Source organism: Notechis scutatus, chromosome 2, assembly GCF_049901735.1.
Source record: "Notechis scutatus isolate UNSWTSFEM ecotype Mainland chromosome 2, rNotScu1.2, whole genome shotgun sequence".
Classification (NCBI taxonomy): Eukaryota; Metazoa; Chordata; class Lepidosauria; order Squamata; family Elapidae; genus Notechis; species Notechis scutatus.
This window is the reverse complement of record NC_142010.1, coordinates 135,185,169-135,235,877: the sequence shown is the minus strand read 5'-3', so window position 1 is coordinate 135,235,877 and position 50,709 is coordinate 135,185,169. Positions and strand designations below refer to the sequence as shown.

The 50,709-nt window shown below is 38.0% G+C and overlaps 2 protein-coding genes across 8 annotated transcripts; one reads left to right on the top strand and one right to left on the bottom strand.

Moving 5' to 3' along the window:
- Positions 1–4,821: 4,821 nt before the first annotated feature.
- On the bottom strand, positions 4,822–31,073 carry RNF41 (ring finger protein 41). 7 transcript variants are annotated; one of them, XM_026680037.2, is made up of 7 exons: positions 30,984–31,073; positions 23,998–24,139; positions 18,226–18,338; positions 10,112–10,383; positions 9,637–9,772; positions 8,216–8,319; positions 4,822–6,551 (listed from the first exon to the last, which is right to left on the bottom strand). In XM_026680037.2, exons 3-7 carry the CDS (start codon positions 18,313–18,315, stop codon positions 6,200–6,202), a joined length of 954 nt encoding a protein of 317 aa, XP_026535822.1. In that variant the 5' UTR covers positions 18,316–18,338; positions 23,998–24,139; positions 30,984–31,073; the 3' UTR covers positions 4,822–6,199. The 7 variants fall into 7 exon arrangements, with proteins under 7 accessions (XP_026535822.1, XP_026535824.1, XP_087812419.1 ...); XM_026680039.2 differs by having other exon boundaries at positions 10,112–10,323; XM_087956293.1 differs by lacking the exon at positions 30,984–31,073 and adding an exon at positions 25,500–26,798.
- A 6,008-nt stretch (positions 31,074–37,081) lies between these two features.
- On the top strand, positions 37,082–50,424 carry NABP2 (nucleic acid binding protein 2). The gene is made up of 8 exons (XM_026680036.2): positions 37,082–37,196; positions 37,534–37,628; positions 39,047–39,151; positions 40,371–40,509; positions 41,892–41,963; positions 43,865–43,946; positions 47,047–47,110; positions 48,739–50,424. Exons 3-8 carry the CDS (start codon positions 39,073–39,075, stop codon positions 48,933–48,935), a joined length of 633 nt encoding a protein of 210 aa, XP_026535821.1. The 5' UTR covers positions 37,082–37,196; positions 37,534–37,628; positions 39,047–39,072; the 3' UTR covers positions 48,936–50,424.
- The last annotated feature ends 285 nt before the right edge of the window (positions 50,425–50,709 follow it).

Sequence of the window (50,709 nt, the reverse complement as noted above, 5' to 3'; positions counted from 1 at the left end):
ATCCCTGCTGACTTTTGAGAACCATCTTGGAACAGCGCCTCACAATGGACAGAACAGCCTGAGCTGTATGCTACACTGATAATATAAAGGAATTTCATGTTTGCCCTCTGCTTGGGAGAGAAGCCACTCATGGTTAATTACACTATTGGGAACTATAATTCAGCAACACCTGAATACCCCAACCCTGTTCAAATATGTTCAAATATTTTGTTGCTAAACACAGGAAAATAGCACAGCTACTATCTATAGCCGTTCATGGACCCAGGGACACCATCATTTCCAGCGGTGGGATGCGACAGGGTTAACTACTGGTTCGGGATTTACGAGATTTGGTGATTTATGATGTGCTTCCCTGCACGCTGTGAGCCGCGTGCCTGTAAATCATCATCAGCACATTGCGTGCATAGAAGCAGCCTTTGAAACAGCCCTCCTTTCCTGCTTTTTTAACTGCAGCTGTGGCTCGTTCAGCAGCTGAAGTTGAAAAATCAAGAAATAAAGATCAGGTAAGAGCTCAGGTGGGCAGGTGGGCAAAAACATCAGCAGACATAGAACCAGTTCTATGTCTGCTGCTCTTCAGAGCTATCGGTTCTACAGAGGTGGATAGAACCGGTAGAAACCCACCCCTGATCATTTCCTCCTTTTGAGAATTGAAAATAATTATTTTCATTATTTTCTTTAGGCTCCATGTGGCTCCAGGGACATTTAAAGTAAAGATAGCTGTAACCTAGCAGTGATGAAGCAGAAGAAGTCATACTGGCAGAAAGGAAAGAGACAATCTGAGGAAGAAGCAGAGGCTGTGGAAAGTAATGAAAGAAATCGGAGAGTTTTGCAGGTTGACCCAACTTGGCTGGGATGAAGGAAACAGAGTGTCAGTTTGGGAGATCTGGGGAAAGTTAGGTGAGGATTGGTGACAAATTTGTGGGTAATTGAACAAGAGTTTAAAAAGAGTGCTTGTGCTTGGGAGTTTGTATTCAGAATTTTGGACAAGTGACTTATTTAGCTTTACCTATTTAATCTGCTGCGGAGTGTTTAATGACTAGCTACATACATCATTGAAGTCTTTTTTTTTTCCCTTAGGAAAAAAAAAACCTAGGAATTTTAACATTTCAAATGTCCCTGCTTGCCCAGAAAGTTTGGAAATCTGCACAGTAATCTGCATTTGAGATTACAGCATAAAACAAATAGAGCTACATCAAAGATTAAATACAAGGAACATTATACCCAACAGAGGACAAGAATGCATTACAATATAAATATAAGCTGACATGCCTGTGACCAGTTATCTACTTTCTGACTGTTTTTCTTGTGCAGGCAAATGAAATATATGGGAAGACTATGGATACATGTATAAGAATATTTACACATATGAGAAGTCAAGTCCTATTGAAGATGTTAGCATGGTCAAAGATGAATTCCATTTATATTGTTTTAGTTTGAATAATATAAATAGGAATTGTATCTTTAACCATTCCAGTGAGCAGTAGGGCGAACAGCAGTATCTGAGTACTCTAAATTTATAACACTAAGTTTTCAGTATCTCCTTGAGGCCATCTAATGGCTATCTGAATTTTTGCAACTCTGATACAAAAATCCTAATGAATGACAACGCATTGTCATTTTATCATCTCTCTCCAAAACAGCAGACATTCTTGCAATTGAGGGTAATCTAATTCATAATTTAATTATCCTACCCCAGATGACTTGGACTATATAAAGTTCAAATGAATATGGCCAATAAGCAATGACTGAAGTTACTAGTTAAAGGTATGATTTTTCAAAAGTGTGCATCCAGAGTGCATCACTCCTAATTTGAAAATTGCTTCCCTAATTATAGTACTACGTATGCTCCAGTTTTCCCAGTGAGAACATAACCATCCTAACTGTGCAACATTATACCTGAAAATATTACTGTAGTTAAAAAAAATATTACTGTAACAAACTGAAACTAAGAATGCGATTACTATGCATCTGCCAAAAAATAAGTATTGTACTGAATATCTTGGATTTATAAATATACATATGCTGCGGAAGCATAGTTCCTTGAAACCCATTTACACACTTCAGTAATATCAACAAAAAAACTGGGATAGGGAAGAGGATTTAGAAAATAATATTAAAATGTAATTGGGGCAGTGTATTTTTCTCCTCAGTAAGTTTGAGTGCCTCGCTTAGATTCTGAAAGTAAAATTAGGAGGAAAGCAGCCTGACATGTTTCTCCCCATGTTTACTGTTCAGTTTATAGATTTCAAGGACCTGGCATTTCAATTTCAGCAGTGATGATCTGGAATACACTTTTATTCAGTTTTTATTGCATAACAGATTAGAAAGTCCTATTTCCAGAACAAGTCACTTCAGCAAGAATAGCCTAAAGACATTATTTTATATTTTATATTTAACTTCTGTGTAAAAATTGTGATGTTGGATTGGGACAGGCTAAACAAAGAATTCAGATGATTGTATCAAATGTAAAGAACGGAGGGAAAAAACAGCAGATAAATAGACAGAACTTGTAAAAAAAATGGCCTCCCATAATAAGTCCTAATGATTAAATTTAGGGCTGATTCCATCTACAGCTTATCAGTAATGTAACAGAAAATAGATCAAGCTCTATGGGACTACTCAGTTTGGTTTATCTATTTTCTTCATTGAATAAATTTAAATCAGTTGACTTGGTAATAGGCACAGAATATTTGATAGGATTTTAATCTGGCTCATATCTAAATGGACATTTTCAAAAAGAAGCTTCTAGAAATAAATGTAGCATGGAAGAGGCCTTATGCTTATGGCATCCCTAGCACACCACTTTTAATATATGCTAACCTTTTTTCCTCCTGCCTATAACATCACCATGTCAAGACACCTTGAATACTTTTATAAGTAGACAAGCCTGATATAAATCTAACAAACAAATATATTAGGAAATCTCAACATGCTGTATTCAATAGCCAAGTTTGAACTAGAAGCCTCTTCAGTTCTGTCAGACTTAGGGCACAAACCTTTGATTGCCCCTTTCTCCTAGTTGTAGATTGGAAATGCAAAGGAAAAGTATTCCCAATAAAAAACCGCCATCTTCTGAAGTGCAGATAGTCTTTCTTTCTTGCCAGCAAGTTTCATTATTGCAATTGCTTAGGTTAAATCAAGTGATACTTTGGCTCTTCTTGCTTGTTTTTAGTTTAGCCATTCAGAAAAATCGGAGACTGAGTATCTCTGACAATCCAAATAACGTATTTCTCTAAGAGTTAAGAACCAATTTGTACTACAAGCTTAGATAGAGGACAAGAAAATGGGGCAAGCTAAACCTGAATCAGTAATTATGAAAGGAAGCCATTGATCTGTCCAGATCCTACTCTAAATAAAAATCATTTGTGGGTCACCTGGAAAGCCTTTGCTGTAGGAATTAGGGAGGAAAAGTGGTGGCAAAGAGGGAGGGGCACCACTACTAACAAGGAACCAAGCAGCTTTGCAGGAGGAGGTTAATCCAAAAGAAATCAAGCAGTTTTGCAGATATGTCATGCAAGATGCAACACCCTATATAATCTGAACGAAACACAATATTTATATAAAGGAGCCAAGGAAAAAAAGCAATTTATTAGTGCAGTCAGCACAACTGAACAATAAAACACAAAATGCAACCATGATTTGGATACTGGCAGAAGACATGACAATTTCTATTGGATGTTTTAAAGCACAAGGAAGAGCAACAGCAGGACACTGAGGAGAAAGACAAGGTGTGTTAGGAGAACAACATTAAGAGATGCAGTTAGCTCAAGATGCAGTTATTAGGTTGGATTTAGCAGCTTTTTTTCAAATTCCTGAGCAACAGGGACTCTTGGTTAGAAGTAATCTTCAACAAATAAATCCCCTTTCAAAACATGTCATATTACAGACATGAACACAACCCATTCCACCCCTAAAACTGACCTGATTTTTGATGCACATTCCAAGTATTTTAACATGACTTACAAAGAGTAGTACTATTCAAGGAACTTTTAAGATACTTATAAGTAATAATTCACAGCACTAGAAACAGTTATCAGGGATAGACTTGGTTTCTAAAACAAAACTCTACCATCAAAGAGGTGTGGACGAGGAAGAAGAGAGAGGAAGAACATAAAGCAGTATGTCAGCAAAGATTAAAATGAAAGATTGCGGGAAATGAGGACCCAGCAGAGCTGAAAAATGATGCAAAACCCATCCATCAGATTTGCAAAGAAGGCCACCAAACTGAGTCTTCAAAGCACAGGCATAAAAGAAAATCTGAAACAGCATCTGCCTGGCAAATGTTGAGAATTATTCACAATCTTTTATTTGTACAAATGATGGAAGGAAAAGAGTTGCTTTTGTTAGGTGACTGAAATTGAACTACTGTATCTTCCTCCAGGGTCCCCTCTCTCTTCTCTTTCATAGAAGACGTTGCCAGTAACCAACAGGAATGAGAACCGTATTGCTATAACATGGATTCTCCACCATGGGCTCATCATGTAATATTAGGCCGCTTACTATTGCACATAATGAGAAAATTTCCCATGCTGCTTCTGGTGAGAGCACAAGGTCTTCTCAAGCCATTGTTCCCATTGAGGATTTCTGGAGCAATTTTCTTTATCCCAGACATCTGAAGAAGCAACTGTTTGTCTGACATGATCCAAATTCTGCACCATTGCAAACCTCTGATACCAGAGCGTTAAGAAAATCTGTATTAAACACTAGGAGAAGAAAGTCAAGCCTGGTTTAAATATTCCTAGTCACAGAAGAATATTTAGCCTATGTAATATATGAAAGCCGCTCAGAATGGACTGTATAGCAAAACACTTCAATCACAGCAACTTTAACTGCTCCTTTATCAATGCATTTATTCCTTGTCCTCAAGAACTCCAGCAGAAATGTTTTAAGCAATTAACAAATATTTAAAGCATTGGAAGGAAGTTGATATATATATAAAAACAGAAACCAAAGATGGCAAATAAATTAAATTTGACAGGTAAACTAAATTTGAAGCCATTCCTAGCTATTGTATTTTAAAAAAAAAGAAAAGAAAAACATACAAGCACAAAAATACAAGACTAAACACAATCAAAATGTGAAAAAAGAAAATAAATACAGATGATTTTTCAAAATAGGCAACGTAATGAGACTACATAAATCTGAGTCCATTCTTCTTTTTGTGTTTTCTTCAAAAGGTTATGAAAGTTGATACAACTTTAAATGGCACATGCAATTTAGAAGGACCATTTCTGATCAGGTGGAGTGATGTGTACGATTGAAGGCTTGCTTCTTATCAGAAAGGAGAAGTCCACCAAGCATCCAAGATGCTTCAGCCACCTTTCAAGAGCATGGAGAAAACTGAGCTCTAGACGTTAGGAGAATCACATTTTATCCTGCAGTGGTGGTAACAATGCTACAAAGCTAAAGAATGTGACTTCCTTTGAAAACCAAGCCACAATAGGAAAGGACCACTTCTTAATGTAAACACATCCAAAATGAGTTGCAGATTGTTCTCCAAATGATGCAGCTTTTTGGCTCCACAAAACAGTTTACATTGAAGGATCTATTGATGCATACATTTGGCATTACTTACAACTCCGACTTGGCATCTGTATTCTCATGTTTTACCTTTCCCTTCGCTCAAAATCCCTCTCCACATAAAAGCTTAAAACTTATCTTAAAAGTACTGTGTAAATCCCATTACTTCACAGAGATGCCTTAGAGGAGAGAAGCCAAACGGACCTGGAAGTGATGGGCTAAAATTCTTCAGGATAACTTTCAGCTTCTCAAAATCTTAAGTCATGGTTTACAGATCCAAAACAGGAACCAGGCTACATAGGCCAATGCAGTCATATCAGGAGTTCAAAGACTTTATACGACTGAAGACCACAGCTCTTTCTGGAACAGGGAGGAACTTGTGCTCCTTTGTAGACATTTGGAAATCTTTGTCAACATCAGACCAGGGTTAATGACCATAAGGAGAAGGGAGTGCAGCATGGCATTTTGCATAAATTCCTGGGCTCATGCCCAGTATAATTAAGGAGTAGCATTTTATTCAACAAAGAGAGGAATGATGCCCTGATATAGCACAACAAAACAGAATCAGTGGGCTTAAGAGTTGGAGCTTCTCTCTCTCTTTTTATATATATATATGTGTGTGTGTGTGTGTGTGTACGTATGTATACAAGCACGCTGTTTTATCATCTCTGTTGAGTCTTTAAATTTCCTCCACTCCATGTGCAAATATCATCACCAGGCCTGGTTCTAGCACCATCTCCTCTCCCATGTGCTGATTCTCACAGGCCATCACAACCACAGCTTGTTTGCCTGGGATGCGTTTGGCCACATAGTTTTCATAATAGCGTCGGTTCATCTGGCGAGTTTCTAGGGTGGCCAAGCCCTGGGGCCAGTTCCGTTCATGGGCATTTTCAATCAGTTCATTGATGATGGATGTGGGGCATCCACTTTCCACCAAGGAACGCTTGATTACAGCTTGGAGTACAGCATCTGGTGTAGAGATCATACCACCCCACCGGGTTACCCGGGCTGGCTGCAAGGAATTCACCCACCTAGGAGTCAAGTGAAAAGAGTCACACAATGAGAAAAAGAAAAACAGATGAAACCAACAGCAGTACAATGAAAGCCTGGAGAGCAACATTTCTTCTTCTTTTTGGGGGGAGGGGGTATTTCTGATCAAGTGGATGATAGTTGCCTGCCAAACAATCATGATGAGTAATGTTCAGGTCTATTTGGACTACACCCTGTCATTAAGCACAAAGTATTATATTTCTATCATAAAATTAACTTCATCTAGGGAAACAGAAAGCCACCGGGCAAATATTTCAGACTTTTCACTTAAAAAAAAAAAGTGTCTTTCAAACTTTATACAGTGATCTTGGAGATGTTTTGAAGGCTTATTTTCTTTATGGCAGCCATGAAGAACCTGGGTTCATCCAAGCACTCTTGATCCCTTAATAAATCTAGCCTGCATAGCCACAGATGAAGAAATTGACCTACTGGACTTCCTGTTGACCCTCATAAGCTGTGATCTCTCTAGAACAGGGGCGTCATACTCGTATCGTCATGGCAGCGTCACGTGACGTATCGGGACTTTTTTTCCCTTCGCTAAACCGGGCAGGGACAGGGCCAGCACATGATGCATCTGGCCTACGGGCCGCAAGTTTGACACCCCTGGTCTAGAACAATCTCTCATTCCTGTGGCTCTACATTGTGTAGAATGATGCACCAGGACTTATCCTGAAATCACTGCTTCTGAGGTTTATTCTTAAAGCGATGACATTATGAATCCTTCTAGCATTGCTCCCAATTCTATTTGTCCTAATTTGTTTGGGAATATATTTTTATCTACATAATCACTCGCATACCACCCATTTCCCAGGGTGGTTTACACAATCAGGCTCTTTTGAAATGAGAACTATGAAGTCTCAAAGCCTTAATAATTCTAACAATGGGACACCAAAGTGGTATCGGCTGGTAATCCAGACATGTTCTTTGGCACTAGATAACATCTTCAGTGGAATTTAGGGTAGGTCAGTGTCCGTGTTCTGCTCATAAGGGCTTCATGTGGTCAGTAGAGGTCTTGTGATGGTGAGGTCATACCAGGTGTGGGTTATGTCAAGTGAGGGTTGTGATGGGTCTTGTGATGGGAATCATGTGAGGGTCATTTGGAGGTGAAGAGCTGGTTGGGGGGGGGGGTGTTGCATGGGTTGGTTGATGGTTGGTGCCGTCTCTGGTTAGCTGTGTGGTTGATTTGAATTCTGAGGGGTTCATAGATTGGTTGTAGGTTGATGTGTCTGTTGATGGAATTGCTTGTGGAGTGCCAGGCTTCAACAAACTCGTGAGCGTAGCGGGTGGTAGCATGACCGATGATGCTTGTATCACTCCAATTGAATTGGTGCTGTTCAGTGTCAGTGTGGGTAGAGATTAGGGATTGGGAATCGTGGCTTTTGGGAAGTATTATGGGCTCCTGAGTGCTTTCTGAGCTTGTTTGCTTGCAGATGTTTCATCTTCATTCAGCATAATGTCAAGTATTACCTTGAGTGCTAGGTTTGGACAACCATACTTGATAGCATAACATATAAATGTACCCCATAATTTTTCCTACAGAAGTTTGCTCTAATTCTCAATTATTTCCCACCACTACTCACTATTGCCTTTTCCAACCCACACCACAACTCTTCCAGTCCAGCACTAGTGAGATATTAGTACTTACTCAAGGATTTCATTATATTCAATAGTCTCCTCCAAATTCTGCAGGTTGGGATTGACACTACGTATCGCTCGCATGTATGCTTTTAACAACTGTATGTCCCGTTTCTGCAAAAATGGATATTACATTAACTTAACTAATAGGACCCAGAGGCTACCCTGCATCAATAAAAAATGTCCATGATACATTGCACACAGCTTAATTTACTATAGTAATCACTAACATTTATTAATGCTCAACACTTTACAAATTAACAGTGTGCAGCAATGCAGATTCAAAGCAGAAATGGAGATTTGAACTGCACTGGGTGTCCTGTGACCTATCAGCAACTCCTTGAACAAAGCTGCCTCTTTCCCAGGCTTGGATTTTGGGTCCGGGAAAAGGCATATTTGATTCAAAAAGATGCAGACAGGATCCATGTGACTTCCTCCCCACATATTAAATCACGTTTAGAGTCTAAAAGGTTGCACGATGCTAATATACATGTCCAGGGAATACAGGTAGTCCTTGGCTTGCAACTTGTTCACTTAGTGATTGTTTCAAGTTACAACAACACAAAAAAGGTGACTTACAACTGGTCCTCGGACTTACAACCATTGCAAAAATCCCCATGGTCACGTGATCAAAATTTGGTAGCTGCCATGCATTTATGACGGTTGCAATGCCTTGGAGTTACACAATTGCCATTTGTGATCTTCCCAGCCACCTTTCAGCAAGCAAAGTCAATGGGGTAACATTGATTCACTTAACAACTGCAGGGATTTCCTTAACTGCGGCAAAAAAAGATTGTAAAACTGGGTGCAACTCATTTAACAACTGCCTTGCTTAACCATGGAAATTCTAAACAATGGATCAATCGGTGGTCATTAAGTCAAGGATTATCTGCATACGTAACTCTCAGCTTACAACCATTTGTTTGGTGTCCATTCAAGGTTACAACAGCACTGAAGAAAGTGACTTATAACTGTTTTTCACACTTATGACCGTTGTAGCATCCCTGTGGTTAAGTGATCAAAATTCAGATGCTTGGCAACTGGCCTGCATTTATGATGCTTGCAGCGTCCTGGGGTCACATGATAGTCTTTTGCGGCCTTCTGACAATGGGGAAGTCAGATTCATCTAACAACCATTCTACAAACTTAACAACTGCAGTGATTGACTTAATAACTGCAGCAAGAACAGTCATAAAATGGGGCAAAAGTTACTTAACAACTGTCTTGCTTAGCAATGGAAATTTTGGGCCCAACTGTGGTCATAAGTCGAGGACTCCCTGTGTTCACAAGTAGGCACATTTTCACTTCAGTAAAAGATGTACAAAGAAACTTTCTAAAAATACAGCCCCGTTCTCATTCCTCTTGTTTAGAAAAGGTCAGTGGATCCTTTAAACCACCTGGCCATTTGACAAAGGAAAGAAAATGCAATACCTGCTCTGCTAATTGATGCTTATGTTCTGCAGACGTCTTTTCCAATTCAGCTATTCTTGTCTGTTGCTGCTGCACTACCGACCGTAAATGTTTTATACAGTTATGATTCGGCAATTCGTCTTTGGGCATTTCCAAGCTGCACAGAGAAGTAACTACAATTGAGTGCCTAGAAAAAAACTGTTTAGGTGGATAAGCAACCAAGAACAGAGGTAAAAGACTCTTGCTACTCTAAGAAAACTGAGCTTGAAAATAACAACTCCCAGGCTACCAGTTGCCAACACTGTGCAATTTGGTTATACCTGATGCATCACAAAAGCCCTTTCACATTGACAAAACAGACGGCACAGTTATTGCTGCCCTCACTAATGTTCCAGATCATGCTGTCATGTGTGATCTTTATCATCAGACAAGCAGGGAATGATGACACTGCTGGGTCATGCTCAGACATACATACACAAATTTGGCAAATACTCACCCGCATCCCTGTTCACAGGTCACAGGCCGCTTTGGATTGTGTTCGCAGTCATTGAGGTGAGACATCAGGTTGTCAAGCCGCACTATAGAAGTGCAACCAAAAACAGCGTTGTCACACGTGATTTGCAGCTTAGATAGCATATTACGCATGATCCGGGGTACAGGGCGCAGGTGAGCCACAGTCACAACGCTTCGGTCGACAGGACACGTCTGCTGTTGAGAGAACCACTGGGTGATACAGGCATTGCAAAAAGCGTGCTCACAATGAGGCGCCTGTGTAGAGAACAGAACCAAGCATGCCAAGTTAGATTACATCAGGTTTGCTGCTCAAGTTGATGTGGACTCTTAGCTTTCCATGCAGCTTCTTTCACTGAATGCTTTTCACTAACAGAATGGGAAATACTGCAGGACAGAACATCCATCGATCAATTAATGTAACCAAGCTATCAAGGGCATATGAGAACATCAGTTCATTCTGGTTGTCGTAGTGAGAACCTATCAGGGAAAAGATGTAAAAATCACCCAGCATAATTATTCATTGTCAGGTGTTAATTTCTGTCCTTCACATCAACCCTATTACAGATTACCCTGTATTTGCCAATTCTGGATTAGTATATATAAGTGTGAGAAAAGATATATAGTTACTTCCTTGTATCGTATTCCAATATACCCTCGAAGTAGAAAAAAATGATTTGATATGAACACCCCAAATGTACGTCCCAAAACAGAAAGCACAAAGTCAAGCCTCTAAACATGGCACAGTTGTCATTCCAGCTTTTCCAAGTATAATTTATTTACATGTTAATATACTTTATAAACTTAGTACTTTGTCTCTACTTCCAAGTACTGTTGTTTGGAGGAAATGAAGATGATTAATTTCTAAAAGAGCTAAATCAGGCAAAGGTCCGGGACCAGGTTGCCTACCAAGCAGATTCTATAAAATTTTTGAAGATCAATTACTTCTTCCAATGAAGCACTATTCTATTTTACAGGGGAATCTTATACCAGACTATTGGAAGGATGCATACATTTCTTTAATACCCAAAGATGGACTGGGTTTAATTTCTGTGAAGAATTATAGGCCAATCTCTTTCCTTAATAACGATTACAAATTCTTTACATCTATTTTAGATGAAGTTTTACAGGATTATATACATGAAGACCAGTGTGGCTTCTTACCTAAAATACAATTGAAAGATAATGTAAGAGTAATTTTGAATATAATTGAATATTTACAGCAATGTAGCGACAAACAGGTTGCATTAATCTTTCTGGATGCAGAAACAGCTTTTGACAATTTGAACTGGGCCTTTATGTTTAAAGCACTGGAAAAGATGGGTTTTGGATTGGGCTTTATACAGGGTCTGAAGTCCATCTATGCGCTCCAGAAAGCTCAAATCATGATGAATGAAGACTTTACAAAATCAGTTCAAATCCAAAAGGGAACAAGGCAGTGGTGTCTTTTATTCCACTTTATTATTTATTTTAGTGTTGGAACTGTTAAATAGAGATGTTAGACAGGATAACAGAGCAAAAGGACTACAAATTAAAGCATAATTCGCATGTTTTTCCTGAAAATAAGACTCAACCAGAAAATAAGCCCTAGCATTTTTCAGGATGTTTGTAATATAAGCCCTACGCCCCCCCCCCTCCAATTAAGATTGTCAGCCCTCCGGGGGTGGGGGAGAGAGTATGACCAGCACAGGAGGCAGTGAACGTGCGGGGGCCGACGGTGTCCAGTAGCAGCCGCAGTCTACAGTCCCCTTGGCTGGCACTCTGGGGTTGCGTAGCCTGCGCAGCACAGGTGCGCCTGAGCACTGTGACCACCGGTCCGGCCTGCCAAGCAACAGGTGGAGGCAAAGGCACAGAGGGAGGCACATGATCTGACCTGCTGGATATACCACACAGCCGGCTGCCCACTCTGTCCCACTGTCTGTCTTTGATTGCCCGCAGCCGCGATGGGGCAGGTGGCTGCGTGGCATGACTGGCAAGCTGGATCACCTGCCTCCGCTTGGAGGGCGAGTCCCGCGGTAGCAGTACTCTAACTCACCTGCGCTGTTCAGGCTCCGTAGCTTCAGAGCGTGCTGGCCAAGGGGTCAGCAGGCTGCAGCTGCTGCTGAACACCATCAGCCCACACACGCCCGCCACCTCTTATGCATCATGTGATGATCTGCTTTATGATCATCACAACTTATCACAGTAAGTGGCAGGCTCTATTACAGATATAATTCAAGAACCTCTCATATTACTTTCAGTTCTACAATAAGGTTCCTACATGTTTTTCTTGGGTTGTCTTAGATTTTCCCTACGTATGTTGCACTAAACATTCCTTTGCCTGCCAAGCTTATACCTTATGCTCCCATGTGTGCCTAAAAGGAAGCTGCAGAAAATCAACCAGCTGAAAGCCAGATTACAAATTTAATAGAGTATCTCTGAAATAACAGAGTCCAAATGTCTGTTTCCCTTTAAAGGCAGAATGTAGCCACATAGCAAGACACTGATAAAACGTTAAGAATTACATTGGGGTAAGGACACAGTCTTATCATAACTAAACTACAACTATTGCAGAGGAATATTAACTCATACAAAGCAATATTCTCATGATTTTAGTCTCTGTGATTTGCAATTCAGTTTTTAGCAGAGAAATTATGATCGGAACAGAACGGAAGAACTGGCAATGTCCCCTTTGAGTCCCAACTTCAATCTTCCCTCAAGCATGTAAGCTTTCCTTTTTGATAACCGTTATGTGAGGCTGCATTGCCCATCACCCTCACCTGGCTGAAGCTGCTCGTAACAATAGCCTGACATATTAAGAAGGGTTGATTGAGGAATCTGATATAAACAATCCCGAGACAGACAAGACCAGTGGGCGAAATCAGTGGAACAAAAGAAATCTGATGTGATAGTTAAGACATAGTTCTGGGATCAGGGAAAAAAACCAGGTCCAAGTTCAGAAGCTCGTTGGTAACGCTGAGCTAATCACGTTTTCAATCCAACCTGACTCTCAAGGTGGTTGCTATGAGGAAGGGCTCCAAGAGAAAAGACACGACATCAGGTATCATAATATGATGAAGAAGAGAAAGCAGCATCCTGTGTTTCTGTGAATGGGAGAAAATTTTACCAAAGTCTTCTGTGCCATTCATACCATGAAGAACAAATGTTAAAAATATCCTAAGCAAAGCCAGGTTAAATACTAGAATATTTTTTCAGAATATATATATTATTAACTGAAATTCTGCATCTTCCCCACTAACATGCTTAATACCTGCTAAATGGAGTACCAGGATGCTGTCATCTACTAATTATTATCAAATTACATTCTTATACCTGCACTATGTAGGTCTTAATTATGGCTTCACAGTTCGTTTTATAGCACCGTTGTAAAAACTATTCCTAAACAGCAGCAGCAAAAAAAAAGTAAATAATGATACAGACTCTATATAAGATAGTAAAAAGAGTCAGATCAAGTTTCCAGTATAAAAGAACATTCTTTTATATAGTTTTTATCTTTTTAAGATTGTAAGTTCCCAGGGTTACCTTATGGTAAGATGGGTGGCTAATAAATTTTACAAATAAATAAATATTTACATGTAAGACCTCTTTGCATGGAGAATTTGTTAATAATTCAGCTTTTCTTATGAACCCTCATAAGGATAAACTTTCCTTTTACAAACACTCCTTATAATAGCTAGCGATTGGACCTCAGCCATTTAATTTTTTTAATTTACCATACAAGATATTTTTTTTACTTCAGCAAAGCAAAATTAATGCCATTAAAAAACTATTTACCTTTATGACTTCATTATTTGACAACCAATTATTTATCTTGCATTATTAAGGGAAAAGGTGGTTTATATGGCATTAAGCTGATGACAGCCAGAAGCGAAGATGAATATATACTTACAACTCCCAGACAGTAATTCCACATTGCTCATAAATTATGCTGGTATATTCAATTCTATGCTTACGGCAATGGAAACTTTTGCTGTGTCACACGTGATCTTAGCCAAAAGGCCAAGAAGCCAAAGCTGTCTCACACTACTCACTATATTATTTCCATTAACCTTACAGCACAAGACTTTCTAACGCGTAGTGAATGAACAGATTTTGAAATATAGGTTAGATTGCATAATACTGCAATAACCAAAGAATGTGTCTAAGAAAAAAATATTTGACTCATTCATGCGAAATGATCCTGAAGATACGGTTGAATTCTTAGCTGCCTCAAATAGAATGAAGCACCTCACCCTTCAATGCAAATCACTATGATTTCTACTTTACTTTTTTATAAAAATAAGAATAAAAGTTCTAAAACTTCAGTAGGCAGGTTGTCCCTTAATGACAATCTGAAAATAGGCCTGATACAGTTCAAGCCTGATATGTCTGGTTTTCATAATACTGTATATTGAAATACTGAAAAATTACTTTTTAAAACTGATACTAGCTTAAAACCACAAATCTTCAGAATAATTATCAGAGAATGTAATAGTTTTATTTCTATAATATTTATTAAGCTCCTACACTGAATTTCATCCTGTATTTTGAACTATGTGTTAAAAGCTACTTTAATCAGTTACACGGGTGTAACATGTAGAAATCAGCTTGATTGTGGGATAAAATCTCCATGAAAAATACTCAGACACAATCTAGATCTTTATGCACTGAGCATTCTTGATACTATACAGAATATTTACAACAGTAATATCCTCAGAGGCGGGTCTGAAAGACATTAACATAATATATGAGTTTAACATATCCATCCATGGAAGAGATTGTCTGCCTGTGGGCTTTCTTCCTGAGCACCATTTTGGCTCTTACCTCTTTGTAGCCAACTTCTAGTGGAAATAGAACTGCCCATGTCTGCAGATGCCACCAGAGCATTCAAGCACATTCAGTGCAAAAACACAAATAGATCTGTTATGCAGGGATGGGTACTTGGTGCGGACTTGTTTTAGCTTGCCTTCTACTGAAGAGACCCACAAAATAAGTAATTTTATATAGATATGCAATGTAGATAATTGCTATATATAGCTTCATTCTAGAACCAGGGTAGGTAACCTCATTGGCTCATTGGTTATATGTAGCCTCCAGATCATTGTTATGGTGCTACAGTCTTCTGCTCCCACTTTCAATATTTGGCTGCAACCTTTACAAAATTTAGCAATGTAATTGTCCAGGTGTTAAAAAAAATACCACAAGCAAAATAAGCTTAATGCTTTTATTTTATGGCACAGCACAAACAAGAAGCCAATGTTTTCAGCACTACCTCTTCCAAAAACCATGTAAGATCATACTTCTTGGCCAATTTTTTCTCATGCAGAAGTTATGGATATAAGGAGAACAAGCGGGATAAAGAATAGTCCCTGCCAGTTCCCTGATGGAGAGAGAAATATCAATAATGCAAGTACAGGTTTACATCAGTTTTCAACAGTTCGTTTAATGACCGTTCAAAGTTACAATGGACTGAAAAAAGTAACTTATGACTGTTTTTCACACTTATGACCGTTGCAGCATCCCCATGGTCATGTGATCAAAATTCAGATGCTTGGCAATTGACTCACGTTTATGATGGTTGTAATGTCCTGGGATCACGTGATCCCCTTTTGCGATCTTCTGACAAGTAAAGTCAATGGGGAAGCCAGATTCACTTAACAACCATGTTACCTAACTATGGCCATAAAATGGGCCAAAATTCATTTAACAGCTATCTTGCTTAGCAACAAAAATATTGGGCTCCATTATGGCTGTAAGTCCAGGACTACCTGTATGGTATCTATAAGATCACTGTATTTTGGTTGAATGAATGCAAAGCAAGGTTGAATATTATTGCAGCCACACAATGGTCATATTGACACGGTGCAGTAATCCACAAAGCTTAGTTAGCACAAGTATGCCCACAAACATTTTTTTTTAGGGCACCCCAGCTATCAAACCAGATGTCTGTGGTTTGCTTGCTGTTGAATTATTGTGCTAACAAGACAGATGCAGCTATGGCTAGAAGTACTGTAAGTACTGTACATCCTGTTTTTAAAGAAGTTGCTTAATTATAAACAAACAATATATGGGTGTTTCTATAACTGTATATGTGGCAAGGTGGGGGAGGAGTCGGCAAGTTTATTCACATTCACTAAGCCTTACAAATTACTCTATATGTGGTCAGAGTTCTGCCAACGAATGCCATTTTTAAATCTGCAAAGCAAGCAAGCTATCCAAAACCATGTAGCTAAATCCATCTTTTCAAGGAAACCTTGCCCTCCCTGTCCCCTCCCCTCAAAAAAATAAAGGAAGAGATCAATCCCTACACTATTGATTTAAAAAAAAACAGTATTAAGCTATATTGTAAAAAAAAGGTAAAGGTTTCCCCTGTCCAATTATGTCTGACTCTAGGGCACGATGCTCATTTCTGTTTCTTGGACATGGGGAGCCAGTGTTGTCCGAAGACATTTTCTGTGGTCATGGAGCCAACATGGCTATATGCCAAAGGTGCATGGAACACTATTACCTTCCCCACCGAAGTGGGGAAGTGGTACCTATTAATCTACTTGCATTTGCACACTTTCAAACTGCTAGATGGGCAGGACCCGGGGCAAGGAACAGGAGTTCACCCCATTGCACGGCGCTCAGATCTCAAACCTGGGCTGTCACTTTTTCAGCTGACAAACGCAGCACCTTTAACTGCAGTACTTAAGGTTAATTCATTTATGATGGTTGTATGTTGCAAATACCTATGTATTTTTCCATCTATTCTAGAAATAACGTTCCTTCTGAGGAGATGCGCAGAGTGGGAAAACTAGTCAAATCACAAAGAAAATGGCTTGCCCTTTAATCCTTTTAGATCAATTACTATATACCAATTCAGCCTTGCAAAATCACATGAATTTAGATTCCATGGGACTGGAGTGGTTTAGAAATTGCTTTGAATAATTATTTTATTTCTGAACTTCTAAATATAATACAATGCACTTGACATGAAGGAAAGTTGCCTCTTGCAGAGACAAAGAACAAATGGATACACAGAAAGACAGTTTTATTCAAATTTGCCCAAAAGGAAAGCGATACGGAATTTAAGACACACGCCTTAAGCACAACTCATACGCCCCCAATTGTTTGCATCCTTTCCTCTCTTCTCAGTGAACTAAATGAAACTTTCTCATTGTAAAGGCAAATTAATTAGAGGAAAACAGTTAAGGCAACCTGTCTGGAACAGCAAATACTGTACTGCTTTTCTGCATGAATAGTCGTACCTCAATTTAGAATATATATTTTTATAAAGGCAGCGATAAACAGAAACACACCTATAAGATTAACTGTTACTTTGCAGTATCATTATAAATTCCTAACATCTTCCTCACCCAGAAAGTTTTGTTAGCTTTTTTTTTGCGTGTATGCTTTTGAATCACTATTGGATGAGCTCTCATATTTCTTTGCTATAGGTATGAAAACATTGTATGAATCAACTAAAGCTTATTCAGAGGATTACATAATTATGACTTATTTTTTGTATAATATCCACAACTTTTAATTTGTTATATACTTAAATGTTATATAGACATGCAAAACTTTTCAAGAATAGACAAATATTCTCTCTCTCTCTCTCTCTCTCTCTCTCTCTCATATTAACTAACTTAGTTTTATATTTTGCTTTGGAAAACTAGTGCTGTTAATTTAAATAAACTTCACAATGATTAGCATATTGTGCTGAAATTTTCAAATAATAATTTTTCCCCCTAAACAAAAAAAATTAAACCTGGACATTTTTAGCTGAAGCAGTTGAACTGAAATAGAAGATAATAGTACAAGAGTGCTTAAATTAACTTTTAACTACAATATATTTATTACATTTATATTCTACCTTTAATCCAGAAGCCTAATCCTATCCCCCACAAAACCAACAGTTTGTGGGAATAGATTAGGGCAAAACTAGCTCAAGGTTCCACACCATGTTTCAATGGCTAAGAGTACACTACAACTTAGGCCTTCCCATGACTGTTGCAACACCTTAATCTCTACACCGTGCTATGTTCCTCTATATGAGTAAGAAGGACTTAATACATAATTGCTTTATAAAACCTGTATACAAAATACATATTAGTTAAGTTGTTCTTTACCACCTACCTGCACTGGCTCCTCCAAAACCCCACTGCAGATGGGGCAAATAAGATCTTCATCAACATCCCCTTGAAAACGTGCTACATCATACCCCATTTCTCATCACCGATGCCAAAACGCTGGGGTGGGGGAAAAAAGCAGGAGGAAGAAAAATTATGTATTTGAATTTTCATGACAAGAAGCTCTACGCATGCATTTCAAAAATGTTATTTGGGTGGAATCAGTTAGAAATCCTTCATCTAACTAGGCTGCCTGCCTACTAACCTGATATGGCTGCCTGCTAAGTCACAGATTCACAGAGAAAACTACAAGCCCCTAAGGAACAGGATGTCACACGACAGAGAAAAAACAACCTGACTCAGTCCCGTTTTCTCTAAGATTAATTTTCCACAGTTTTACTAGGCTATGACTACCAGATTAGATACTTCACTCCACACTATGTTATTATTCACTTCTTTGTATGCAGTTTGATATGCAATAGACCTCAACTTACAACCATTCATTTAGTGACCGTTTGAAGTTACAATAGTGCTGAAAAAACTGACTTACAACCATTTTTCACACTTTATGACCGTTGTAACATTTCCCCAGGGTCACATGATCAAAATTCAGATGCTTGGCAAATGCCATGTATTTATGATGGCCTGAGGTCATGCGATCACCTTTTGAGACCTTTTGGCAAGCAAAGGGAATAGGGAAGCCAGATTCACCTAACAACAGTGTTACCAACTTCACAACTGCAGCAATTCACTTAACTGGGGCAAGAAAGGTAATAAAATGGGGCAAAGTTGACTTTAACAGCTGTCTTGCTTAGTAATGGAAATTTTAGATTCAATTGTGATTGTAAGCTGATGACTACCTATATTCCACACTCTTCTTTTCCATTTTTGCGGGAACCAGAATATAGAGGCATCTGACTGTATATACTGAAGGGGGAGGCATTCTGGAAATCTGAAACTAAACATTTAATGGTGGATCAAGGTATTTCTAGCTATCACCTTGCTAAAAAAAGAAATAAATCAAGTTACTCCTAATGTCAGAGAGTAAAGTATATATCTTTGCTCAGGAGAGACTACTTCTCAAGTGTATACAAAGCATAAATCTTTCCCCAGAATGTTACAGTAGCCAGAAGCGTTTGCAAGGGTACATTAGAAGTAAACTTTCCTTGTTCTCTTCGGACTAACTTGGCACAATTATCTGCAGACATTTTTTACTAGAAGTTGGGACATTTTTGAAAAGCTTGGGATGATTCATTTAAACCTTTTCTTTCTAACATCTCAACAGGACATATCATTTTCTGTTCTGTCACCTCTTCCCTTCATCTTTGCTGTCCTCCCCTTTCTCTTTCCTTCCTTTCCCAGTCTTCTTTCCCCTTCTTTTTTTTTTTCTATGTCTGCTTGAAGATTGTGCATTTATTTGCATGTGCATGATTAGTGCGTGTAACAAAACGGTTAATTTCTGCAGATACAGGATCAATTCAGTTTATAAAAGGAGTATTTTAATCTTCTCTTTAACAATGCTTGCAATCCTGCAGAAATGAGAGCCAAAAGGTCACAGGGAAGCAAAACTCAATAGCAGAACAATATATATTGATTTATAGGTAACTAATTTTAATCTGCTATTATTCTGGCCCTGTCTTTTGGGGAAATGTGACTTCTGGTGTGTGTGTGTGTGTGTGTGTGTGTGTGTGTGTGTGTGTTTGTGTTTGTGTGTGTGTGTGGTCAATGCACACCTTTGCAGGGAAGAGAAATTTTCAGGTTTCCTCTCAGGTGACACAGGCACACATTGTCAAGGCTGGGAAGATAGACATTGCCTAGTATTATGCTTTTAATTTAATCTTCTTTTTTGTTTGTATGAAGGTTATCTTAAATCCTGCTTACCTTCCTCTTGGATAAAAAAACGTTACTCATCAATATTTGGGACACTTTTCACTAATTATTTTACACAGCAAAAAAGTTAATGCTGAAAAAAAAATCAGCCTGGCTGGTCACTTTGAATGGACAATAGAGAAAAAGATATGTACAACCAGCAACATCACTAAGCTCTACTATAGAATATACAAATCACAGTCAGTCTATTCTGTCCAGAACGATCCTGTTTGAACAGAGGACAGCAGCCACTCAAATTACTCAATACTCACAAGTTTTGCAAAGAAGATCAAGATGAATCTTATTTGAAAGGAAAAGGACACCTATGGATTTTTTTTTACTGAACTGCAAACAAGCCTACATCAAGACCAAATCTCAATTTAAAAATGTTCCAATATTAACCATTGGAACTTTATAAAGGCACAATCAGGCCTTGCCAGGCTGTGCTTGTTTCCTGCCACCCATCAGCAGGCTCCCCTACATCTGGCAGCAGCTACCTCTGCCTGGCCATGCTTGTGCTGTAGCAGCCACTTATCAACCTACTGACCTTTTCAGGATTTGCAACTTACTGCCAGCATCCCCATTGACTTTGCTTATTGGAAGCCAGAAGGAAATTATAACAGGTCCTTCTTAATGATGGTAACCAGGGTCTGCTGGAATTGCTGTCATTAAATGATGTCATCATAATATCGTGCTTTACAACTGCATTGCTTAACAATGGAAATTCCAGTCCAAATTACCATTGTTAAGAAAGGAATACCTGTCACCTTGCAGAAAATGCAACTGCCCTAATGGTTCAAAGAGAGGACTTTCTTTCATACTAGTACAAATTCTTTTTTTTAAAAAAAATTTATTAGAATTTTATTAGAATTTTTAAATGGATAAAATTTAAGCATGAAACAATACAGAAATCAAATTAAAAAGGAAATAAGAGAGGAAAAATGCAGGAAAAGGAAAATATATTTAAAGAAGTAACTTCCAGCAGTTACAAACAAACTTGGTATCAACTCTATCTTAAAATCACATTACTTAGTTCACTTCTTACCATATTTCAACCCTTTTTAATTGACAAATCAAGAAATCATCAATTTATTCCTGTCCATTTTCAACAAAAAGTCCACAAAGTGTTCCAGTGTTTTATAAAAGTACTTATCCCTAAATCAAGCAAGGCAATTTTGTATTATTTTCTTTTGCACAATACTTTTCAATAGTTATTTAAACTTTAGCTTGGTGTTGTCTTGTATTCTTCCTGACAAGGTGCATAAGTACATTACTTAATACATTTAACTTTTCATTTCTTGTGTTAATTCTACACAGCTTGTCCAATTCAACATCCATTGATGCCTACTTCCTCCCATTCTAAAAATATTTTTAGACTTTTAACAATCATCTCCTTACTATCTTCACGAAATTGTCCTATAGCTGTTCGCAGTCTCAAGCAGCCTTCATTCTTTTAAATTCAGTAGTACTCACATTTTCTAAATCTTTTTCCCCTTCTGGCTTATTGTTTCTGTTTCACTCATTTTTACTGCAGATTTTTCAAAAATTTTATTTTTATCTTTTCTTCTGTATTTAGTACACCCAAGGACCAAAATTATTCAAAATTTAGTAATAAGCATAAACTGTCAACATATTCTGTAGGCAAAACAGAAAGAAACTTGACAAAACTCTTATAAGGTGATTTGGTAAGAGTTCTGGAAACTTTTCAGTGTAATTACCCAGATACTGGTTTAGTGGAAACAAACATGATTTGAGGTTCAAATAAGTTAAAAAATATGAAAGACCTTTAACCATAAAAGCCATATTGGTTGTAAATTAAACTTAAAGGAAACACTAGAAGCCTAACACGTTAAAGCAATGTTTGCAAATTTTTAGTTCAATGTGTAGGGAAATCAAAATTACTCAGCAGACCCCTCCATACTTAAATAATTAGATAAGTTAATTTTATTATAGTACTCCAGGAAAACAAAATATACAATATGCCACAAGTATTGCAAATGTAAAGTAATTTAAATAACCACAAATAGAATCAGCAACAAAACATGTGACATGTCAATTTAGAGACTGTCCAATTGAGTTGGATGGCCAATACACTTAAATAAACAAATAAAATTGAGAATTAAGCTGGTGGATTTCAAAATACTTTATATTTCAAGATATTGATGGATTTTATGTTGAAATGCATTCCTAAGAGATATTTTAGTAAGATAAATCTGCAAACCATTTCTAGACCTCAATATCCAAGCTGACTTTCCAGTTGCAATTTATAACCAGTTGCAATTCTTTTCATATGCCAAACTAAAAATTACATACTATAGAATTACTTTCACATAAAATCAGTTTCTTGACCTCAAAATGAAAAAAAAAAGTTCTCTCCTTTCCACAAATGTTAAGCTATTTGGGCTAATTTATGAGTAAGACAAATCCTTTACCTACTATAAATTGTGTTGGATCTCTTTTCAGATATCTAATTATATCATGTGGCTGTAATTGGCTGCTAACAGAAAGTACCACAGCTGTATAAAGCTTTTTAACCTGGTCAGCAACAAGATGGAAATGAATTAAAACTGCACGCTACTCCTCTTACTACAATGCAGAGATCTAGCCACCTTTTAATTATCTTCTATTTGAAATATTCTGTACTTCACAGAACATTAATTTCAAATGCTTAGCCTACCTACTGTGTAGATGCATAATGCAATATTATAATTGCATGTATGTTATTACTACAAGTAGCTATTGGCAAGCTACAAATATGATTAATCACATAAAAATTACAACATATATAAATAAAACATTACTTTGAAAATAACATCCATATTTTAATCTATATCAATATTTATATTCAACCTGCTGTAATCCACCAAAACTGCCCTTCAGAATTACTACAAAATGAGGATGGTATTCCACTGGACACTCCAACAACCTCTAATTCACTCTAACACCTGGCAATTAAAAATTTAGCAATTGTAATTAATCACAGTTAGCATTTATATTTCTCAATGTGGGGTTCTTAGATCTAAGAGCTGAACAGCAGAAAAATATAGTTTATCAACACATTGAAATAAATCACATTTACACATCATTCAGAAGAAATAAAAAGCTAAGAAGGAAACAAAAACAAAAAAACCCCCAGAAGATATGCTCTACAGCCCAGATGTCAAACTCACTGGGTCACGTTACTATCACATGACGTTTTGTAACATTTCCCCCCTTTGAGGAGCTGGGGTAGGCGTGGCCTGCACATGATGCATCCGGCCCATAGGCTGCCAATTTGACACCCCTGCTCTACAGCAACCAACACCCAGATAAGCAGGGATTAACACCAGACAATCAAGCAGAAAACAATACCTTAATCAAAGAACAGCCAAGGAGAAAACCACACCCTCATCAACGCTGGCAGGGCCAGCTGCTGTTTATAAAGAGAGCAAACCCCACACTCATCAGTACTGATGATGTTACCTAATTGGGTAATGAGACATCTGCAAGCAAACAATCAAGCTCAGACCACACCAAGAACTCCCCAGTTCAACCTTAAGCTACATTCACCCTCTTCTATTGCAAGTTCAGTTCCCAGCAACTTCACAGAAAAATCTATGTAATTTTCTTGCCAGCAAAAAGACAATAGCTTGTCATTTGCTTTCTTCTGGAATTTTTAAAATTCAGTATTAGGCTACAGAGATAATATTCTTTGGCAATTTATGTAACTAGAATCAAGTTTGAATAACATCTGAGCCCAGGTAAGAGTAGCTAAGCACAGACATCTGCTGAGACTTACCAGCAGCACCCACTTTTCCAGATTAGATCACATAATGAGTCTGTTCAGTTAAACACCGGACTTCACCAGAAAATGAGATATACCTATAAAAGTAAACAGTGTATTGACTTCTAGAAGAAACAATTGTTTTACCTTCTGCAGCAGAATTTCTTCCTGAATAGCAACAAGACAATGCTGATGTTGCGTTCCTCTTCTGAATTGAACTCTCACCATGGCCCATTTTTCTCTCTCTTCTTATTCAGATTAAGTCATTGTTTATCTTAACTGCCAGAATCTGTGGTTCATAAGAGGATAAATAATTTAACAGAAAATTAAAAAAAACAAAAAAACAAATTTATACCAGTATGGCATGTCGTGTTAATGCCCTACTATTTTTAGTAACAGCATAGTACAGTACACAAAATTATGTACATTTTCTTCATCATTTGCTCTATACACGGAATGCAAGAATTAATATTCAGCTCATTTCCACACCCTTAGGCAAAGCAACATATTTTTCAAATAAGTCAGACATAATATTTGCAACATATTATGTCTGACTTATTTGAAACATTTCACAACAACATATATTTTCAGTCTTCTCTGACACTTAATTCTCCCAATTTTAAGTAGTTTACAGTGAGAAGATGCTTCATGTTTAGCTTTGCTCAGGATGTACCCTAAAAATAATACTTGGTGCTTTTTTAGTGACAATAGCAAATAGCAACAAGATTAAAGATGATCAAAAAAAGCATTCACTGTTCACATGAGTTTTCATTTCATAATGTTCTGCTTCAAATACTAATGATGCCTCATTTCATATCAACAGATATTTTACCCATTTGATTTAAATAGTCATCTATCATTTTTACCAAAAAATTGAAATCACACATAAGAGCTTTTATTTTTAGGTGAAACCCGCAATCCCATTCTTGGGTCCAGCTACACAGAAGGTTCAGATCAGAAAACCAAGTACAGACACTGGCATTTTATATTTTTCCCCTAGAAATCTATTATCCCACTGTGCTGGGAACAGCTAAGACCGGATGCATCATACAACATACGAAGGAACCTATAGATTCTATTATGAGCATATGTATAAATACAAATGTACACAATACTGTACAAAGAAACAGAAAAGAAACAAGAAAGGGCTTTAAGAGATGAGAGTTAAACAACTGTTCTTCACCTGTTTCATGTAAGACAAGCTGAGATTTGCATCACAACAGTCACAGGCAGGAATTAGATCAGTCAAGCCTATCATTTTGAAGATATTACCAAAAATAGTTTAATTTTTAGAAGAACATATTCAGCATGTGTATCAGGCTACTTCTTACTTCCAAACAGATTTTAAACAAAGTTGCATCACAATCCCTGTTTATTATATGTGATCATAATAGCTCTGATCAAGCCAAGAGAATAATATGCAATCGGAACCTTATTATATGAAATATGATCTTGTTTCTTTGGTTTGAAAAATAGCCTGGGCCTAAAACACATTCCCTTGGTTGTAAACTGCACAACTGAACAAAAGAAGCAACAACCTGCTTTACTCTCAGAAACAAGATTTGTTCTCTGCTAAATATGCTCCTAAACTGAAGTATGAATATGCCTTGAAATTTTAGAGGAAATGCTCTCGATTATCTGCTACTTACCCACTTTAAGCAAGGACGTTGTTGTTATAAGATTCTTCCTCAGATGTTGCTCAGATGCTCTTAAATACTTTTTTGCCACTACACTGTTTCAGTTCACCATACATGTCCAAGCATTATTCCTTCAGCTGCTCCTCAATTTTACAAACCACCCCCACAGCACTCTGTTATTCAACAGAAATTTAACCTCCAGAATCTTAGAATGGAAGGGAAACAGAAACACCTGCCAAGAATAGTCAATCCCCACAACATAATTTATTTGGATTCTTCAAACTGGCTATTGAATTAATCCTCACGAAAGATAGGCTTCAATTTCTCTCTTGATTTTCAACCTTCAATCAACCTTGCTCTTCTTTACTTGACTATAATTCCCTCAATATCATCAAAGCTCATTTCAAAACCATCTTAACAACTGGGCATCCCTACCATAATATTTTTTCTCTCATAAATTTGTTACTATACTTCCCCCAAGCCTACACCATCCAAAGATCAAATCATTATAATATTGTTTTTTATAATTAGTGCGTTCATTCAAATCCAGATCTTCAATTGACATATTTATAAAAAAAGCTAAAAGTTTTTTTGTTGGTAGTTCATCTTGGCTCTAATTTCCTAGGTCATCTGGATCTTGAAGGCAATATTAATTGAAGGATTATCCTCTCTGTCAGCCTTTGGACATAGATGGGAGCTTGTTTCCCTTTCCCCCAAATTTATTCCATTTTTCCAACCTAATCAGTTTCCTTCCTAAAAACCTGCCTGCAACCATGAAACATCAGCAAGAAACCACCATGATGATTAACAACACAAATATGATTATTAAGCTGGAACTGGCTTTAATATGTTGGGTTGTTTGCAAACACATTTCAATTACCAATCTATCTCCTCCCCCAAAACACTGCTAATCTCTCTCATTAGTAATGATTTCAGTCTGTGTAGGCTGCTTTGTCCTTTTATTAAATACTCTAATCTCTTTGGAGGTCATTCTGTTAAAACATAAAAAGCAGCATTTAAACTGAAAACTATAGAATTGTACAGTCATATTACACACATTATTATTATATCACATTATTCCTTTTCTGGGTAAGCAATGCTATATAAGGCACAGAGAAATAATAAGAAAACCTAACTCAAAGAAATTAAGGCACGACACAACAAAAAGAGAAGAAAAGATTAAAACTAATTACACCAGCATCATTCACTATATCTCTTGATCTTTCTTTCCTCAAATCACTCTTTTCTACAATATTCATACGCTATGTCATATTATTTCTTTTTTTTAAAGTATTCTCTTTTTTGAGCATCTTATAGTCTGTGCAACATCTGATCCACATACCTCTTGCTTACCAGTAACACTGCACTTTCCAAATTTTGTTCATTATCAAATTCAAACACCTTCCCAGGGTTACTTCGTAAAGTAATTCTCTTGTAGTTTTTGCAGTTCCTCTTCTTATCCTATCCTTGCCAATAGTCTTTATGACCAGTTGCTTAACAACTGTTTGAAGTTATGGCTATCCCCAAAAAGGTACTTATGACCCCAAATTCAAAATTCTAATGGCTCCTGCATTTTGAGCTCTTAGCAACAAGCTAACATTTATAGCAGTTTGCAATGTGACTTAGGTTTACAATGGTTTTGCTGGAAACCAGCATTTGCTTTCAATTTCTGGCAAAAAAAAAACAAACCAACAAAACCTCCTACTGTGGATGAGTTCACTTAATGAACACCACAAAAAAAAAATTAAAAAATCACAGAATCAGGTGGGTCGGCACTTAATGAATGACACGAGTTACAACTGTAATTCCAGGCTCAATTTCTGTCATAAGTCAAGAACTACCTGTATCTTGAGAAACAACAGCAGTAAGCATTCAACAGTCAAAAGTATATTTCTCACACGCGTAAAAGTTGTACAACCATTCCATAAGCAAATCATATCCACACTTTTCCTAGTTTGTACAATCTAATCCTGCAGCACTACCATTTTTAAATATTCTGATAGCACTTACTACTCCTCTTTCATCCATTTTTGGACACTTAATATTTAAACTTCATGTTATTTTTATTCTTAATACTTTCAATATCATTTCCATACAAACATCTAAAATACTCCTTCCAGCATTTCCAATGTCACTTTTTAAAATTCCCATCCAATCTGCTGGAAGCTCATTTATTTTTTCCAAAGCACTGTTTGATATTTAATTTCCATCAAAATTTCCATTTTGCATTTCCTCTGCCTCTTTGAATTGTAACTATGACTTTTTCTTTGTATTTACGTTCTTTGTAAATATCTCTTTTAGTATATACAGTTACATTGCACCTTTCCTTCATCCTTATTTTTTGCAGCAATCATCCTCTTAGATGTATCACATTCAACCCTCCCAAGCATCTTTTTTCATACTTCCTAGTGCAGGGGTGTCAAACTCATGGGCCAGATGCGGCACGTGCTGGCCACGCCCACCCCCATTTTAGCAAAGGGGGGAAAAGTCACGATACGCCACGTGACGATGCAAGTTTGACACCCCTGTCCTAATGTAACACCATATACTCCTGTAACACATGTAACTATTTTCCTTCTGTTCCAAACATTTTACCCATTCTCTTTTCTATGCTCAGTTTCCATTTATTCTGTTGGAAGATGAATTCTCTAATACTTTTTCATATAGGACTCATACTTTCATTCCTGTTTTTTATATGTCAATTTTTCCTGAGATCCAGTTTTATTTATTTATATATATATATATATATATATATATATATATATATATATATATATATATATATATATATATATATATATATATATATATATATATATATATATATAAATATAAATTTATTTGTTTTCTGAGGTTCTCTGGTATTTGTATGTGGATCTAATTAATCTAATTAATATATATATTAATACAAATAATACAAATATAATACATATAAATTTAAAAAAGGAAAAAAAATACAAATATTACAGACTGAGATCCAGTCTTGACTCCAATACTGGATGTCCTACATTCAAGACTTCTAATCACTGCAGCCTTCATTAATCTTCTCAATCTTTCATCAAAAACAATAAAAATCAATGCTTTTTTATTTCTATTCAAAACAGATTTTCTAAACTTTCTAAACAACCATCATTCTCATCCATAGGTCTCTAAATGCCCCACCAACCTTTTCTGTGTTCTTTCATTTCATTTCCATCCGTTTTATTTGCTTAATACAGAGTAGATTAGGATGTCAGCCTTAGTCATTCTTCTGCCATGCACAACAATTCTTAGGACAGTATTGGCACATTTTCGCTAAGCAACCTAAACGTAACCAAAGCCTATTTCGCTTCAAGTATGCTAACTTTATTCTATGCAAGCTGCAATCTCTAATCTAAAGACTACCTTTCAAGCCAACATGCTCTTAACTACAATTTATTAACCAAAATGCAGTATATTTATTCCCTTTGGAAAAGAGCTCAAAATAGTAGACTCTGATCTTCTACTCTGATAGAGGTCCGGTTCACCTTTTTTAAATCTTCACATAAGTACTCTTTTTAAAATTTTGCAAGTAAATTTTGCAAGAATCTGGCCAGGCAAAATATGCTCCTGCTGTTTTTTCACGTTAGCTCCTGAGCCCCACACTTTCTTCACCAGCCCAACCACACGTCTTGGAAATAACCCACCGGCTACTCCCAAATCTCATTCAATTGTACCATTAAGCTGAAGAACAAAATGGTTTAGTTTATTAAGGCTCAAATGCAGGCAGTAGTTGTGGCTAGGAGAGCCTTTGCTCAACTTCGTGTTTACACCAGTTGCGCCTATCCTGCACACAGTCACTCCTGCCTTGATAGCCTCTGTTAAATTGCTGCAATGTGCTCTACATGAGGTACGCTGTGTAGAATGCAGCGGTACACAGAGTTCTGCCCCCCCCCCCCTAGAGTGGCACATGTAAGACTGCTGTTACATTAAATGCATTTGTACCAGTATGCTTCTGGGTCCAATTCTAGGTATTACATTTATGGCCTTACAATGGCATGCATCCAGGATACCTGTGGAATTATCTCAAGGCAATGGATCTAGCTTGTCCCACTAGCTCCAGTGGAAGGGCCTGCTGCAGACTCCATCTGCTAAGGAATTCTGATGGGTGGGGTCAAGAAAAGCCTTTTCCACAGTGAACCAGAGGTGTAAATTACTCCCACCCTTCTGGCTGAAGGTGATGGATCCCTGCTCTCTCTGTCTCATTGGATCTAGTTTCTTATATAGATTTTTTTAAACATTGTAATTGTTTCTATATTTATCTTTCTACTGTTTGTTAAGTTGCCCAGAGTTGACTTACCAGTGAGTTGGCATATCAAGTTAATAAATGACCAGTTAGACCAGTGGTAGTCAACCTGGTCCCTACCGCCCACTAGAGGGCGTTCCAGCTTTCATGGTGGGCGGTAGAGGGGTTTTGTCCCCTACTTTATAAATCACCATTACTGTGGAACCAGTGGGCAGTTAGAGCAAATTTTACTACTAACAGAGATACAAAAGGGGGCGGTAGGTATAAAAAGGTTGACTACCCCTGAGTTAAGACTGTAACAGGAGGCAGGGCAACATTTATCCTGGTAGGTCAGGACTTTCTGGTTATAGTTAAAAAGATAACCACGTATCATTAAAAAAACGAAATGGGGGGGGGGAGGACGACGACGACAAAACGGAGCTGGAGTTGTAAGTTCTGGAGGGTTTGATTTTATTTACTTTTTTATTTGAAACGTGCCTTCTGTTTTCTGCAGCAAAACGGAGCTTAAATGTTTTGGGTTTAGATTCAGAGGGGATGAAAAGAACAGCATTTTTTTTTTATTTTTTTTGCTTCCGAAAAGCAATCCCACGCATAGCTCTCAATGTGGCTTGAGCGTTCGCGGATGGTCTCCAAATGGCAACAGTTCTACCACATGGAGACATCCTTACTTTTGCTCCGGGAGCTCGAAAACGGGAGAGAGGCTGTCTTTTGCCTAGTCTAGCCCCGTAACAACAACCCTCCGAGGTAGGCCGGGCTACAAAAAAAAAAAGACGGGGGAAAAAAAAGCAAATTCTATCGGGGAATTCTGCGGCTGGTTGGGAATTCCCACCACCGCCACCACCACCTCCGCTACTCTGGCTTGTCAGGGAGCCCTGCTCCCCTTCCTCTCGCCGAGCAACCTTCTGCCGCCCGTTCTCGGAACAAAACGCCTCCCCGCCACCACCGTCCTTCCACCAAAACGGAGCCAGGGACCTGCACGGTCCGCCGCACGGCGCCCATCCGCCGCCCTTTCCCAGCACAAGCGTCTCGGCACCGACCCACCGACTTGCCCCCTGCCCGTCTGCCAGGCGTGTCCGCCTCTTGAGCCCCTCCGTGCAGTCAACCCCCTTCCCTGGCGCGCTCCCACCCGCAAAAGCAAACCCCAAGCGCTCCCGCTCCCCACTCCCTTGGGAGCCAAGCCCAGGCCTGCAGCGCCTTTTCTCCCCGTTCGCTTCCAAGCCACAGTCACGGACCTCTTTCGGCTCCCCTCTAGGCACTGGCCGCCGCGCCGCCGTTCTCCTCTCCATCATTCCCCCTCCTCCCAGACCGCCACCGGAAACACGCCAAACCTCAATACGGATGCAGGGAATCCACCCTCCTCGGGCAGCAGGAAACGCTGGGGCAGCGCTGAATCAGGGCCGCTCTAGCCACCGGGCCAAAGGGGTGGTTTTCAATGGTTGGTTTTGCTGGCAGGTGGGCGGGGTCCGCTCCGCTCCTCGCGCGAAGCCAAACAAAGGGATCACAGAATGGATCTTCTAACCTGGAAGAATCTGATCGCGAAGCGGGGAAGCTTGCCTGCTTGTCTGTTGTGTTGCTGCCTCCTTTACGAGGAAGTGTTTGTAATGTGGTGTGATTCCCCAGGCACTCCAAACACGCGGGCATTCACACAGTCGATCATCGCACTTCATGAGTCCTCTTCCCAAAGCATCATATTACCTGATCTTCAAGTAATGCTGGTGTTTTTAAAAATGGGAACCGGGTTAAAGGCCAGAGCGAATCAACATTCCTGCACAAAGGCAGAAAAAAAACCAGACATGTATATTTGCAAAACTTAACTGGAACTTTTGTCTTTACTAGAGTAGCCCTTGAGCTCTAGGTAAAACGGGGGTTTTCAATATTCTTTGTTCTGACAAGGAAGACGGGCATTTCCAGTTCTTCGCTGATTCTTATTTCAAGTTTCCCTAAAGTTCCACTGAAATTTTTAAAAAATGCAGCTTTTGTCCAGGCTTCTATACCCCTTTAAATGATATGTACAGTCTGTTAAAATGTACAGTCTATTTAAAAAAACACCATCTCATTTTGCTATGTTCTCTTATGACTGGATTTACGTATTGCACCAAAGCACATAGCTTGTTTAACTATTGATGATGACTGATTAAATCACAGCAGGGTTCACACAGGACAAAAAAGCAGAAAGCCTCTGGTTTCATAGGACTAAAACAAAACTAAACAACTATTTCAATGCAGACCAGGTGCAGGGAATGGAGATACCCGTGTTTCCCTGGAAATAAGACTGAGTCTTATATTAATTCTTGCTCAGAGGCTTATTTTCAGGTAATGTTTTATTTTTTTCATGTACAACAGACATGTCAAACACAAGGCCCACAGGCCAGATGGGCCCATATCTGGCCCACGGGGCCACCCTGGAGATGGTGAAGAACCAGCCCCTGCCACCCCAACTCGGCCAGTCCCCCCCCCCCAGCATGCACACAGGTGGCAAGTGTGTGGTAGTGACGGTGTCTGGCAGAAGCCACAGCACACCAGCCCCTTGGCCAGCATATTTTGGGGCTGCATAGCCCACGCAGTGCAGGTGAGTTTGAGCGCTGCGACCACGGGGCAACAAGCAGTAGATGGAAGCAGAGGCATGGGGGGAGGCTGCCCGCCCATTCCCTCCCACCATTCCCTCCCACCATCTCTCTTTGCTTGCCCATGGCTGTGACAGGGCGGGTGGGCTGTGGCTGCTGCCAGACACCGTCATCCCCTGCACGTTCCATGTGTCCTATGCATGCGCCGAGCAATGCTCAGCTGGGGTGGGCCAGGGTGGCAAGGGTTGGTCTCTCGCCATCTCCGGGGTGGCTTGTGTTTGACATGTCTGCATTAAATCAAGTGTTAATTGAAGATTTACAAGACAGGAGTGGCAACAAAAATGCTGACAGTTAAGAATGATGGTCCACACAAAAATGACGAAAAATTGGCAGTACCAAAATTCAGAAAACCTTTATTTCACACGAGTGCATTAAATATGTCTGTTACAACACACAATATATTGAATTATGAAACATGTCTGTTATCAAATGCGCACATTATTCATACCGTACATAGAGTCTGTACTCCAATTGGTCCTTTGGCAATAAGTCTCAAGTTCATCTGTTTACATAGGCATTTACCTCTCGTCCAAAGGCGCCCACTTAGGTATTTACAAATAGTTAATTATAATTTATATTATCATTTATTTTAAGTATTAGTGTTAATAATATTATTTAATTATATTTAATTATATATTATATTATTTTATAATTCAATACATTCATCATGTGTTGCAGCGGACATACTAAATGCATCCGTCTGGCTGATTATCTTAATTGGGGCATATTTTTGGGGTAGGGCTTATGAGCATTCTGAAAAATCATGCTAGGGCTTATTTTCCAGTTGGGTCTTATTTTTGGAGAAACATGGTACCATCTTTGGTTTGCAACAATTCAGATGACCATAAGATGGCAGTATAGATAGAAAAAAACCATGCTATCATAAAGTGGTCACCTGGACTTTTATATCCCAGTATATGGTAGTGTAGGAAGTCAGCACCCACCCCCCTCAGAAAAGAGGCTTTCCTAGGATCAAATCATTCACTTCTCTCCACTACCAGGAAAGCACTCCAAGCAGTCCCTACAACAATTAAGTTTTATAAATAATATACTTTTGTATTTATTTAGAAAACTGGAGCTTTCCATTCAGGATCCATTTACAGAAAGCCAGACAACTCCATTCATAAACAAAACACCTTCAGCTACAGCTCCCACAGAAGGCTGAACTGATGGGATTAAAAGCAGAAAAACAAAGACTTCTAAAATCTACATTCCCCCGCCCCCAGCTCTAAGGATAGGGCATGACCTCCCAGCCACAATGGGGGTCAGATAACAATAATTAGAATACCAAAAAGGGCACACTCAAGCACAGGACAAAGTACATTTCACAAGGATCAGGCATCTCAATCACAAAGCAAGGAAAATGACAAAGATATAATTTCATGCTGTGTGGAAGTAGGCAATACTAAACCATTTCTGTATTTTACCAAGAAAAACCACATGGATAGACAAGACAAAGATTGACAAAATAAGGCCAGATGATGAGCTCTCTAGAGGAATGATACCCAACTGCTGTTGTGGAAGAGCTGAGGATCTTTTATAGTAGTGTACTTATGCTGTTTATGATGTAGCCAGATTTAAAAAAATCTCTAATGTCTAGTTGCTGATGTCATGCAGGAAAAGAAAATCCAAAACTACAAAGGCAGGATTATAGTGGGCAGCAGGATATTAGAAACATGAACATGCGAAAACTGAATATGTTAAATACTAAATCAATCAACTGCACATTGACATCTTGGGCATCAGGAAATTGAAATGGATTGGTATTCTGACATGTGGTCAGAAGTTCATACAGTACTGTGTGCTACATTGGACACCCACAAAAAAAGAGTAACACTGTTGTTTTTAACCACTGATGTTTGAGGAAAAGAGATTGAGGAATTTTCTGATTAAATTCAATCTGCAATCAATTTATAAGCAAGAAGTGCTTCTTGTGGTTGGAGTTAGAATGCCAAAATTAGGAACAATAAAGAGGAAAACATACTTGGATTATATGGCCTATGAAACTGAAATGAAGCATGAGAATGACTTACTGATTTCCAGCAATCCAGTTTCAAAAACTCCATTTTCAAGGACATTATCAGGAATCACTTTGAAGTCAATGACTTAATTGGTAGGGAGTAAGAGGAATTGTGAAAAGAAATGAAAGGATCCCTGTACAAAGAGACTGCTAAAGATTAAGGGAAAAAAAGCAAACTAGATCAGAATAGATGGTGAAAAATGGTAGCCAAAAAGAGATGAGAGAAGAAGCCGAAGCCAAGAGAGAAAGATCTCAGGAAGAAATGTAATGAAAAATTTCAGACAACAATTAGCAGAGACAAGAAGCAGTATTACATCAATATCTGTAAAGACCATAAAGATGAACATAAACACAGAAAAGCAAGGTGTTTTTTTTCAAAAGATCTCTGAATTCCAGGAGATGCCAATCTTCATTTGGAATGGTAAATGAATCCATTTGAAAGATAGTGATTGAAGATAAAAAAAAAGATGGAAAAATGTGCTGAAATTTGTACAATAAACATCTCAGCATCCAAGATATCTTAGAAGATATTCCTTTTTTAGAAGAACTTCTAGGACTAGAAGATTAAATTAAAGCAGTAGTTGGTCATTAATGAGAGGCCCACAAGAACTGAGGGTATACTGTATTTGCAAAAATATGACAAGCGGCAGACAAATCAGTAAAGGATGGAACTGAATGTGATTGTCGCTGATGCTTCTGGGGTGCTATTTTTTCTTCATCTGAGCTTTAAAATATTATAAATGAGTCATCAAACCTTTAGAACTGGGAACAAAAGTTGCTGAAAAATGCTTCCATGTTGTAATTCCTCTACATGATATATATCTTCTATGGAGGAAGGACCTATGTATTGGATATTCAATAAAATCTCAATTTAACGAACCATTTGAGTGAAGCGCATGTCCATTAAATCCAAATGTCTATTAAATTCACATTCACATCATTTGTATAATAATTAATTGCAGTAAACCTTGATTTGAAGGTCCTATCCTCAAACAAAATATTTGTCCAAAGTCAATTAATATGAAACTTGCCTAAAGATCAAGAAGTGTAAATTGCTGAATGTGCCTTTGGGATAGAACCTGGACACTTATGTCAGGTAGCCTATCACTTCTTGTTTTCCACAAGTGTCATTCCAGGCTCTGTCTTGACCAGTTTCATATCGCAATAAGGCTCTTTGCCCAGGCCTTTGGCATGCATGATTAAAGCCCTCTTTTCTTCTTTCTCATTGTCCCAATCTGAACTTGTTATTTCTCCCATTTTTGCTCTTGTTGTTTTCTAGTCTTAAGTTTTTTTAACAATTTGTAAACTGTCCACAGTTGCTGGGAGTCCAGTGCCATACAAGTTTAGTAAATAATAAGGAAGTGAGCTGCCCGTGACAATGGATTGTTGGAAAAGTTCCCAAGAACTGAATAATTGACATATTACTACACAGTGAATGTTTGCTTATGAATTCCCAAGCTGTCTCAGATCCCAATGAAAGGAGGTTGAAATCATCACCCCATAGTAACAGGCTGAGGAAACCACAATTACCCCTTCAAGGAAATTAGGCAGTTTGGTGAAGGAGAGCAATACAATACCAACACCCCAGCTCATTCCTTTAGCCCAGCATGGAATGTAACAACTCACATCTGACCACCTGCAGAATAACAACAGTTAGGGTGTCCTGGCAACCAGTTGTCATACGATGCCAATCCTGTTGTGGGATTGCAAATGATACAGAATAAAAACATCTAGCTGGACAGATCTCCATGAAGAAGATTCTTCCTCTTCAGCCAGACAAATTTTGGTAATTAATCCAGGTCCTTTGAATAATCATGTCACATCAACACACAGATAATCTTATGTAAGTGAAAATTGGCCAGTGTATGCATATTTTTATTAAATGCAAAAGCTGTAACTATGAACAAGAAAAAATACATTTCAATCCAAATCTAACTTTTAACTGAAAATGCATTCAATAAATTAGGGATATTTTGTGGGATGTTACAAAGGTGCCCATTAATTGTACTGTTTGTTTTTAATTTTTTGCAATCCAGCTTGTGCCCATATTTAAATGAAACCCAAAAGGAAGGCATTCAATGATGTACTAACTTCAAAATTGATTGAAATACTGCATGCCTTGAGTCCACTAGTTAAGTTCTTGAACATCAAGATTTGAATAAGTTGCAAATTGTTTTTTGGAGTAGAAAACACTCTGCTTGTAATCAGTTGTTGGCAGTTAAAAATTGAGATAGTCATACTTACATCAATAAGTTTCAGGCTATTTCAGAAGATCTTAACAAACAGTAATTTTTTTTTAAAAGACTAATTGATAAACAATTTGTAATTTGTTCCCATGCAACCTTCATCTGTGCACCCAAAGTCTTCCCCTCTCCCTCCTTCATCTATTCATTAAATAGGTATGGTACCTATTTAAATCGTTCAACAGTTGAGCTACTCCACGCATCTGATAAAGCGACCTGCAGTTTATGAAACCTCATGCCTTGCAATAAAGCCTGTTAAAAAGATGCTCCAGGCTCTTATTTTTGGGCTACCATAGCCAATCGCGGATTTCCCCCCTACAATGTCTACAGTTGTTGGTACTGTCACTTTAATGCTTTATCAGCTTGCAATTGGCTGGAAGATTGGAACATTCCTGCATGTCGAAGGATTGTCTTGTGCTGTGATTGGCTGGGCTGGACGCTGCAGGATACTTCCTGGAATGTCTGCAAGTGGACGTTCATATCTGGCTGTTTCACTGGAAAAGTGGTGATGGGGACTTTCTTTTATGCAAGATGTAATTAATAGCCATGAGATTGTAGGTGAGAAGAATGTGCGATTTCGGAAGACTGTTTGTTGCTTTGGACATAGCACAAAAATATATGGGCATGTTACAGGGCCAGCAGAATCCATGTTCAGTAGGAACGAGTCTGCTCACTAGCATATTGACTAAGTTGTTCTATTGAACTTTTTAACTATGTTTCATTTAATTGTATTATTACAATGCAAGCATATTATTTAGGAGCAATAGTATATCTGCTTCATACGGAGAGGAATCCCATAGCAAAGAACTGCTAGAAGATGTAATTTGATCAGGATGAGGATAAATGATTCCCTAAGAAACAATGGAAAGTACTTTATTTGTTTTTCTTTTCACAGTGGAATGAAACCTCTGACCAGATCAAGGATGCCACACAACCTCCCTTGAAACTGGCTTTCTACATGTGCTGAAAAATTATTAAGTTTTGTTCAAAGTAGGTATTGTAACAATGATCAGGGGGAGCTAAAAGCCGATAAAACTGCATTACAAGCTTTTATAAAATACCAGAATGAGCTCATAATTTGAAGAAAAAAAAATTGGCAACAGCAGCTTAAACATGGATGGAATTTGGGAGTGGATATGGGGGAGGGGAGGGTATATTTTATAGTCATCCTTTTAGATACTTGGATTGATTACACTCAAGAATGTACTGGAGAGACTAATTTTCTTTATAATTTCCCAAGAAGTGTCAGAAAGCTTCTGCCCTCTTAGCAATAGGGAAACAAGGAATCTATAAAAGAATGTGATTTTATGTACACATTCTAAAGTTATAATCACTAAAAGCTTTTACATTGGCGGGGGATGACAGTATTATATGTCTTTTGTGGCGAGTTGATTAAAACTACAGTTATTTTCTGTGTATCTTACAGGAATTGTGTGTAAAACATTTGCAATTGAAATCCCTACCAAGGAAGTTTCTCATAAATTTATAGATGTGCATTTTATGATCAGGGAAATTAAGGTGTGCTTGGGATAGAAGGTGTCTGAGCCTGGGGATGGTGTACAGAATTTCTAGTAATATTCTGCTTCTTTCTTGATACACAAATATTGTAGAAATTGATTTCTTGCATATGTACTTTAACTTCACGTTGCTGTTGTTTTTTATTTTGGATTTTTCAAATTAGGTCACCGATTTGGATAATATTAGTTGGGTTTATATATTGAGCCATAATTTGCTTACCAAGCCACAGTTGATTGGATTCACACAACATACTAAGAAAAAAAATCAAATTATGTCTTAATGTGCTATTTCAATCCAACCCTTATATGTTAAAATGTAGGGTTTGTTTTAAACCCTACATTCTTCCTTCTACAATTACTTGCAAGAAGTTGATACTATTTGCCCAACTTCATGTGATTCTGACAAACTGGAAAAGCTTCCGCGAACGAAAGCTATATGGAATCACAAGGCACTTGCAGAACAATATTTTATATTTGTTTTAAACATCATAGGCTAATGTGTCAGCTATTCAAGAGAGAAAGTGAACAACTTTTAAACAGAAAGATGCTTCTAAAAGTACAGGTGCACATTACTGTATTTTACAAGTATCTTTTTGTTTAAAAGTGAGTCTTGTTCACTTTCTCTCTTGGTATGGGGCACAAAATATATCAACTTCTTGCAAGTAATCATAGCAGAAGGAAGAATGTGATAATGGGAGGAATAAATTTAACTTACACATCTTGTATATGTCTTTATAATCTTACATATTTAGACATGGGCTGTGTTTTATATCAGTAGAAGAGTACATAAGTAATATCTTCAAGATTAAAGTAGAATAGTTGTCTCCTACAATCAGCATTTTTTTATTTGTTCTATCTATGAATATAAGACTACTTAAAATTATTTGCCAGGTACTGGAAATCAGAAGCCATTTAACATGACAACAGAAACGTTGGTGAAGGATATTAAACCAGGCATGAAAAATCTAAATCTTATATTCATTGTGCTGGAAACAGGTAAGTCACATGGAAGAGAAGACAGGTTTATTTTTCTAAAATCAATATATAAGCAGTTGGGAGACCAAGCTACATGCTTATTTCACTAGAATGCTTAAATTCTGGGTAAAGTATTTTACTAAAGTATTTTTTGTAATTGCTTTGTAATGATTTCCTTTCCCTCATTGATTAACTAATTGCTGTCTTATTTCAAAAAATGTTGGTTATTGACCAGATTTTTTAAAAAATCATTTAAAACAAAATTGAATTTTTTTATCAAAGATACTTTATATAAATGGACAGAATTACTAATGTTTTAATGTTCAAAATAGCATTAGTGAAAGTAAAACATACCAAACAAAGTACATTGAACTATTTTCATTATACAAAAAAAGTATATATTTTTGAGCAGTGCCAAAATCTCCACTAAAGTATTATTTATAATGTTAAAAAATAAGAAAAAACAACATCCTTAAGAATAATATACATAAGTATTTAATTTCTGACTTCCCCCTTTGTACTCCAAACAATTTGTAGTACTTATTGGCTTCTAAGTTTAAAAAGTTTATTACAGGAGTCTTCAAACTTGACAGCTTTAAGACTTGTGGACTTCAGCTCCCAAAATTCCTCATCCAGTCATGGTAGCTCAGGAATTCTGGCAGTTGAAGTCCACAAGTCTTAAACTTGCCAATTTTGAAGACCCTTGGTTTACTATATATTACCTTCTAGGGAACTCAATGGTATCTACTTACAGTACACCTAAGTGGTTTTAAAACTGCAGTCTTATATGAGGGGGAAAGTAATACAGGTCTTGTTTAATGATCATTCATTCAGTGACTGTTCAAATTTATGACAGAACTCGCTTAAGGATAGCTACAAGGAATGCCACTATATGATCGCATCACTTAGTGATGGAAATTCTGGTCCCAATTATCCTTGTTAAGAAAGGACTACCGGTATGGCATGATTACCACTGCTGATCATGAAAACGTTCCTATGATGTGGAGAAGTAGACTGAACTCTCAGCAAAAACAGTAATGTTGAGATAATCTAAATGATTTACTTCCAATTTTACACACACACACACACACTCCGTATTTAAACTTCTGGGCTTAAAGGAATCTGCAGGTGAAGGTGGGATGTATTTGGAGTGAAGCAGTGACTGATAAAAACCTCTCCTTCACTCATGGAAACAGATCCTTGCAATTGTCTTGAATTGTGGTTCTTGTTCTATCACTAGGCCGGGTGACCAAGACCAAGGATGGTCATGAAGTACGGACCTGTAAAGTAGCTGACAAAACAGGCAGCATAAACATCTCTGTATGGGATGATGTTGGAAATCTAATCCAGCCGGGCGATATCATCCGACTCACCAAAGGGTATGGGGGATTTTTCCAAGAGAGAACAGCTTGGGAGAAGCTGAGGGAGGAAGTGTTATTTTTGAGGCTGTGGCTAAACCCTACGTCAAGAGTGCAGCAAGAATGACTTGGCTGTTCTGTGGAAAGTGCTCAAATCACTTCATACAAATTAGTTATTTAACGTGTTTCACCACTTTTCTAAATTTTGTTAGGAAAGTTTAAGGCAGTGGAGGGAGGAATCTGAAACTTCTAGATGAAGCTGAATTAATACCTTTCAACAATCCTCATCATTGGCCATGCAGTCTTGGGCTACCAGATGTTTTAGACCCAGCAGAAAAAGCTTTCATCAACCCTAATTTAAAAACTGTCTATAATTCTTGGGATCAGTCTAATCTGCAACATTTAACCTAATTCTTAGATTTGTACATATTTTATTCTGCAAATGTACATTTTTTAAAGGTTCATTTTCATCTTATTTACACAAAGGCAGACTGAAGCTTTATGCATTGCCCTTGGTCATAATTTAGTTTGCTTAATTTTGACTTAGCATGTGGAGTTGAACCCAACTATTGTGGTTTATAAACTATGATTTATGGCTCAGTATGTAATTTGAATCCATCCAAATTTGCTTACTGAGTAGATGATAGTAAACCAAACACAGACATTATGAATCTGCTTATTAAAAGTGGTGTACAGGTAGTCTACTTTAAATGACTACAATTGGGACTGGCAACTCAGTTGTTAAGAGAAGCAGTTGCTAAATGAAACTATTGCTGTGATCTTATGATCTTACTTCAGCTTTCCTCTGGTTTAGAGACCTACAAGGGTTGCAAATGTGAGAGTTGGTTGTAAAGTTTTTCATCACTGTTATAACACTGAACAATTGCTAAATGAGACAGTCACTAAACAAGAACTACCTGTATACAAGCAGAGCATCCTGTAAGATTGCTCTGACCATTTTTGATGTTCTGTACAAATATGAATGAACATGCTAGCAGACACCCAACACACTAATATGTTTGCCATACTCTGCAGTCAGCCCAACTAACTAAACACTTTTTGTTCAATTCCAATAATTGGAGCAAATCTAGAAAACTTAAAAGCATGATCCCGTACATGGCTCCTTGAAAGTAAGTTTTTTTTAATTCAAGGGTACTCTATTGAAGTAAGTCTGTTGAATTCAAGGTATTACTGGTTTCAATGAGATTTAAGAACATGTAATCTCTTTTGCACCTATTAGCATTTTTGAGTAGAAGGTTGCTTTATTTCAGTGAAGGTCAAACAAGCATTGTACAGATAGTATATTGGTAGAGCTTCATGCGATGCAACAGAAAGACAGATTTATTTTTGAGCAAAACTAGGAATTGTGTGCTGCTTTTTAATCATGAGTTTTTCTTTATCAGGTACTCATCGATTTTCAAAGGCTGCTTGACACTGTACACTGGACGTGGAGGAGATCTGCAGAAAGTTGGAGAGTAAGTTTATTTCAGTGATTCTTCCTAGGATTAGGGGATGGTTATTAGGTGGATATTTTTCCAATTTTGTGCAAAGACAGATTTTTGCTAAAGAATAGTTCTGCCCTAGAAGATGTAAAGTATCTGAAACCATGGAAGACATCTTCTTTTGCTTCGTTATCATATTTCTGGTTACATTTAACAGTCCATCTGTCATGAAGAAATCACTGCATGATTCACAGCTCAAATGTTATGCCACCACTTCTTAATTCACTAGGATAAATGTTCCCACCTTATGCTGAAATTAATTTACATTTCATTTTGAATCAAGATACGTTTTATGTTCCTTCTTACAGTGAACCTCTAGTTTTCCCAGTAATATTTCACTGAGAAATTACATACTGAATTATTACAGTTATTTGTGCTGATAAAGATTTGTCATGATGATTTTTATTAAACTGCTTATGCATTGCCATGTATTACCACTGTTTTATGTATTTATGTATTTTTACCATGTGTTGCCACTGTTAGATCACTTTATAGAGCTATAGGGGTTCACTATCCTTAGGCTAATAAGACAGGCCTTGGGGAAAAAATGTAGTGAACAAGGACAAGGAATAATATTAAGCATGTGCAGGTCGAAGAGGAGAAGGTAATTCAGAATGCATGGGGTGATCATGTAACTCCTCTTGAAAATTTATTTTATTTTAATCTTGCCTTTATTATCTTTTTAAATAATTAAGGCAGCGAACATATCTAATACACCTTCCTCATATTTTCCCCACAACAGCAATCCTACAAGGTGGTTTGGACTGAGAGAGAGTGACTGGCCCAAAGTCACTCAGCCAGCATTTTATGCCTAAAGCAGGATTAGAACTCATAGTCTGCCAGTTTCTAGCTTGGTGCCTTAACCAGTAGACCAAACTGGCTCTTTCATTTCCTAAAAATTCAATTCCACGAATCTTTTCTGGGGTTGTACAGATATTGCCTCACATTCCTTGAAAAGATGTGTCTGATTTAAGGAACTGCTAGCAGGTGCTATGTGCATCCTCTAATTCACTTGACCTTTCCCCCTTTAAAGCTGGATCTTTGAACATCTCAAAGACTGTTACATAATGCTCAATTTTAATGTTAGAATGATCTTGATGTATTTATTCCACTAATGATGGGTTGATCTTAAATGTCCAGATAAAACAAGTTTTCCCAAGTACTAGAAGGTCAAATAAAGCTGATGTTTGATGCATTTCCTAGTTGATGTCTGAGACAGAGCTACCCCCGCCCCCCGCCTCCTTTGATCTGCAACAGGAACTCACTGTATCTGTCTCTGGATTTCTTTCATTTACAAACAATATGAACATTAACACCAGATTCATAGTGTTGCCATTGTTGGCTGGTCAAGTTTTAATTTCAATAGCTTGAGTTAATATTTTCCCGCCTTTATTCTTTCTACCCACCTCCCTTTAAAGCCTATTGTTTGGAAAAGCAGAGCTTTTAAAAGTTTGTATTTGCCAGAGAAAAGTTAAAGGTAGTTTGATTGTTTTGCATGGCTATTCCATCTTGCTGCCCTAGAGGGGAGAAAAGGGACGTTCTAGCACCTGTTTGTGGGGCAGAGGGCAGCAGTCTTCAGTTTATCTTCAAAGAAGCTTAGCTATAACCCTTAGAGTACCAGATGGATTTCCATTCCACTTATAATTTCTCATTTTGTTTCCATTCTTCTGTCTAACTGTTTTTTTTTTCTTTTGTTCTCAAGTCACTTTGATTGTAAGACTTGGGGTTTATTTTTCAAATGAGCTATAAGCCACTATAGGACATATTGCAGTTTCATTACGACAGGGCAGTATGTATTATTGGAGAGAGGGAATTAAAAAGAATAAAGAAAAAAAATCATCAGTTGAATGACAATTGGATCTTCTGCTCTCTAGGTTTTGTATGGTTTATTCAGAAGTGCCAAATTTCAGTGAGCCAAATCCTGACTATGTTGCCCAGCAGTCACAAAACAAAAATGTAAGTATAAGAATTGCCTTAGTTTGGTTGTTCTTAGTGACTTACGTGACTCCGAAATAGCGTAGGTTGGACATAAGCTTGGTCAATGAAAATTTAAACCTTTAAAATGTAACTATGAATGATACATAGAGTAATAGATTGCTTCTGCGTATGCGTGTGTGTATGTATGTTCAGAAGCAATCTATTACTCTATGTATCATTCATAGTTACATTTTAAAGGTTTAAATTTTCATTGACCAAGCTTATGTCCAACCTACGCTATATGTGTATACATACGTGTGTGTGTGTGTGTGTGTGTGTGTATTAAGGAAATTAAGAAAAATCCAAGGACCTTTGTCTGAACTGATGTTGAGGTGTGAAATAAATGCTTAATGATGGATTTTATAAGTCTAAGAACCATTCCTTGCCCAATCACATCATGACTGGTACTTTTCTTGCCATTTCTTTTTGCTGAAGCAGAATCCTTTAAAAATACGTCTCTTGTGATAACCATCTCCTGTTGCATTTCTTCTCTTTAAAATCCCGGGCTTGTTTTAGATTTTGTAGAAGCCAGGTTTTATGTGTACCTATCAAGATAAAATTTCAGCAGATGGCAGCATTGGCCCAACTTGGACTCAGAAGCTAAACTAAAGGAGACTGGCTTATTTTATTTATTTATTTATTTATTTATTTGATTTGCCAATTGTTTACAAGATAATAAGTATAAGTGTATACATAGTTGTGAATACATGAAATGGGTACATATAACAAAAATAAAAGAAGAATAAGAGAAACAATAGGACAGGGACGGTAGGCACGTTGGTGCGCTTATGCACGCCCCCTACAGACCTCTTAGGAAAGGGGTGAGGTCAATAGTAGATAGTCTAAGGTTAAAGTTTTTGGGGTTTGGGGAAGAAACTACAGAGTCGGGTAGAGTATTCCAGACATTGACCACTCTATTGCTGAAGTCATATTTCCTGCAATCAAGTTTGGTGCGGTTAACTTTGAGTTTGTATCTATTGTGTGCTCTTGTGTTGTTATGGTTGAAGCTGAAGTATTCATTGACAGGTAGGACATTGCAATGTATGATTTTATATACCATGCTTAAATCAGACCGAAGACGGCGTAATTCAAGGTTTTCTAGTTCTAGAATTTCAAGTCTGGTGGCATAAGGTATTCTACAACAGTAGAGGAGTGGAGAACTCTTCTTGTGAAATATTTCTGGACTTTCTCAATTGTGCTAATATCAGATACGTAATGTGGGTTCCAGACTGATGAACTGTATTCGAGTATTGGTCTAGCAAATGTTTTGTATGCTCTGGTTAGTAGTGTGATATTACCAGAAAAAAAGCTACGTAGGATTAGGTTAACAACTCTTAATGCCTTTTTGGCTATGTAGTTGCAGTGCTCTAGCACTTAGATCATTAGGGTGAGTATTCCAGGTCCTTTACAGCAGGGTCCCAACGCCGGTCGCGGACGATCATCTTTTTGAAAAAAGCAATTTTCAAAGATGAGTATCACCAAGCGCTCACTCGTGATGTCACGGTGATTTTTCAAAATGGCGCGCCCTTTACTGCGGAACCGAGCTTTGGGTCCTGCTTTACAGATCATCACAAGATCTTGACTATTCAGCTTGTATTTTATTTTCGGATTTTTTTTGCCAATATGTAAGACAGAGCATTTATTTGTTGAGATTTGAAGTTGCCATTTGTTTGACCATTCTGATACATAGTCAAGATCTTTTTGTAGGGTAGCAGTATTGTCTGTGGTATTGAACAGCTTTACATCATCAGCGAAAAGAACGCTTACATGGATAGGACTCCAACAACCAATATTGGAAATATTGATTGAGCCAGGAAGTTGGAAAACAAAAAAAAATTATTAAAAAAGGAATGAGAAAGATCTCTTTAGTTCTCTTGACAGTGACATATACAGTATATGGTTGCCTCCATAAAGTGCTCAGAAGTCAATCTCAACTGAGGGAGCTTACACAACTTAATTACACAATCTAATGCAGGACAAGTGAGCCTGATGTTTTGGGCTTCACCCTCTGCTAGTCCCAACCAAGGTGATTACTGGTCAGGGATTATGTAGATTCAGATCATCTAGAGCAGGGGTGTCAAACTAGCAGCCTGCAGGCCAGATGCGTCACACACAGGCCACACCCACCCCAGCTCTGCGAATGGGGGAAAATGTGACGTGGTGAGTTTGACACCCGTGATCTAGAGAAATGACTGCAGAAGATGTTATGGATCTCAAGTGTCAAGCAAGACCAGGGATGCAAGCCCCACTCCTTTTATGTGCAAGCAATGGATGTGGTAGCCATTAAAAAGAATCACGGCTTCGGTTATCTAATTACACCAGCCACATTGAAGAAATTGACTCTTCTCATGGACACCTCAAGCTGGGAAGCCTATCCTGGCTTTCCTTTCAGAAAAAAAAGGGATAATTTTTATTACTTTTCAGGTCTGTAAACTGAGAGAGTTCTTACAGGTTTAAGAGCCACTTCGATGAAATGTGAAGGGATAAGCAGAAGCTGAGAGGTTCTCCTACATGGTTTTTAAAAGAGTGGTGTTGTGGTTAATGCACTGGATTGCACAGAGAGAACCTGAATTGAAGTCCATCCTCAGTCATGCAGACTCACCAGGTGGATTTATATTCAGTCTCAGCCAAACATGCCTCACTGAGTCATGGGAACAAAATCCCCATATTTCCAGCCTTGAGTTTCCTGAGAAAATACGAGAATCAAATCTAATAAATAATGATACAAAAATCTCAGGATACTGATTTGGCAAATTTATTGGATGCCTGAATGCCTCTAACTCAACAGTAGTAGGACTTTAAATGGGAGCAAATTTACTGACTAGTTGGCTGGATTTATCTCACAGAAATATTTTCCAGATAACATCTTAACAGATAATATCATGCTAGCCAGATCTTGTTGCTTTGTTGTGGAAGAGGTTTTTGTTTTGTATTTTAGTATAGTTTATGCCTCCTATTTTTCCCCACATTTAGATAATTCTGGGTGGATGGTTGGATTTGTTTCCTCCCTGTCCTCTAAGGCTTTTAAATCTAGAATTTCTGCATGGGTTAAAATAGTTGTTTTGGTTCTGTCTTATAGACACCGAATGACAACGCAGCCCCTACAGCCTCCCAAACTACACCAGGACCTTCTACATCAACAGGTAATATACCTGGATCCAAGCTAGTGAGAGGAAGGTTTGCTCTTGCCTTGATGACATTCTGACCATCTGATTTATAGGTTTATAAATATAGAGTGGGCTAATTTATTGGCTGGCTAGTACATAAACATGTATCTGGGCTTGCATATAATATTGCATCATAAGGCTCTTTTGATGCTTCTGCGCATTCATTTTGATCGGTTTGCACACATTAATTATGATTTATTTGATTTTAGCTTAATGTTACATGGAGGTAGTCCTTGACTTACAATCATAATTGGGTCCAAGATTTTGGTTGCTAAACTGAGTTGTGAGTTATGCCTCATTTTATGACCCTTTTTGTGACTGTTGTTAAGCAAATCACTGCACTTGTTAAGTGAATCATGCAGCCTTTAAGCAAATCTAGCTTCCCCCATTGACTTTGCTTGTCAGAAGCCAGCTGGGAAGATTATAAATGGTGATTACATTATCCTGGGACAACGCAACTGTCATAAATCCATGCCAGTTGCCAAGCCCCTGAATCTTGATTGCATGACCATGCGGATGCTGTAACAGTTGTAAATGTGTAAATGTTCACAAATCACCTTTTTTAGTGCTGTTGTAACCTCGAACAGTCACTAAATGAATGACTGTAAATTGAGGACTACCTGTATTAATTTAGATACTGTGGTTTATAAACCATGATTTGTGACAATGTTACATGGGAATAAAATTAGTGCTTTGTATGGTCAACAAGCTGTACGTCAATGCACTAGTCAAGAGGCCACATGAGTCCTCCAAGCATCTCAGGATTTAGTAGCCGAGAAGCCAGTCTTCATTGGAACAATATTTATGTGGGGATTTGAAAGTAAGGGTGGAGAAGGGAGCGGGAGGCCTCCAACCTTCACCTGAGATTTCTCCCAAACCCCCCAAAAGTGAATTGAAACGGGGCCGTTAAAAGATGGGTATGATTCTTGGCTGTGGGGACTTTTTTCAGTGGTAGAAATGGAGCACTTTACCTTCATGAAACTTCCTGTGCCCATCCCCCCCCCTTCCATTATTCTCTCTCCTTGGAAGACTCAGAAAAATGAGCGCAAGGGCACTGTGATAATCCCTGGGAGCTTTCAGCTGCTCAGGGGAGTAAGTTGCTGCCCCTGAGAAGGTTCCCTATCCCTGCTTAGTGTGATGTCAGTCTCAACTTCTGGGTCAGTCTCTGTTTGACTGGCAGGAGACGTACAGAGCAGTGGCCTAGAGGCCATGGTCTCATTGCCTGGTGACTTTCTGCAAACTTGTAAAAGTTCCTCCTTGCAGAATCATATGCCAGAGGATCTAGCATTTGTACTCTAACCAAAGAAATGAAATCCAGGTCCAAAATCAAGTTGCCACAATCCAGAAACCAACAACCAAATATGTCCCCCATTGGCTTCTCTACCTTTTCACCTATTTTTTTTTTTTTTGGGGGGGGGGAGGAATCATTTTTCTTGCTCATACTCCTCTGCGGTTCCTTGTCTGAGAACTCAGTACAGGATTTTATATGGAGGGACAAATCTTTCACACTAACTCTGGTTTTCAAGATTACACTGAATTTTGTAGCTTTGTTGATCTTGTTTCACTTGTATCTTTCTATGTTCCTTCATGTGACTTGGCTTCAGCTGCAGAGAACCAGAATGGCAATGGGTTGATCCCCTCTGGTGGTGCTGTGCACCAACCCAGCATCTCCACCCATCCTACCACCAGTCGCATCACTAGGAGTCAACCCAACCATCAAGGTGGAAGCTCATCAACCATAGGGTCCTCCTCAAACCCAGTCAGCAACGGCAAAGAGACAAGGAGAAGTAGCAAAAGATAGCAGGAGCTGTAGGTTCAGGAAAGTTTTGCCTCTACTGCCTGCAATACTACTCTGTGCCTCCTTCTGAGGCAAAACAGCTGCTGCTGAGGAGAAGTCATGGATACACTAGCCTGAAGTAGAGACTATGGGAACAACGTAACATTTAACCACTGAAATGTATTTTTAACATGGGGTGTTGTGATTGGGTGAGAGATAACAGTCTTCAGTGTTTCTACTGAAAGGCTCAACTTGCCTTTTAGGAATCCTCAAATATTGTAAATTGCACTCGTTTTTTGCTGGAAATCAATAACAATTAACCTGCCATCTGTTTACCTGATAGTATTTTGTTCCTGTCCATTATCTTCCCAGAGAATAAGCTCCTGTAAGTTGGGCATGAGTTTTGTACTTACTTTTTTAAATCTATGAATTGGAATGAATATGATTCATAACTTCTCAAGGAAGTGCAGAGTTGGGCAACGAGAACCGATGTCATGTTTTCCCAAACAACCTTAGGACTGGCCAATAACAGAGCCTTGTCATGTCCAAGAGCCCTGGCAGCACAATGGTTAGAATGCAGTATTGCAGGCTAACTCTGCTCACAGTCTGGAGTTCGATCCTGATGGGCTCAAAGTTGACTCAGCCTTCCATCCTTCCAAGGTCAGTAAAATGAGGACCCAGATTGTTGGGTATACTGATATATATACATCATATACTGATGTTGTAAACCTCTCAGAGAGTGCTGTGAAGTCTAAGCACTATTGCTATTGCTATAGCTATTTCTCCAAAAGTAACACTATCATTTACAGCAAGCTTTAGAGAGGTTTCTGAAAACAACATGGTAAAAGTACAGCAAAACTGACAAGAAATTAATCTTTGTTTAAAAATCCTAGCTTTTAATTGTTATGAAAATTAATGGTTTTTAAACATTATTCAGATACAGATATTCGCTACTATTGAAAACATTGATTATTGTGTGGAGATATTGAATTTTTTTACATTCCAGTAGAAGATAGAATAATAGGGTTGGAAGAGACCTTGGAGGTCTTCTAGTCCGCTCAAGCAGGAAACCGTATATCAGAGGCTGTTTAGATTGAGCTTCCTGACTACAGTCACTGCTCCTATTTTGGGTCTTCATGCATACACAGTCAAGTGAAAGATCATGTCTGTTTATCTTTGAACTAGAAGACCTATGCAAACTAAAAAAAAAAGCCAGTCAGAATCTTCTGACATTGTAAAAGTGTTATGGGGCATTTGTCATATATATTTTAATTTAATATCTCTTTCCCATATGCATAATTAGAAAACATAAGGGACGATCCTAAGCCAAAGTTCTGTAAAGCTTGCAGGAAGCTATGTATATGTTGTCTGATTCTCACTTATTTGAAGAAGTATGAACATCAGCCTTCATCACAAACAGATCTAAACATTTTAAAAGGAAGAGGGAGGTCTTTACCCTGAATCAGTTGCCAAAGTTACAACCATTTTAATGCCAATAAAACATCAAAAGAAATGTCTTACTTTTTGCTTGTAATTATGAATGAATGCAGCTGCTTAAACATTTAAATATGTTTTGAAATGCTTTGTTAAATAATTGTTTGGCTCCTGCCCCACCTTTCTGCTCTTTTCCATTGTTGCCCTTTCCAAAATAATTGCTTGAATTAATTCTTAAAAGAACTTTATTGTTTACAGTGGTGTGGTTATTGAATGTACTAAATGAACAATAACATCTATGAATATTTGGGGAATAAATTTTAACCTTATCCTTTAAACATCTCCATGAAGTTAGATAACTCAA

Coding starts and splice junctions, on each gene's coding strand:
- RNF41 (XM_026680037.2), bottom strand. CDS start 18,315: ATGGGGTATGATGTAGCACGTTTTCAAGGGGATGTTGATGAAGATCTT. Junction 10,384..18,225: donor TTTTGGAGGAGCCAGTGCAG/GTAGGTGGTAAA, acceptor TTCTCTACACAG/GCGCCTCATTGTGAGCACGC. Junction 6,552..8,215: donor GAATATAATGAAATCCTTGA/GTAAGTACTAAT, acceptor CTTGACTCCTAG/GTGGGTGAATTCCTTGCAGC.
- NABP2 (XM_026680036.2), top strand. CDS start 39,073: ATGACAACAGAAACGTTGGTGAAGGATATTAAACCAGGCATGAAAAAT. Junction 39,152..40,370: donor ATTCATTGTGCTGGAAACAG/GTAAGTCACATG, acceptor TTCTATCACTAG/GCCGGGTGACCAAGACCAAG. Junction 41,964..43,864: donor GATCTGCAGAAAGTTGGAGA/GTAAGTTTATTT, acceptor TCTGCTCTCTAG/GTTTTGTATGGTTTATTCAG.